Source organism: Delphinapterus leucas, chromosome 1, assembly GCF_059928025.1.
Source record: "Delphinapterus leucas isolate spDelLeu-1000000601 "Yukka" chromosome 1, BTC_Dleu_Yukka2, whole genome shotgun sequence".
Lineage (NCBI taxonomy): Eukaryota > Metazoa > Chordata > Mammalia > Artiodactyla > Monodontidae > Delphinapterus > Delphinapterus leucas.
In genome coordinates this window covers 85229736-85301023 of record NC_143129.1, presented here as the reverse complement: position 1 = coordinate 85301023, position 71288 = coordinate 85229736, and the positions used below count along the sequence as shown (strand labels likewise).

General features: G+C 46.4%; 1 protein-coding gene across 2 annotated transcripts; it reads left to right on the top strand.

Moving 5' to 3' along the window:
• Window positions 1-35082: 35082 nt before the first annotated feature.
• PHGDH (phosphoglycerate dehydrogenase) lies at window positions 35083-65338 on the top strand. Of its 2 annotated transcripts, XM_089917004.1 has the most exons (13): window positions 35083-35372; window positions 41528-41679; window positions 44455-44520; window positions 47312-47366; window positions 47455-47553; window positions 56421-56553; window positions 57105-57253; window positions 58821-58973; window positions 59216-59302; window positions 61841-61973; window positions 63213-63343; window positions 63941-64178; window positions 65033-65338. In XM_089917004.1, the coding sequence occupies exons 1-13, from the start codon at window positions 35235-35237 to the stop codon at window positions 65185-65187; spliced, it is 1689 nt and encodes a 562-aa protein (XP_089773130.1). In that variant the 5' UTR covers window positions 35083-35234; the 3' UTR covers window positions 65188-65338. The 2 variants fall into 2 exon arrangements, with proteins under 2 accessions (XP_089773130.1, XP_022439645.1); XM_022583937.3 differs by lacking the exon at window positions 59216-59302 and having other exon boundaries at window positions 35085-35372.
• Window positions 65339-71288: the final 5950 nt, after the last annotated feature.

Below are 71288 nucleotides of genomic sequence, written 5' to 3'. Positions count from 1 at the left end.
CTGCAGTGTGCACAGAGTAGGTTCACAATCCCAGGGGGAGTGTAGTCTCCTCTTTCTCTTCTCCACAACAACATGAGACAGGCTGGGACCTGGGACCTGGGACCCTTTGCTGCAGTGCTTGCACCTGGACAAACATCTCCTTGAGAAACAAAATACAAAGAAACAATAAGGAACTAAAAACGTGCCTTGGCAGTTGGGGCAAATTATGGACAAGATACAAAAAGACCAAGAAAAAACCAACTACCACTCCTGAAGAACTGGGAGCAAAAGCATGGTACTAAGCATGCCCCCTGCACCCAACACCACCAAAGGGGTGGGCAAACCACCTAAGCCCCCCACTGGCTGTACCCCTGGACGTACCCCTATCCCCCTTCAGGACCAAGCAAGGGAAACTGTTCCTTGTTTTCACTCCCCACTGCTGCAGCAGGGGCCCCAATAAAGCCTTGCCTGAATTCCTTGTCTGGCCTCTAATCAATTTCTATTGATTGGGGAAGGCCAAGAACCCTGGTCGGTATCAAGAGAACTCCTCAGCAGCTGCATTCTCTCATCCCCAGTGCAGCAGAAACTTCCCAGATGTGGGCAACACCCCAGAGTAGATGCAGAGCTCAGGTTTTCTCAGGGTAGAGCTAAGTGTTGGCTGGCCCTGGGTGTCTGAGCCCTGAGGGCTGTCCTCCTCCACAGACTCACTAAGCCTCTTCCTGGCCCTGATCCCCAAAGTCGACTTTTTTTGGTCCTATAGTCAGTACTCCAGCTGCACTGAGTTCCTGGCTTAATTCCCGACTACTCTCAGCCAGAAATCTTTCTGGTCCAGAGCTTCAACTACATTCTCTTCTTTTGCTAACTTCGTTTCCCTCTCCTGTACTGTATGAGCTTGTTTCTTCTGGCTGCTTCCAGAAACACTTCATCCGTTGCCAACGGGCTCTGTAATAGTTGCTTTAATCATTAACACTGATAGCTATTTATAGAGATTACCCACGCCAGCCCATGAAATGTTTACCTCCAGTCAGGCCCATGAAAAGGGAAATTGTGTCCCAGGATGGTTGTGTCTTATGTGCTTGGATCATACCAGCATATTCTCCTGCCTAGAACATGGTCTGTCCAGAATTAAAGTGATTTAACTTTGAAGAGAAAATAATGCACATTTTTTTTCCCATGAGATTTTATTCATGGTCATTTGCTTCAGCTGTTGATATAAAGAAACCAGTTTAACTGCTTCAAACGGTCAACTGAAAAAGGAACTAGTCAACCTGTGTACTCATTAAAAATAAATGGAAGAGTTATGGAGAGTTATTATTATATCATGTCAAGACTGCTTTTTGGAGGGGGAGAGGAATGCAGGCCAGGTGGTTAATTGGGATTATGCCCTTAGCTACATCTGTTGTGATATCTGGGTTTACTCCATGTGAAAATGAGAACAAGAGTTTGTCCCAGGCTAGGGTCTCTAGAGATAAATACTATGTGAAGTGTTTTAAAGGCACAGAATCCAGGGGAATAACTATTCTAAGAGTTCAGATGGTTACAAAGAATGCAGTTTTAACCAGAAGAAGAGATAAAACCTCAGGGTCACCAGAAAACCCCAGGTGTGTTCAAGTTGGCTGACCAAGTAGAAGGGGAAAGAGCCAGGAGCTGTAAAGCCCGATTTCAGTGACTCAGACTGGACTCAGTGCCCATGGTTGATATCAGGAGCTTCTCTACCTGTACACAGTTTACATCAACCCAATTCCTCATCCTATAGTTGAGTCCATTTTTAAATCTGAAAACTTAAGTGTATCCTGGAACTGATAAACAGCTGAGAGTGTAGGGAAGAAAGGAATAGGTGGGTGGGGCTAAGCTGCAGCCCCAAGGTAACAACAGAGCAAAAATAAGTAACTGGATTCTCTTGGAGATGGCAGACGAAGGAACCTATTGTTACCAAAGAGAGTTCCCTACCCAAGAGACCCTGAGGCATTACATCAGCAGACTAGCACATATGACTCTTTCCCAACTCTGGCTCCATTTTGGAAACACATACCTGCTATAAATGGTGTTTGGAGAGAAGGAGAGGAGATGCCATGTCTGTTTTTCTGCTTCCCATGTCTCTGTTAAAATTTAGCTGCTGTGGGCAGGGTATTCATTATCTCCTTTCTTGGTGACCCCTCAAATTGCAGCGAGTCACTTTGTTTGATCACATGGTCAGGACAGATGGCTACTGCATAGCAGTAAGGTGGACAGGGTCCAATCAGTCCTAAATGCTGAGATCTGGTGCCTATTTAGGGGCAGAGCTTTGGAAAAATAATGGCTGGTAATTATTAAGAGTTTCATATGTGCAGAGACTGGGCTAGGAGCTTTAAGTGTATCTCCTCATTTACTCGTCACAACAAACCAATTAGGCATTACTGCTTTTTCTGCTGTAAATCTGAGGACACCGAAGTTCAGAGAGGCTCAGTAATTTGCCCAAGGTCACAGAGCCAGTGAGTAACAGAGTCAGATTTCAAACCCAGGTCTGACTCCAGATCTCGTGCTGCTACTCCTCGTATTGTCATAGGAAAGGCACCTGAAGGGACATTTAGTCCTGTAGTCCTAGATTAAAAACTAAGGGTAAGCTGCTTATTTCCTGTCCCTAGTTTTCTTCATTTTATCACATTTACACCTCATATCCAGATGCCAATATGGCGCTTTTAGTTACATGCCGAGTTGTGTGGAAGGGTGAACAGAGTTTATCTCTATGGAAGAATGTTCATGGATCAATGGACCTGCCATTACATGGTCCCTATGTGGATGATGCTGTCTACCAGGGGCTGGCGTACACACAGCTCTCACTCTCCGGAGATAAGATAGGCCTATCAAGTGGTATCCAAGGCAGCATGCCATAAGTGCTATATCAACAGGAAGGAGAACTGCTCTTCATGTTGGAAGAGGGACAGATCCCTTCCGAGTAGACGGTCAAGGAGGGATTCCTGGAGCACAAGGCAGGATCTGAAGAGTGAGGGAGGGTATTTATTTGGAGGTAGTGGAATCATGAAATGGAGACATGGAGCAAGGAAGCAAAAGGCACGTTTGGAAACAGCGAAGGCACCAGGTCACTTGAGCTAGGCTCACTGGGGAAGGAGGAGGAGACGGAGCAGGAAAGGCAAGCTGAAATTAGATTGTGCAGATCCTTGGAAACTATGCAAAGTGGTTTGAAATCATGATAATAAATAAGATCCATGGTGTGAAACTCCAGTCCTGTGGAGGCACTAGATCACCTGGGGAGGCTGCTGTGCAGCAACAGCAGGGAGAACAAGGGCTTTGGACAGAAGGTCTACTCTGAGTCGAAGTCTAACCCCGTAATTTACTAGCAGTGTGAATTTGGCTAGTTACTGAATTTTTCTGAGTTGCTGTTTATTCATCAGTAATTCCCATCTCACCTGGTTATAAAGCAGGAGTCAGGAAACCTTTTCTGTGATGAGCCAGATTGTAAATATTTTAGGCCCGCGGGGCCATATCGTTGCTGCTATTGTACAGTGAAGGCACACAGACAACTTGTAAACAAATGAGTGTGGCCATGTTCCAATAACATTTTACTTACAAAACAGCCATCCAGCCGAATATGACCTCTGGGCCATAGTTTTCTAACCCCTGTAATCGAGGATTAAGTGAAATTATATCTGTAAAACACCTAGCACAAAATAGGCTTTAAATAACCATTCCCACCTCTGCTAATTCCTTTTGCCCTCCCCCCCGCAAAGTGGCTTGTACCCCATTACCACACCCTGATGTATTATCTTATAAAAATGGGCTTCAAAATCAATAGATTCCTTAGGGTATGGTTTACTAAAGGCATAAAGAAAAGGGAGTCTTCCTGGTTATGATAATAAAGGATACAGTGTGTGTGTGTGCAAAAAAAAAAAGGTGTGAAAAAAAAAAGAATGTAAAGTGCTGGTGACCTAAATGAGAAGGAAATCCAAAAAAGAGGGGATATATGTATATGTATAACTGATTCATTTTGCTGCACAGTAGAAACTAACACAATATTGTAAAGCAACTATACTCCAATAAAAATTACTTAAAAAAAATAATAAAGGAGAACCATGTCCCATTTCTAGGCTGAGAGGTCATGAGGTAGTACCCTCCCTTTCCTTGCCACTTAAGGCTAAGAAAAAAGCAGTGGAATTCTGCCTGCTGAATTTAGAATAGAACTGCTGGGGGAATTTGGAATGAAAGGGCGCCCCCTAATGGACACTTACAGAATTCAGATGAATTCTCCTTTTCATTCTCCAAAAAGGATTAACCAAGATGAATATACCTCACCAGCAGTCTACTTTTTACAAGCCCCCTTCATGAGACCTCATCTGATGAACAACTGCGTTGGGGGATGATTTTTCTCCTAAGGAAGTTGAAAAAGAAGTGGTTAAGGACTTAGCCAAGGTCACCCTTCCTGACGTAAACCAATAGAGAGAGAGAGCAGGCTGGATATTGGGGTGTGCGCAAAGTGGTTAAGGCTTAACCAGGGCAAATAGTGGGAGACTCTGCTCACCCTCTGAGTTTTCCCGGTTGCCAACACAGGAACGAACTGATCTACAGCAAGAAACCATCAGCCCGTCTCACTGAAACCTCTCCCACTGCAAAAGGGTTCTAACTGAGCTGACGTCATCTAGGCAAAGAAGTCTTCCAGCTGGTAAGCCAAGCCACCCAACAGGGAAGACCTAATGGTTCTTTCCAAAGCCTCCACTTGGAGTCACAGGACACTCATGTGCAACAGGCTGGCCATCCCCCTCCCCCTTCGTCAATAATTCACTTCTGTAGTTGCTGAGTGAGGTTTGTTGAAGACCACCCTGGAGCCCTCGGGGAGCCACCTGGGAAAACAACTGGAGACCCAGGGTAGGGCTGTGGTAGAAATGCTAGAATTGTATTTCTAAGGGCTCACAGAGCACAGCTGTAGTAGTCCTCCCAGAAGAACAGGACACGTGGATATACTGACCAAGAGAGAAGAGAGCACAGGAGACTGGGAGAGACTCAGATGTCCAGAGAAGGACAATGGTGGCAAGACCAGGTCTCAGAGATGATCCAAGTGGCGGTGGACAACAGAGGGGAGGGTCAGCAGGGGCTCTGATTACATGTGAGGTGGTGGTCTACCTTCTGGAAATCTCAGAGGAAGAGACCACCAAAACTGGTGATTCCACTAAAGTTACACATTTCTGGGAATTCTTAGAAGGAGTTGGAGAAGTAAAGAATGAAAAAACAGAAGTCTTCCTGCTAGTCAGCAGTTGTAGGCATGGAGGATCGAGATTTAGATGATGATTATCATAAACATGACCATGGGCTATAATTATATCAAGCTGCCTAGTAAAGCTCGGGGCATACAGACTATAATTACATTAAACTTCTTTTCTAAAAATTTTTATCAGAATATAGTTGATGTAAAATGTTGTGTTAGTTTCTGCTGTACAGCAAAGTGAATCAGTTATACGTATACATGTATCCACTTTTTTTTTAGATTCTTTTCCCACATAGGTCATTACAGAGTATTGAGAAGAGTTCCCTGTGCTATTCAGTAGGTCCTTATTAGTTATCTATTTTATATATTGTAGCGTATATATGTCAATCCCGACCTCTCAGTTTATCCCTCCCTCCCCTTTCTCTCCCTGGTAACCACAAGTTTGTTTTCTACATCTATGACTATTTCTGTTTTGTAAATAAGTTCATTTGTACCATTTTTTTTAGATTCCACATATAAGCGATATCATATGGTATTTGTCTTTCTCTCTCTGACTTACTTCACTCTGTATGACAATCTCTAGGTCCATCCATGTTTCTGCAGATGACATTATTTTGTTCTTTTTTATGACTGAATAATATTCCATTGTATATATGTATCACATCTTCTTTATCCACTCCTCTGTCAATGGACATTTAGGTTTCTTTCATCATTAAACTTCTTTTTAAAGTAAACTTTTCATTGAAGTACAAGTATTTACAGAAAAACACACTCGTCACAGATGTACAGCTCAATGAATTTTTCCAAAGAGAACACACCTGTGTACCCCAAATCCAGATTAAGAAACAGAAGGTTATTACCACCCCAAAGGCCACCTCTCGCCCCCTCTTAGTAACCACCCCCTCCCAAGGGTAACCTCTATCCTGACTTGTAACACTGTACATTAGTTTTGCCTGTCCTTGAACTTTATATCAATGGAAACACACACAACCCTTTTGTTTGCCTTCTTTCACTCAACATTATGTTTATGAGTTTCATCCATGTCCTTACGTGAGGTTGTGGTTTATTTGTTGTCTTTGCTGTATAGGATTCCATTATGAATATACCACTATTTATTTATCCATTCTACTTCTGTTGGGCATTTGTGTTATTTCTGGTTTGGGGATCTTCTGGATAGCTCTGCCATGGACTTTCTACTACACGTGTTTTGGTAAATATACGATGTGTTTCTGCTGGGTGTACGCCTAAGAGTGGCTTGCTAGGTCGTATGGCATATGTATGCTCAGCTTTGGAAGATACTGGCAATTTCTCGTGCAATTTAGACTCTCCAAACAATGTTTGAGGGTTCCAGTTGCTTTTTTTCCTCTGCTACACTATCTTTCCTTTCATTTTGGCCATTCTGGTAAGTACAATAAATACATAAAACTTTTAGTTTTATTTTCAGATCTGGCAGATTCCCTGAAGCGTGCCTCCCAGTTTAAAGTTTTTCTTGAATTTGGCCAGATGAAATCTTCAGGATAAAGATCCAACTTATCTTCTCTTTCTGAGGAAATCGAATGTTTGTAAAAAGATTTGGCTTATAGAAAAAGCATTTCTTTGTTTTTGAGACTTTAGGATCTTTTACGTTCTGAATGCAGAAACAAAATTAAAATAAAACAAAATAAAATGTTTAAAAAAGCCGATGTAAGGATGGCCACATAAGAAATTTTCCTTCCCTCCTGAGCTGGTTCTTTATAAGACATCTACAGTAGGACTCAAAGTTATACCCTTTTTACTGGAGTGTACCTTGCCTTTTCAGATGTCTGGCTACTATACCATAACATATGGACGTTTCATTGAATCTACACATCCCAGAACAAAGAAGATTATTGCCGGAGACCTGCTGCCAGTATTAGTAGGGGAACTGCAAGGCTTTTCTTATAATTGATCTTGAGAGGGAAGGGTTTTCTCATAGAACGTTTTTCTAAGGGCAGCTGTGTTAATTTAAGTGGAAAGAATCTGTTAGGACCAAATAGCAGACAGTGAAACAAATCCGGTATGGCATGAGGATCTCATGCCTTTCTACTCTAGAGATCAATATACAAAATGTGCATGATTGGTTTTCTCTGTTATCACCTTTGGCCTAGAGAGTTTGAACTCTGCAGAACTATTTTTGCCTTTAGATTGGTCATTGACTTGGCTGTCTCCGAAGTATTATCATACTTGGGCCGGTGTATCAGAACATTGAAAAGATTGAGATGGAATGGGGCCTAAAAATAATGTTTTTGTTTTTTTTTTTAAACTGAAACCAGATTTATGCATTTGTGCAAAATGGGCTTCATTCTTCCAGTGCTGGTAACAAGCACAGTTAAGAAACCAAACATGACCATGGTAATGAGGAAACACATGAAATGAAACAGGAAAGAGGTTACCCGAAAACTCTTAAGAATAACGATATTATTAGCATTTTCCTCCAAATCACTTAGGTATCATAAAGCCTTGTAGGAAATTTTGGGTTTAGCTGCAACGAAGGAACTAGGGACACATTACCGAGTTGTTCTCTGAAGGACTGCCTCTTAACAGCTCTTAATTTCACAGATTATGTACAATGGCCTTGTTCCCCAACCAGATTGCAAGCCTCTGGAGTGCAAGGACTGTTTATTCTCTCAAAAAATTTGTTAAGCACCTGCCTGGTGCTGGGGGTGGCAGGAGGATGCTTCCTGCTCTCAGACCTTCTGCTGGAGGATGGAGGGAACAAAAGTGCCCACCGAACTGAGAAGGCATCTTGAGACCGAAAAACGAGGCTGTAGCTCCATGTAATCTATGGATCAGTTTATTATAGGGTAACTTACTCGCAGGGGGGGGATCTTGATCAGGCAGAAAAATCTGGAAGCACTCGAAGCTGCCCTCCCCACTGCTGAGGGGCCATTGGGACAATTTTATAGTTAACCTAGGGTGTGAGGGTAGATGCTTGGAAACAGGACGTGCATTCCTAAGTCAAGTTATGCACCTCACTAGTGTCAGCCACTTATTTGAATCCCTGACCACTGCCTGCTCTCAGGCTCCTGGGAGCTCTCTTCTCCTCCTCTGGAGACACCCTGGACTTTCTGCTGTCCCCTCATGATGCCAATCATTTATCTGGATTAGCACTGGCCTGAATACATATTCTCCCTCACAGGCCTTTCTTTGTGCACCTGGACTGGGTCCACCACCTTTGCTCTCACCACCCCACTCTGTTGCTGGAAATACACACCTCAAGGTCTATAACCTTTCTGGACTATGTCTCTTCATTCATACATGCTTTAATTTCACAAATGTTAATTGAGCTTCTACTTCGTTCCAGGTGCTGTGCCAAGTATGAAAGGTACAAACATGTTTACAATCATTAGATTGCTAAGGAAAACATAGGCATGTGGACAAATACATAGAAGGAAATGTTAACAAATGCATCGATCGATGTGTGTCTGGCATACAGGAGGGTGCCAAGGAATAGCTGATCAATTCTTCCATGAGGTTAGGGGGTAGGCAGGTGAGACTTCACAAGGGTCAGTGTTAGGTAAGTTAGCTTTTACCCAGACCTGTTCCTATGGCAGTTCCCAACATTGTCACCTACTGATGCTGCATAGCTGGTTAGAGCTCTGGCAGCAGTGGGCCAGAGAGAGGGCAAACAGAGGCTACCCACAGGTGTATGCATACTGGAATTCTGTAGGAATTCTGGAATTACTCAGTGTGGTCGTCATGGATGCTGTTGGCCAAATGTTTCCAATTATGTGTCTTCCAGGCCCATGATAGAATTGTGTTTCCTGGCTCCCTTTTAAGGCCATGTAGCTAGTACTGGACAAGGAATTATAAGCAGATATAAGTTTGTGGCCAGTGCATTGAATTGCCACCCTGAGACACTCCAAAGGTTTCTTTTCTCCTCTAACATGACAACTGACAACCTTTCAGACAGTGGTCCCCCTCTCAACCTGGGTCCAGTGTGAGTAGAGCCACCTGCTGCCCTTTGATGGACGTGTGGCATACACAAAACATGAATCTGTATTGTCTTTAAATACTCAGATTTTAGGGATGAGTCTTACAGCAGCCTAACCTAGAGTTTAGCATCTTGCAGGAGATACCAGTTGTCTCTTTTCAGGAGAGTACAGGAAGATTAAAGAAAGAGTTGAAAGCAAAGCGAATTATCTGTATCTGTGCGTGGGTTGCTTCAGCGTGCAGGTATGCGTAGGAGAAGGGGGCACACTGTGTGTGTGTTTTTTTTAATTCACAATTTTCTTTGTCTTTCCACTTCAGTGTCTTATTTCTCTCCTGTCTTCTTCCTCAGTCCCACATACAGTGACCATAAATGTAAAGTCAGCCCCTTATTTACTTAAATGCCCATTTGACAGATAATTATCGATCACTTACTGCACGTCTAGCACTGTGATACGTATTGAGATAATAGAGATGAATATAGATTCTATCTTGAGGATGCCACCAATGACAAATTGACCCCAGCACAATTTTGAGCTTGGAGACTGAATTCTAAAAATAATCCAGATTAATATCACGTCAGTAACCATACATCATATGAATTATACTTGTGACTATATATTGCTCATAGCAACAAGCTTAAAATAGTTGAGTCACTTTATAAATCTATATTCCAAAATAGGACAAAAGAAAAAGATGAATGTTGGAATCTTTTCTTTAAGGAGGTTTATTGAGATCATTCATACATCATAAAATTCACCATTTAAAGTGTGCAATTTGGTGATTTTTTAGTATATTCACAAAGATGTGTAACCATCACCACAATCAATTTTATAACATTTCGTCACCTCAAAAAGAAACCCTGTTACCCATTAGCAGTCACTTCCCGTTCTACCCTTTACCCCTCCCACCCCCTCCCCACAGTCCTACGACACCACCAATCTACTTCTTGTCTCTGTAGATTTGCCTATTCTGGGCATTTCTTATAAATGGAATCCTACAATCTGTGATATTTTGTGACTGACTTCTTTCACTTAGCGTAGTGTTTCAAGGTTCATCCACATTGTAGCATGTATCTGTATTTCATTCCTTCTTATGGCCAAATTATATTCCATTGTATGACTATACCATACCCTATTAATCCACTGATCAGTTGATGAGCATTTGGGTTGTTTCATTTGTTGGTTATTATGAATAATGGTGCTATGAACATGTGTGTACAAGTTTTTGTTGTGGACATATGCTTTTATTTCTTTTAGCTATTTACCTAGGAGTGGATTTTCTGGCTCATATGTTAACTCTGTTTACTATTAGAGGAACTGACAAATTCTTGTGCAAAGCAGCTGTACCATTTTACATTCCCATCAGCAATGTACGAAAGTTCCAATTTCTCCATATCTTGACCAATACTTGATATTATCTCTCTTTTATTACCCATTCTAGTGGGTGTGAAGTAGTATCTTCTTGTGGTTTTGATTTGCATTTCCCTAATGATTAATGATGTTGAGCATATTTTTATGTACTTATTGGCCATTGGTATAATCTTCCTGGGAGGAATATCTGTTCAAATCCTTTGCTCGTTGGGCTTCCCTGGTGGCTCAGTGGTTGGGAGTGCGCCTGCCGATGCAGGGGACACGGATTCGTGCCCCGGTCCGGGAAGATCCCACAGGCCGTGGAGCGGCTGCGCCTGTGAACCATGGCCGCTGAGTCTGCGCTCCGCGACGGGAGGGGGCACAGCAGTGAGAGGCCCGCGTACCGCAAAAAAAAAAAAAAATCCTTTGCTCTTTAAAAAAAAAAAAGGGTTGTTTTTAATTGTTGAGTTCTAAGAGTTTTTTATATATATATATTCTGGATACAATCTCTAACAACCTTTATGATTGAAAATATTATCTTACATTATGTGAACTGTCTTTTCATTTTCTTCATGGCATTCTTAAAGTAAAAAAGTGTTTAATTTGAAGAAATATAATTTATCTATTTTTTTGTTGTTGTTGCTTGTGCTTTGAGTACCGTATTTAAGAAGACCTTGCCTAAACCAAGGTCACAAAAAGTTATCCCGATGTTTTTTTTCCTAAAAGTTTTATAGTTTTTTGCTCTTAAATTTAGATCCATGGCCCATTTTTTAGTTAATTTTATGAATGATGTGAGGAAGGGTCCAACTTCATTCTTTTACATGTGGATATCCAGTTGCCCCAGCATCATTTTCTTGAGAAGACTATTCTTTCCCCCATTGAATTGTCTTGATTACTGTGTCTTTCCCGAAGTTTGGAAATCGAAATCAGGAAGTATGACTCTTTTAACTTTTTTCTTCTTTTTCAAGGTTGTTTGGGCTATTCTGGGTGCCTTGCATTTCATATGAATTTTGGAATTCATTTGCCAAGCTCTGCTCAAAGCCAGCTGGAATTTTTAGGTATTGAGTTGAATCAGAATATCAATGTAAGGAGTATTGCCATCTTAACAATATCAAGTCCTCTTATCCATGAACATGGGAAATCTTTCCATTTATTAGGTCTTAAGTTCTTTCAACAATATATTGTAGTTTTCAGAGAACAAAATTTACACTTCTTTTGCTAAATTCCTGGTCTTATTTTATAATCGTATTTTATTCATTTTGTTACTGTTGTAAATAGAACTGTTTTCCTATTTTTTTCAGATCTTTCATAAAGTGTATTGAAAGATAATTTGAATATCAGTCTTAAATCCTGCAACTTGCTTATTAACTCTAATAGTTTGGGTTTTTTTTAGTAAAGTCCTTAGTATTTCCTTTATGCAAGATCATGTCATCTTCAAATAGAAATAGCTTTACTTCTTTCTTTTCATTATGGATGCATTTTTTTCACTTTTTGCCAAATTTCCCTGGCTAGCACCTGCAGTACTCCTGATCTTAGGGAGAGATCATTCAGCCTTCACCATTAAGTATGATGCTACTAGTGAGTCTTTCATAGATGCTCTTTATCAAGTTGAGGAAGTTCCCTACTATTCCTACTTGTTGAGTATTTCCATCATGAAAGGGTACTGGATTCTATGAAATCTTTCTGCATCTATTAAAAGGATCATATGGTTTTTGTACTTTGGTCTATTCATGTAGTGTATTGTTTTAATTAATTTTTACATGTTAAATCAATTGTGTATTCCAGGGATAAATGCCACTTGGTCATGGTGTATGATTCTTTTTACATGTTGCTGGATTCTGCTTGCTAGTATTTTGTTGAAGAATTCTGTGTCTATACTCATAAAGGATATTGGTCTGTAGTTTTTTTTATGATGTCTTTGCTTTGAGGATCAGGGTAATACTAACCTCAGAGAATGAATTGGAAAGTACTCCCTCCTCTTTTATTTTATGGAAGAATTGGCAAATAATTTGTATTAACTCTTTTTTAAATGTCTGTTATCTGTTAGAACCATGAGAAAAGCTGAGAGCATATTCTTTGCAAATTGAAAGGGGCAAAAACAGATTTTCTTAAATAGAAAGAAGATTAAATTGAGGGGAGAAAGGCTCACAGTGTTTGGAAGGTCTTTGCATGGTCTCACAAGACATATCACAATAGAAAATTTCAGTTCAACTCATTTATGAACATGCATATGAAAATCTTGACCAAAAATACCAATGAATCAAATGTGACAGTACCATTAATCAAAAAATCATGATGAAAGGGCAGTTTTATATCAAAGATGCAAAGAAAAAGCACTATTAAAAAGTCTATTAATATCAATGATAGGTCAAAAAAGAAAACCATAGCAATTCAGTTGATGCTAAAATGGCATTTGATAAAATATCTATTCCTGATAAAGGCTTTAAAAAACTAGTTATTCATATTCTTGGGTGTGGAGAAATACTGTTTGATTCCACTTATACGAGGTACCTAGAATAGTCAAATTCATAGAGTCAGAAAGTATGCTGATAGATGCCAGGGGCCAGGGGTGGGGGGAGTGGCGGGAATGGGGAGTCAGTGTTTAAAGGGGACAGAGTTTCAGTTTAGGAAGGTAAAAAATTTGGGAGATGGATGATGGTGAGTGTTGCACAGCAATGCAAATGTACTTAGCGCCACTGAACTATACAGTTAAATATGGTTAAAATAGTATGTTTTGTATTATGTGACTTTTACCAAAATAAAATAAAAATAAAAGAGTGAGCCTAATATAAACTATGGACTCTGGGTGATAATGATGTATCAGTGTTGGTCCGTGCATTGTATCAACAAGCATAACGCTCTGGTGTGTTGTGTTGATACAGGGCAGGGGCAGGGGGGAGGCTGTACATGGGTGGGTGTAGGGGGCGTATGGTAACTCTGTACTTTCTGCTCAATTCTGCTGTGAATCTAAAACTTCTTTGAAAAAATTAAGTCTGTTAAAAAAAAACCCACTCATACAAGAAGGCTTCCTTAAAAATGATAAAGAATATATACTTCAGAGCAAGAGAAACAGTATTTAATAGTGAATCATTGAAAGTCATCTCATCATATATCTACTATCTCTAATATTGTTATCATTTGAAAGGTCCTGGTTAATATGCATTAAGATAGATCACAAAAATAAAAAGAGTGGCTTTTAGAAAGGAGAACACAAATAATTACTGTTTAACAAATTATAATATCCACTAGAAAACTCAAAATAATAAACTAAAAAAAATAGTTAAAATTAGTAAGAACAGGAAATACAATGGCCAAACCCAAGGTCAACATACTTCAGCATCTTCTTTTGATAACAGTAACGATAATACCCATATTACGTGAGCACAGGTTATGCGGCAGACGCCGTGTGAATGCTTTTCATTCACAATGTAATTTAATCTTTTAAAAACCCTTTAGCCATTAATTAATGAAACTTCACAGCAACACTTATGAGATATGTACTATCATTATCTCCATTCTATAGAAGAGGGAACTGGGGCTTAGGGAAGCAGATTAACTTGCCCAAGGTCACAAAGCTAGTATAAAGCAAAGTTAGAATCAACTAAGCCTCATTCTTCACTATTATCACTATCAATATTACAGCTATTCTTATTATCATTATCTGTTGAATTATCATAGGCTGAAAGTGTTGGGAGATAACTTTTCATGGTCTCACCCATTTCTGCATATCTTATGAGCTGTAGAACTGGCAGCTTTTGTTCCTATCTTTTCCAGGCTGTTTGTATAGTGAATAGCCTTGGAAGCTAGAGATAGAGTCTCCATCCAGAGCAAAGGACAGGTTTGTTTACTGTCCAGTGTAATAAAGATAATATCTTCCTTCAGGAAAAAGGTCCTTTGTAAAGATGTGGTTTCCCTAAGCTCAAAGTTCTTCTGTAATGCAACTCTGCATATGCAGGTGGTACCTGGCCTTCTTCACATTGCCCAATGGGAACTGGGGCTCAGGAAACTGATAACACATGTTGATACTCTGACGACTGCTAACGCTGTGAGAAGTAAAGTCCTGTCTCTGACCTGGGTATCTCCTGTCTTCTGCCAACATCCATAAAATGGTTGCAGGTTAACTTGTTAGTTTGCAATTAGGGTACAATTGCAGACCTTTCCTGCATCTGGAGAGACATACCAGGATGGGAAGACTGACTATTGTAAAGATTTTCAACTTCCTCAGTTGGGTGATAGTTTTAGCGTAATCCTTATGGGTTTTTTGAATTTAATAAAATTCTTCTTAGCTTCAACTGAAAGAATAAATTGCTAAGAATCACTAAGAGTTTTTAAAACAAAAGAAGGGAGTAAAGAGGGAGTACTTGTCTCCCCAGATATTACATTATTCATAAAGCTAAAATAATGCAAAAAATGATTGTAGTTCTGGCATAAGAAAAGATAGGCAAATCAATGAAACAGAAGGAATAGCATGGAAACAGATTCTATCACACAGAAGTTAAAATACCACGAGGGAAACATCACAAATCAATGGTGGCAGGTTGAACTACTGAATAAATTGTGGCTCCAAAAAACCAGTTGGACATTTGGGGAGAAAATCAATTTAGAGATTCACATGATGCGTTAGTATACACTTTTGATAGATAAGATTTAAGTATGAGGAAACATATTAAACCATTAGCAAATATAAACAAAGCCTGGAAGAGTCTCATTTCTGGATGGGAAAGAACATTTTGAAATCTTTCAGAATTTTGAAATTGTCATGTCCTTTGACCCAGCAATTTACCTAAGAGAATGCAAACTTCATCTTTAGGGATCTAAGACCATTGACTATTGTTTATTGCTCCCTCCAGAGAATGGTAGGAATTCAATAAACGTTTGTGGAATGAGCAAAAAAATGTTGCACAAGAACATAAAGCTGTATGTACAAGGATGTCATTGCAGTCCTGGTGTCGTAAGTCAGCTGCCAGCAGTCACTCTACGCCTTGAGAGTTAAGTGAAATTGACACGAGACTCTGATGCTGCCGGCCGTTCACTGCCCTCCACGTGATTTCTGTGTTTTGGCTGTTTTATTTTCTCATCATTACTTCTATCTTGCTCAGAGTTCTGGCTCTGTCTGAATCCTTAATCCCACTTGGGTCTCACCTCTCACAGCTAGTCTCGTCTCTTTTATTTGAACAAACCTACATGTGGCATTCAGTCCCGTTTCCCTGATTTTCCATCTTCTTAAAACAAAACAAGACATAGCCAAACAACAAAAACGCCTCCCGAGGCATTTGGATGTGTAGCAACTTTTACAGGTTTGAGATGACAAAAGGGGTTTTTACAGCCACACAAATGGACTCATTCAAAATTTAATGTTAGACATCCTCATACATAAAAGTTCTTTGGACACTCTCATGAGGAATTTCTCACTGGCTGCATTTTCCCATGGACTCCTGTCCTGATGGTCACTTGTTCTCCTCCCTTCACCTCTGGACTTTGCTCACATCTTATCAGGCTGTCTTTCCAGGGCTTACCGCCTCCTTAGGCTGTGTTGGGACAGGGGAAATGCCTCCCTCTGTTATTCAGAGCAGTTTTTCTTTCTACACCTTCCCCAGTCCCCAGCCTATCTAAAGCTTAGGTAATTGGCCAGACTACTCAAAACCCCATTAATTTGGCCTCAAGCTCTCGCAATGTGGAAAATGAGTAGAGATTTTCATATTTCAGACTTCCTCTCTTTCTTATAAGGAAAAGGGAAGCAGTATAGATGTTTGCTCTCCCTTTGATATGAAATATAACTTTCCTCTTCCCTTAAAAGGCAGAAGTGGGGAAGTCCCTGGCGGTCCACTGGTTAGGACTATGTGCTTCCACTGCAGGGGGCACGGGTTTGATCCCTGGTTGGGGAACTAAGATAGATCCCACAAGCTGTGCAGTGAGGGAAAAAAAAAAAAAAAGCGGCAACAGACAGTTTTGGTTTTAAATAATATTTTTTCACCCAGCTACATTTGTAATAGTAGGAAAATTAAAGATGATCCAAATGATCATTAATAGAAGACACCAGGTTAAATAAATCATGATACAATAAAGAATGTAATAAATCCAGATGTTCTGAAATGGAAAAGATGGCCAAGATGGGTTAGTAAGTTAAAAAAGAGAAAAAAGGAAGTTGCAGGAAAGCACGTATAGTATGAAACTGCTTGGCACTGGGTACATTTTTGGTTGTCACAGCTGGGTATTGGTGATGGAGTGGGGTTATTACTGAAGCTAAACACCGGACTCTGCCCAGTGCAGTTTTCCAAACAAAGAATTTTCTGGCCCCACTACCAGCAGTGTCGAGGTTAAAAAACCCTGCTCCAGAGGAATATATGCCAAACTGTTATCAGTGGGTATGTCCAAGAGTTGATTTATGGAGGAATTACACCCTTTTTAAGTCATTAATTTCTCTTTGCATTTCTTTTGATGTTTATTATAATCCAAAAAAAGGTTTCGAAAAGCTATAAATAGTTGGAAGAGATGGCACATTTAAAAAAATCAATATATTTAATCAAATCTGGATGAGCAGATAGGGAGAGGGCAAGACCAGAGAGGAGAGGCGTGGCTTGTTCGCAAAGGACGCCACAGAGCTGGGTAATGAGCTCAGGTAAGAATCAGGCCTCCATCCAACGAGGAATTTCCTCCCCAGAGCACACCTCAAGTATGGCCTGTTCTTTCCTGGTCTCACTCGGAAATGCTCTGCCTTCAGGAGATTAAGGTTGGCAGGTCAAGGGTGCGCTGTGGGAGCTGGAGTTCCTCTCTGTCCAAACGCCACACTCACAGTCCTGGGGGTTGGAACAAGTAACAGTAAGAGGCGTGACAGAACATGAAAGCACATGTGAAACGGAAGGGGTAGCGCTCTTTGTCTTCCAAGGGGTAAATTTTGCTTTTATTTTCCGCCCCGTCGTTTTGTTAAACTGGAGTCTCTTGAGCGCCATCTGGTGGAAAGATTTCGATGACTAAGTCAGATATGTCAGATATGTCCTCGCCTTCCCCAAGAACATTTTAGTCACAGTAAATCACTGTCTACATTTTAAGGTCTTCTCTGGGCAGGCTTATGGCTTGATGTCACTGCCTCAGCACCTTGTACAATTGACAGATTATAAGCCACCAGAAATTGTTTGTTGAAAGAATAAATATTGATCCATTATAAGCTGGGAATGGATATTGGTGTCCAGCCTGAACAGGTGTTGGGAGAAGGAGGCAGGAATAAGTTGTCCTGGTTGCCAAGGGTGAGTGCAATGCCTGCAACTAAGGAATAAAACCAACTCCAGGCCAAAGAGCTTCTGAAATCCCAAACAGATTCCCGGGGGACACACAGGGAGCCAATATGATTCCCCGGAACCTAGGCAATGTTTGATGATGGTGAACTCAGGCCCTCTCTGGGATGAGACTCCATGAGGTGTACAAGTGCTCTGGGGTGTAATTTAACTAGTCCCTGCCATTTCAGCTCTGCCCCGGTCAATTCCCCAATAACACCATTCCCAGCCTCCAGAGTGGACCCCAGGGGACCTGGCAAGCACTTCCCTCCTAATGAGGACAGCTGCTAATGTGTGGGCCCAGTGGGTACCTGAGACCAGCGTTGCAATGTTTTCAGACTTTTCCAAAGAAATGGAAATCTTGATTAGCATGTGAAATCACTTAATTTTCCAATATTGGCTCAAATTACTTTGGAAACGCTCAGTGGGCCAAAAGCCACGTATGTTTGTGGCCAACAGTGAGTGACTCATGAACTAGAGGATCTCTAGGCTTCTTTCCACTCTTCTGACCCACTGCGGCTCTGACCTCTGCCCACACCTATACATGGCTAGTTTTGAAATGAGGTCAATTGATAATCCTAGCTCAATATGGCCCACAAGGTCAGGTGCTCTTTCTTTGAAGTTTCAGGACAGTGAGCTTCTCTTTAGGGAAAAGAGCAAAGTGCTTCTCTTTAGGTAAAATATTTTCCAGAGCAGTCCGCACGCCCACCCGGCCCCCCATTCCGCTCCACCCACATACAGCTCTCTTCTCCCATGCTTCTCTCTGCTACACATCTCTGCAGCCTGTTGTGTCTTGTGATCTGAACTGGATTAAGTCTCTTCATTCTTGTCTTTTCCCCAGGGTGTGGTCTTTTTCAAACTTCCTGTTTTCATTTATTAAGAAGCCTATTATGTTATCAAATTAACTAAACTAATTCCCATCAAGCACCACATGTTAAAGCTAGTGAATGACTTTGCTAGTTGGTCTTTAAAAGGAACAGGATTGAATGTAGACCCTGAGATATATATATATATATGCAAATATAACTTTATACATATAATTATATGTACATATGTAATTATCAGTTTCTATCAAAATGATAATAGCAAGAACAGAATCAAAACAAAAGTAAAAAGTATGTATAAACCTACTGTTTTACTATGTTTTAATTTATATGTTCCGTTTCATACTTTATTCAAATGTTTGCCGATTTTTTTACAAAGATAATGAAAAACACACAGATGCATAAACATAAGCCCACACAGAGAAATCGTGTGTCTACAGTTGAGACCAGCCTGGGGGTGAACAGCAGGTCGCGCTAACGATAATCAGATAATATTCCTCTGGTTCCACCCCTATTCATTCTGCGGAAATTCCAGTACTCAACTCCCTCCTAACTAGCTCTTGAGTCTTCAGGAGGTAATCCTCCCAGCTATCGTGTGCCATATCCAATTTCTGCCTGCTTTTTAGCGTCTCCCTTTAGAAACGTCTGCTGTTGCTGATGCTGCCATTGAAACCTCAGAAACTGCCCCACTTCCTCCCTCCTTCATCCCTCTTGCATCAGCCAGTTCAGCTCCTTGGTTAGCTGGCTCCTACTCCGTCAACAAACCCACTGTGATAGAATCAGGCACACAGGCTAGAAAGCAGTACAAACGTGGAGGTTTTAGTGAAACCGCACTTGTAGTTTTTACCAGTTTTTTCTTGCAGTCCATTCTTCCTTGAGCACCTGTGAGTCTGGAGTTTGAAGGAGGGCAAACTAGATGACAGACAGTTTTCTTGTCATCACCTTTTCTTTTTTGCTGACTCTGTTCCTGTGCTGAGCTTCCGTGATTTGATTCCCTTCTCCTTATGATGGAATTTTACTTAATAGGTTCCTCAGTCCAACGAGCCAGGTGTGTCTCTTCAGAGAGGCCTAAATATGTTTAAAGACTTGGGCCAACACAAGTTAAGGTGTCTGGGCCTCCTAATAAATAGCATAGACACAATTTGGGGTTTTGCCTTTTTCATTTCTCACTTTGAGTGTGTATCCAGGTTACTACATAGTTCTCATAATTATTATGTAAGCGGTTACATAATAAACATTACATAGGATGAATATATCACAATTATCTAATTGTTCCCTTATTTTGGACATTTAGGTTATCATTAATTTTCCTCTAATTTAAATACTATGAATTGAGCGAGAACAATTTAAGTGGTCTTGACTGTATGTTTTACTTTGGGGATAGATTACTAAAAGAAATTGTAGTTTCTGTAACTCCCCAAATTTCAGGGACCTAACACTAACCATTTATTTCTCACTCACATAACCATCTAGTGTGAGGTTCTTGTTCAGCAATGTTGGTGAGTGTTCTGTCCCACACATTCTCTAGGGAGCCAGGATGATGGGGGCTCTACCATTGTCAGCACAGGGCTTCCAAGACCTCTCTGGGTACCACCATTAGCTGGCAGATGAGTAAGAGAGAGAAATTCAAGTGAGGGTTTCATAAAATAGAATTCACCCATTTTAATGGTACAGTTTGATGAACTTTTGGTAATTGTGTACAGTTGTATATCCACTGTGACAATCATAATATAGACATTTTCAATATCTTAAAATGTTCCTGATGCCTCTTTACATCTGATCCCTTCTCCCAACCCTTAGCCCCCAGGCAACTCTCTGTCAATATAGATCAGTTTTGCCTGTTCTTGAATTCTACATACTAAATGAAATACAGTATGTATTCTTTTGTGTCATGCTTCCTTTGCTCAGTATAATTCATGTTGATGATTGTATTAGTAGTTCATTTCTTTCTATTGCTGAGGAGTATTTCATTGCATGGATATACCACAATTTGTTAATCCATTCACCAGTTGATGGACATCTGGATGGGTTCCAAGTTTTAGTTATTATGAATAGTTCTGCTATGGTTTGCAGATGTATGTCTTGTGTGTTCATTTCTCTTGTGTAAATACCTAGGAGTTTGATTAGTGGGTCATAAGGTAAGTGTATGCTCAATTTTATACTGTTTACTAAAATGACTGTACCATCTTTCATTCTCACCAGTAATGTCTGAGAGTTCCAGTTGACCCAGGTCCTCATCAATACTTGGAACTGTCAGTATTTTTAATTTTAGCCATTCTAGTGGGTATGTAATAGAATCTGGGTTTTCACTTGCATGGTCCTAACAACTAGTGATGTTGAGCATCTTTTCATGTGCTTATTGGCTATTTGCATATTTTATTTTGTGAAGTATCTGTTCAAATCTTTTGCGTATTAAAAAAATCAGGTTGGGGGCTTCCCTGGTGGCGCAGTGGTTGAGTCCACCTGCCAAAGCAGGGGACATGGGTTCGTGCCCCGGTCCGGGAAGATCCCACATGCCGCGGAGCAGCTGTGCCCGTGAGCCATGGCTGCTGAGCCTGCGCGTCCGGAGCCTATGCTCTGCTACGGGAGAGGCCACAATGGTGAGAGGCCCGCGTACCGCACAAAAAAAAAAAAAAAAATCAGGTTGTCTTCTTATTATGAGTTGTAAGAGTTCTTTGTATATTCTAGATACAAGCAAAGAGTATACTACTCATTATCTAGTACTTTCCAATACCATGAGACAGCTGATTTTTGCATTATTTTCAGATCTGATAGTTGTTTCTGTGGGGGAATTGGTCCTGTAGCATCTTGCTCACTCATTATGGGAAGCAGAAACTATGAAGGAGGTTTTAAGGGCCAGGACTGGAATTGGTTTTCATCAATTTTGCTTACATTCTGTTGCTAGAATTCAATCATGTGATACCAGCTAACTCTAAGAAGGCTGGAAATATGGTCTATGTGTGTGTCCGTAAGGTAGTGTGCCCTAGAGAAGAACAGAATCGATGGTTAGCTAGCAGTATCTGCTGTGGTGGACTTAGAAGGCACACATGGTAGCAGAAGTTCTGGCCCAGGAGCATGGTAAGTCTGTTTCTAGATCCCTTCCACAACAATAGTTATGCAGTACTTACTGTATGCTACAATATGAGACTAATGTTATTGAGCGCTTACTACGTGCCATGCAAATACAGACCTTCTGTAAATAAATGTTCCTTAACTATTGAATGGACCTAACTTCCTGGGGTGGCCTGAGGAAGACTCCCCGTACCTTTCATTGCTACTGCTGTACCAACCATGGTGTGTTTAATGATGCGTCCCAATCTTGCCAGCCACAGCAGGAGCAAAGTTGTGAGTAATGAGGATGGATGCCAACCACTCCCAGTTCCCCTGAGGGAAAGGATCACTGGAGAAACAGAGCATTGTTAATAGCCCCAAACTTCAACAAGCCAGTTTTTCCATTCTCTGGATAATTATTTGTGGAGATCTGTTGACCCTTAAGGGTTTGGGTAAGATCCCAATTTACAAGCTGTCCCTTTGCTCTCTGCTATGTTTCTGCACCAAACTTATCACTATGCACAGCATTTCATGCCAGAGAAGTTCACAGAACTATGTTTATGATCTTTCAGTGAATTTCCTGCCTCGCTACATGGTTTTGCCAGATTTACTTGAAATAGTGCTTTGATTGTCCAAATGGATTGGAAATGCTGCCTATGTTATCATCATCTCTCTAACCAAAGCATCTAGACACAAAATATATATTATAATAATAATAGCTAGCACTTGGTGGTCACTGTTGCTCACAAACTGCTTCCATATACGTTATCCTATTTGGTCCACCCCTACCACATAAGTCATTTGGATGTCAGTGGTAAAGCTACTTCACTCATTCACAGGCTTAATACCATAAAATGTTCACATTTTATCTTTATCTTTTTCTTCATCATACTCTCATGTTACAAGATTATAGACAATGAAAAGTTCCAAAGACATTCAGTAGGAGGTCCAGGAAGAGAGTAAAAACACCAGACAATACAAGTAGGGTCAAAGACTCCACGGTATTTTATAACTGAATGCTGTCAACACCTCCACACCTAGAATCTGTCATACGTACATACCTACACACACACACATATATATATATATATATGCATGTATATACATACATACATGCATGTATGTATGTTCCAGATAAACCCCCCCACCTGAACACTCTCTATCCCTTCAATGCTTCCCTATCTCTTTGTCGATAACATACACACTCTTTGATTGCATGGCTCTTCCTGACCTGGCCAATGTCCATTCTCTTGTGTCATTGCTCATCACTACTCCCTCACATCTTACACTATGATATTAACTGCTCTACTTGCAGTTTCCCTCTGCACAAGGTGTGATTTACTTACTAGGTAGATTGCTCCAGTAATCTTTCAATATTCAGCTCAGTGTCCCTGGCTTTGGGAGCTTCCTCAGCCCAGCCCCACAGCTCAGACAACCCATCTGATTTCTCAGAGCATATGAGAATACCCTCATCAGTGCTTTCCACACTGCTTGGTAATAGTGTCGCTGATTTACCTGACTGTGTGGCCAACACACTGTGAGCTCCTTGAGGATGTAGCGTCTTTTTTATTTGCATAGTTCCTGGCATATTTTAATTGAACCATAAATGTAAATAAACAAATACGTAAATGAATAAATCAATATTCACGTCATATGCATCAACTCTTTTGTTTGTTTGACTTGTATTTGAGGTACCTTTTATAACCTTGTACAGATGGGCAAAGCAAGAAGAGATATTGGAGTAAAACAGAGATCGATACATAAAATGGCTTCAAGAAAAACAGGTTGAAGGAAATGTTTATAGAATAACAGAAAATAATGGTCATCTTTGAACACATTTGCCTTTTTTTGTCAAACATATCCAAAACAATAGTGCCTCTTATTTCTCATCACTGAACAGTAACAACAAGTAACAGTTGTTTAGGATGTGTATTTTCAAAGCATTTATGCAACCATTTTCTTCAGGACATGTTCACAACAACTCTGTTCTTCACGTGAGGACAGTAAGCTACATCTGTCAAAGATCCTATAGCCACTATATGACCAAACTGAATGTCTATCAGCTCAGGTCTTTAACTCAATATGGGGTCATTGGGACAGCTTCTGATTATCAGATTGCCAATTTATACTTTATCTGCCTATCTAATTTCCCAAGAGGTTGCCTTCTGGGGAACACAGAAACATATGGCTTATCTGCATATATGCATTGCCTAATTACTGGTTATACAGATGGTTGAGCAAGTTGCTAATGAAGATATAATCATGGGCTTGATACTAGAATTTACAGTTAGCTTGTCTTTATTTTCCCCCTCTATTAACAGCCTGAGTCCTGTGTCAGTCTCTAAATTTAAAACCTCTGCATGATACAGAAAGTTTTTTTATAACCTACTTTTCCAAACTAATCTCTTTTCTTCTTCAACAATAATGCCTACTACAGCCAGGCCAGGTTCCTTCCCCTTCTCCCCCCACCACTTCCCTATGCACATTGCTCCTTCCATACTTGTGCTTAGAACCCTCTAGAAAGGCTCACCCTTCTTCACTGCCTGTCCTATCCTATCCTATTCCTTCTTAAAGACCCAGCCCAGCAATTCCATGAAGGCTTCCAGAAATGCTAGCCTCCGGTGATGTAGTCCTCCTCTGAGCTAACCACCAAACATATGATCCATTCCATTTTCCTGGTATGAAACAATGAAGATAATACTAACATAGTGCCTTATGATACAATTTTTGTATCCTCAACATTTACTATGGCTCATAACAAAGCGCTTAATAAATGCTTGTCAAATAAAAGAATAGGGGTTATGCTTTCATTTAAATCTTCTAATGCCAGGGACTTCCCTGGTGGTCCAGTGGATAAGATTCCATGCTCCCAATGCAGGAGACCTGGATTCAACCCCTGGTCAGGGAACTAGATCCCACATGCATGCCACACTGAGAGTTTGCATGCCACAACTAAGAGTCCGCATGCCACAGCTAAGAAGTCTGCATGCCACAACTAAAGATCCTGCATGCTGCAATGAAGATCCCGCATGCCGCAACTAAGACCCAGTGCCACCAAAATAAATAAATAAATATTAAAGAAAAGAAATCTAATGTCAGAGTCAGTTTGAACTGTCAGTAAGAACTGTTTTAGGGCCGTCACAGTTCCTGAGCCATGAGCCTGTAATGCCTAAAGGATGAAGTGGTCTTGCTCTTAATTAAAAGTGGACCAATGATACAAGTACTCTAATTTACGATTTTGATGGTGGAGCTCCATTCTCAGGTTATTCTCAGAACTTCCCATGCCTTTCCCTAAACTTAGACCCTTCCTTTCCACATCTGATTCCCCAGACAGAATGTAAAGTCCTTTGGGAAGAGAGCATGGGTTTGTTTCTTTTTTCTTTTTTCTTTTTGGCCATGCTGTGCTGCATGTGGGATCTTAATTCCCCGACCAGAGATTGAACCCGTGCCCCCGGCATTGAGAGTGTGGAGTCTTAACCACTGGACAGCCAAGGAAGTCCCATACATGTATTTTATTTATTCTTGGAGTCTTCCATATTGTCTAACTTGCATAGCACTTTGTACAGAATACGTGCGTAAGCAGTGTTTTTTAATTAAATAAATGGCATAGTATTATGCACAGCAGCATGATGTAGTGGGTATAGATTGACCTTGATGTCAAAAGACCTGCACTCAAGTCCCTGGTCTGCCACTCCCTGACTTTGGGCAAGTTGTGCAGCATCATTGTATATACCCATATAATTAGCATTTCCTTTGTGTAGATCCAGATGGTGTCATTTTCCTTCCGCCTGAAGGACTTCCTTTTACATTTCTTAGAGTGGAAGTTTGCTGATGATTAATTTTTCAACTTTTGTATGTCTGAAAATGTTGCCTTCATTTTTGAAAGATGCTTTTGCTGGCCTTAAAATTCTAGGTAGATAGATTTTTTTTCCCCTTTCAGTACTTTAAAGATGCTGTTTTACTTTCTTCTGGCCTGCATTAATGAAAAGTCTGCCATAATTCTTATCTTCGTTCCTCTGTATATAACATCATGTGTTTTTGCCCCCTCTGCCTGCTTTTAAGATTTTCCCTTTGTCATTTTTTTTTAATATATAAATTTATTTACTTTTGGCTGTGTTGAGTCTTCGTTGCTTCACGTAGGCTTTCTCTAGTTGTGGCGAACGGGGGTTACTCTTTGTTGCAGTGGGCAGGCTTTTCATCTCGCTGGCTTCTCTTGTTGTGGAGCATGGGCTCTAGGCACACGGGCTTCAGTAGTTGTGGCACATGGGCTTCAGTAGTTGTGGCTCGCAGCCTCTAGAGCACAAGCTCAGTAGTTGTGGTGCACAGGCTTAGTTGCTCCGCGGCATGTGGGATCTTCCCGGACCAGGGCTCGAACCCGTGTCCCCTGCATTGGCAGGCGGATTCTTAACCACTGCACCACCAGGGAAGTCCCCTTTGTCAGTTTTTTTTCAACTTAGTTGTGTGAGAGTTGGTGTAATTTTCTTCATATATCTTGTGCTTGGGGTTCAGTGAGCTTCTGAGTGTGTTGATTTATAGTTTAATCAAACTTGGAAAATTTTTTGGCCATTGTTACTTCAAGTGTTTTTTCTTCCCCCTGACCCCTCACCTCCCCTTTGGGGACTTCAGTAACATTTATATTAGACCACTTGAAGTTTTCTAACTACTCACTATTAATGTTTTCCCAGTCATAGTATCCTGTGTAGTAGTTCATTTTGAGCAGTTTATATTGATGTGTCTTCAAATTTACCAGTCTTTTCTTCTATAATGTCTAGTCTGCTGTTAATTCCATCCTGAGACTTTCTATCTCAAACATTGTAGTTTCCATCTCTGGAAATTTGATTTGACTCTTTTTATATCATCCATGTATATACTTCACATGTTCAATCTTTCCTTTAGTTTTTTGAATATATTGTATACAGTTATCATACTTGTTTTTATGTCCTTGCCTTTTAATTCTATCATCTGTGTCAAGTTCTGGGTTGTTGCCATTGACTGATTTTTCTCCTCATTATGAGTAACATGTTCCTCTTTCTTTGCTTGGTAATTTTAATTGAATTCTATACATTGCAAACTTCACCATCTTGCATGCTGACTATTATTGTGTTTCTATATATATTCTCAAGTTGTTCTGGGAAGTGGTTAAATTAATTGGGAACAGTTTGTTCCTTTCAGATATTTCTTTTAATCTTTGTTAGGCAAGACCAAAACAATGCTTAGTCTAGGGCTAATTTTTCCCTACTATTGAAGCAAGAAATGGGGAGTATGCAATCTGGAAGAATAATAAAATCAAATAAAATTAGAAGGGCCTGGAAAAAAGAAAGATTAATGCCTTGCAGTACAGTCAGCGTAAACTGCATAAAGGGAGACTTTGAATTTGTAACTCATATTATCCATGTATATTTGATTCTGAAATCTGCTGTGTACTGAGCTGTGGAAGTATGGACTCTTGGGCTTGAAGTATATGTTGAGGAAGCCTGACATTGGAGCCCAGGTTTTGGGGGGGAAATGCTAAGGTTTTGGACGGTGCTATGGACTGAATATTTATGTCCCCAACAAATTTGTGTGATTATTTGATTAATGCTTGTCACTTCCACTAGAAGTAAATTCCATGAAAGCTAGGGCCGTACAACTGCCAGATATGTTGTAGTTACTCAGTTATACAGTGTGTATGGAAAGAATGAATCAGGAGTGGGGGTAATGCATCCCTCCCCTCTCCTACCTCTGTCACCTGAGTGCACGGGAGCTCCATTTCCCTGTGATTCAGGATCACCTCCTTTAAATAGCTCCTTCAGATTTGCCTATAGTGCCACACTCCAATGGTTCAAAAGCCAGCTTTTTGAACTGGTTGGGGGATGATCAGCCCTTCATTTCTTTTCTCTTTCATCTCTGGCCTCAGGTACCCTTAATCAGCTAATCGCCCCAGGAAATAGATGATTAAGGAATGGGAAGGGAAAGGTGAGGAGAGTTCTCTGGTCCTATCCATCCTGTCTCACTTTAGGCTTAACTAGAACTACCTAGGATGTTTTGTTTGTTTTTGTGGAAATTCCCTGGTTATTTAGAGGCAAGGGGGCAGGGAGACAATTAATGTTCCATCTACCTTTCTTATCTTTTAGAATTTCATTTTGTTTCTTTTAGAAAATTTTGTTTTTTCATTTTGCATGGTTTCCAAGTATATCAGACTTCTGTTGTTGCTGTAACAAATTGTCACACATTTGGTGGCTTAAAACAACACACATTCATTCTCCTAGAGTTCTAGAGTTCAGAATTCTGAAATCAGTTTCACTGGGCCAAAGTCAAGGTGTCAGCAGGGCTGGTTCCTTCTGGAGGCTCTAGGGAGAATCTGTTTCCTTGCCTCTTCTAGTTTCTAGAGGCCACTTACATTCCTGGCTTGTCTCTTCCTCCATTTTCAAAGCACATCACTCCAATCTCTGCTTCTACCATCACATGGTTTCTCTCTCCCTCTGACTCTTCCTGGTTCCCTCTTATGAGGACCCTTGTGATCCATCCACTCAGATAACCCAGGATCATCTCCCTGCCTCAGACTCCTTAACCTAATTATGTCTGCAAAGTCCCTTTTGCCATATGAGGTAACATTCACGGGTTCTGGTCTTTAGGATGTGGACATCTTGGGGGACCGTTATTCTGCTACCACACTATGACTCTCATTTCTTGGTAAACACCGGTATCTTGGACAACTTCTCAGGCAACACAGAATCCCTGATTTCTGCCTGTAGTCAATAGTTATAACATTCAAGGCTTTTGTGCTGCTGTTTCTAAATTGAATATGGTATTCTAGAAGTGGAAAGATCTTTCGTTTCATTTTGAAAGATTTAAGGACGGCACAATTAGAAGTTTAACTAGAGATTTAAAGAAATGCTATAATCCCAACTTTACAATTTATTGCCCTGTGACTTTAAGTCATTTTTACTTCTCTAAATTGTAAAGCTGGGAAAAACGCAGCAATGTGTCTCAGATTTATCGTTTATAAAATGAGAATAGAGGTGCCTACTTCATAGATGTGCTATGAGGATTTACTGAATTATATTTATCTAGCACTTTAAAATGATCCATAAATATTTGTATTATTACTGTGGCTGTTTTGCATTTTATTACCATGTCTCACTCATGTAGCCTATGGGTTTCTTATGTTAAAGAGAAAACCGCAGGCCCAAAATGATATCAGTGTGTTAAAGCCCATGATACCAAACCTAGACTTAATATATGACTTAATAACAGTTTCGACCTTCCCTAGAAATGTAATCTTAACCAGCCAGTTTGGGACCAGGTTCTGGTCAGCACCAACGAGGTAATCTGTCCTGTGGGCCCTCTCCATCTCCCTCTCCCTTCCCCAAGAAGAGGCAATGTATGTGATAAAGATTATTGCTGGTCCCCAAAAGAAGATATCCTGGCCCCAAATAAACTTTTCATTTCTTCTGCTAATGACTTCCTTGCCCCACTCTCTTTTCTATGAAAGCCTTCCATCTTGCACCCCTCAGGAGAACCCTTCTAGTTGTTAGATGGGATATCGCTCATTCGTACATCGTTGAATAAAGGCAATTAGATCTTCAAGTTTATTTGGTTGAATTTTGTTTTTCTAACATTAGCAAGAGGTTCATGGAATACTGTAAGCCTTATGAGTAGGCTTCAGGGGCTCAGTAGTCCCCAAAACCATCTGCACAATTTAGGAGGCGAGAGGGTTTGTAGCTTTCATCAGATTCTTGTAGAGTTCAGTGACCTAAAGAGGTTTCGAGACATTGCAGTTGAAGGTAAAGAGGGGAGAGCTTGAGATAGCAGAAGGAAGCCCTCTGACTACTAGACTCCCAAGGTAGTAGCTCAGGTTCATTCTTGGGTCAATAAGTTTAAAATTTTGATTTTATCAGAGCCCCTAGTATTGATCAGAGTTTCAGAGATTCTCGCTAGCCTAACTCACAAGAGACCAGAGTATAAACCCGAAAGCTCCCGTGTTCGTGAAAGGGGATTGCCTGCCACTAGACTGCCATACCTGTTCCCTTGCGCCTGTCACTCATAGCGTTCCCCTGGTGACAGGCGCCCTTCACAAAACAGCCTTTTAGCTTCTGCCTCTTTCTCTTTTTGCTACAGGACTCAAAGATGATGGGATCTGCTGAGAAACAGATCCACCCAGTGGTCCCTTGCTGACATCAGGGTATCTGGAAAGTAAAATAATTACTCAGAAAAATGGTAAGAAAAAAAGTTGCATAGTCAGCAGGGGTATTTTTATACAGACTATGATACTGTCTGATGAATTCTCTCTGTACCACATCAGAGTACACCTTACTAATGACCTCGGCACTCCTGTCTGTCACATGCACTGTTTTCCTCTTTTTCTCCTGGAACAGTGCTGGGTAAAAGCCAAGACTTGCCTCGAATCACCCTTTTGAACAAGCAGAACGGCCTTTCTATTAATATATTCCTTTCAGAAAATTTTTAATACAACTGATTATATTACGAGTTTTTTTCCCCCTTAACGTTCAATTGTATTTGGGTGAGATAGTATTCTTCTTGTCTTCATTTGATCTGGTGGTTCCCCAAACTCCTATTTCAGGCATTTACCTTCTCTCAGGATGGTTTACTTTCTCAGGTGATTAAATTCATCCATTAGTCATTAATATTAGTTTTACTGACAGAGAGTTGCCTTTTCAGGTTCTGCGTGTACCTTACTGATTGGCTTCACGTGCCAAACAAGGGACCCACTTCTCTTCTAACCATTATCATTCTTGTGTTTATTGTTATCACGTCATCATCATCAAAACAGCACTGTAAAAAGGGGCTTTTCTGCGTGTTAAAATAGAGTGATCATTTTAAAACTTAGGTAATACTTGCCCCTTCTTATTAACTAATCCTTCAATGGTTTCCCATCCTAGCTGGAATAAAATCCAAACTCCTTACCATGGTGTCGTGGTCAGCGATTGGTATTGCCAGCCTGTCCTCCAGTCCCCACTCCCCTTCTTTTGGTTCAGCACCCTGAATTTTTTAGGGGGACCCACTTTTCTCACACTATTAGTGTACACTTCCGATGGAAAAAATCCTCTCCCTAGCTCTGAAGTGGGTGTTTTCTCTAGGACTGGCCAGTCAGCAAGTGTCTTCCGCTGGCCACAGTGAATGGTTCAGGGACAGATACATGTTCCAAGTTGGCCCAATGAGGATCAGGTCTGGACATTTTGCAGCAACCATCGGAAGACTAGTGCAGTCTTCCAGGATGCTAAACTGCTAGAATATACAGCCGAATATTCTGTTCTCCACTCTCTGGTGACATTTATGCCACATCTTGCCTTCCTGGAAATGAAGCAAACCCAGAGGCAAGCAGAGACAGGAGAGAGACACAGATGACCAGTGACACCATTTGAACTCATTTCTGTCTGCACTTGATCTTTTCAGAGACCTGAGTGATCCCTTTTTTCCCTCAGGCCAGTTTAAATGGTATTCTTTGGAGCTTCCCTGGTGGTGCAGTGGTTGAGAATCCACCTGCCGATGCAGGGGACACGGGTTCGTGCCCCGGTCACAACAGTGAGAGGCCCGCGTACCGCAAAAAAAAAAAAAAAAAAAAAAAAAAAGGTATTCTTTGCATCCACAAAAGTCCAGACTATTCCCATGGCCTGAATGGTCTGGCCCCCTGCCGACCTCCCCACCTTATCTCGGGCCCCATTCCCCCTTATTCTCCCTACATGACAGGTGTTCGGACCTTCTGTCAGTTCCTAGAAAAAGCCATGCTCTTTCCCACCTGAGTGACTTTGTTCTTACTGTTCTCTTTCCTCTAGATGTTCTCCAGGGCTCTTCCTCCACTTTCAGATCTCAGCTTCAGTGCTGCCTCCTCAGAGGCTTTCCTGACTGCCCACTATAGACCAAACATGCAGCACACGCTCTCACACACTGGACTGCGAGTTCCCTGAGGGCAGGGGCCTCGCGTGACTTGCCCAGTATCGTTATCCCAGAGCCTGGCATTGTGCCTGACACACAGTAAGAGCTACCGAAATATTGGTGGGCAAGTGCCCCGAGTGCTCCTTGACTTGTTCTGCTTTTCGCTCTGTCTATAATTCTCTTTCCTTATTTCTTTGGATAATTGACTTCTTATTTCAGTCTCAACCCAAATATCATCTTCTTGGAAAGACCGTGTCTGATCATAACGACTAAAATAGATGTCCCCTCACCCCAATCCTCTATCACATCACTGAGTTTCATATTTTTCATTGTACTTACACCCTGAGATTATCTTTTAAATTTTTTCATCTATTTATTTACTTATTTTCTCTCTTCAACATAAGCTCCGCGAGGGCAGAGGTTGTGTTTGTCTCATTCAAAGCTTCGTTCCCAGCACCTTCAGCAGTGCCCGGCTTACAGTTTCCCAATAAATACGTATTGACTGACTGAATGAATGAAAGCCAAGCAGTCATTTGCGCGCTCTGCCTTATTTAATCCTCACGACAATCTTGTGAAATAAGCACTAGCCCAGTGCTAGTCTCATATTACAGAGAAGAAAACTAAGTCTTACAGAGGCAATGTCATTTGCCCATAGTCACATAATCAGTAATTTGAGAAGCTGGAATTCAAATCCAGATGTGCATATTCTACAGATGACAATTCATCGTCTACCTCTCAAAATATCTGTTTTATTATTCCCAAGGTGGGTTTGGAGATCGCAGCTGGGCTCCAAGTAGAAAAATGGGATTCCTACTCCTGGCTGCCCCTTGCCCTCGGACCTTATCATCCACAGGCAGAGCAGCTGGGCGGCTGGAGCTCCCGCACCCTCAAGTGCGTGGAGTGGGGCCTGCGTTGGGGGGTTCAACACACACAGGGAAGCAGGAGAGTGCATGTTATTTTGTGGGCTTCCAGCTCCAGGAGAGAGGGCCAAGAAAGGGCTGACCTGGGTTCACACTCAACCTTTCCCCCAGACTCAGAATCAGATCAGGCTCTCTTCCCAAGGGGCTGGGGTCAGGGGAAGGGAGGGAGTGAGGGGTCTAGAGAGAAAGGCGGAACTCTTTTCCTAATGCTTCCAAGAGGGCCAAAGTTCCTGTTTTACGGATGGAGGCAATAACACAGAGAGAGAGAACATTTGCCCCACTCAGCCCACCATTATAAAAGAAAACCCTGCAACTTACAATTGAAGTTGGAGATGGGGTGAGGGGTCGGGGTGGGTGGGATGGGGAGGGATATTGTCTACATTAACAGTATCGAGGCTCAGCTCGGCCACAGCTCATTTAATCATATCGCTTCTAAAAATTGGCTCAGCACCTCTGTACTACTTTTCCAGTCAAGTTTAAACCTCTTCTCAGGACAAGGCCTTTCACTCCTGGCCCCTCTGCAGTCTTATCTGTTCTCCGGCACCTCCCACTGCTAGTGCCCCTGGAGAAGCCATTACGAACATCTCATAATTCTTCACGTCTCCAGGCTTTTGTAAATGTTATTTCTCCTCTACCTGGCTGTTTCTTATACGGTACATCCTATATGCTTTCAAGAGTAGGCGGCTGACCATGAGCGGCTTGAAGGCGGAATAGGTTGTACTCATCTCTGTATCCCTGGGCCTCTCAGAGTGGCTGCCCTCAATGAACACCGAAGTGTCAGCTCAAAGGCAACCTTTCTAGAATCCTTCCTGCTGCCTCTAGTTTGTGCTGAGGGGTCTCCTTCTTGCTCCCAAAGCACTTTAGCACCTCTGTATTTATCCTTCAAATGCTACACTTTAAATGTTGTTTTTCTGGGGAAAGGGATGTGACTTGTGCATCACCGCACCCCGAGTGTTAAGCCACAGTACCTGGCACATAGTAGGTGCTCGATAAATTAATTTTGAATGAAACGTCTTCTGAATCTCCAATATGGAAAGCACGGTACGAGGCACTATTACAGGGATATAAAGTTGTATCTCTGATCCTGGGGGGAAATGTTCACATATATGTTGTACAAGGCACTGTGAAATAACTTGAGGACAATGCTATAGAAATTTAAGAGGAATATTTCTGACTTGCTTAGGGTAGAAATTTTTACACACCCTCCCTTCTACCTGGAAATGGACTCTTATCTGTTAACTATTTTCTTAATGGTCTTAGAAGTATCTCTTGTGTGTCATTTGAAAGTAGGTGGGGCATAAATAATAAAGAAAGAAAATAATACCCAGGTGACAGGTGTGAAGGGCCTCTGGTTGTGAGTTCAACACCATCTGAGAAGTTTGACTTGGGGTAAAGGGGTGAGTCTTTAGAGACAGTGGGTTACCCTTTAGAGACAGCGGGCTTTAGATTCTACACTGAATGAAAGCAGAGGGTGAGTCCTGGAAGCGGGTGAGTGAAAGTGGTAACCAAAATGGGTGCTTCCCAAGTCACTTTGTTAGCCTCTGGGGCCAGGTCCACCATCTGCTCCCAGGACCCCCAGGGCTGCTGGGCACCTCCTGAGAGGAAGAGAAATGGAATACTCACGAGTGCTGGAATGTAGGACCAAGAAATCATCCAAACCAGTAAACAGAATAGCCAAATTATCCCCTTTCCCACTGGGAGCATTTGGTCTAACTTCTGATTTGTGCCTAGGAATTATCTGTCCAAAGTTTCGTTACGTCAGAATATTGACATTGCATAGTTCTATAGGATAAGGATCTAGCACTTGAGTTTTGTGAATGGTGCAGGACTGCAGAACACAGAGCTTAACTGGGCCAGATATGTCTAAAACACTGAATTCTAATTCATCTATGAGCATCCCTGATCCTAGGTGGCCTTAAATAATCCAAAATGGAATTTTCCAGTATTCGACAAGGTGGGGCATGGAAAAGCATGTTTGCTGTGGGGTTTCAACATAAAGGAGTTAAGAGCTAGGAAGTGCCTCCTTGGTCAATATATAAATTAGGCCAGACTGACATCTCATTTTCCTTTTCTTCTTTTTTTTTTTGTAATCAGAGAGGAAGAGGAGAATATTGAACTTGAACAAACGTTTTGGCTGGTCCAAATGCACCAGGCCCTTGCTCTCTTTTAAGCTCATAATTCTCATTGCATCATTCATTTGGAAGTAATCACTGCTTTGTGAGGTCTCAGAAATGGTTTCCCTCTGCTTTTTAAAATTTAACTTTCCGTGTCTGTGTCTTTGGTACCCTCGGATGTTAGGCCACCAGAGGAAAGGGGCTATGTCTTTTTGACGTTCGAACCTCTTCAGCATCCAGCCCCGTGCCTTGCACATAGTAGGTGCATTCAATAAATGCTTGTTAAGGAATTAGTGAATGGGTCCTTAGGAGGGAAGATGAAACATTTCTCTCACGATGAGAACGAATATTTCTCAGTTTATGTCTGATATGAATCAGCTACTCAGCGTCAATTGTGCTTCTGTACACTCACCAGGTGTAGAGAAATGCTTTGGCTGAGATTGAGAAATTCATCTCCGGAGAATAATATGGTGGGCGGGGATCTGAAAGCTCCGAACCGCGAGGAGGGGGCGGAGTCACAGAGAGTTGGAGCGTTTCTGTCCAATCAAAAGAAGACGGTAGGAGCAGGAGTGGGAGATAAGGGGGAGCGGGAGATCGCGAATCCTGCCCAGTTACACGAGCCAGCCAGAGCCGGAACAGCAGCTTCTCCGTTTAGGTGTTTCTGCCCAGGGAAAGCTGCCGATTCCGAGGCCGACTCCAGCAATGGCCTTTGCAAATCTACGGAAAGTGCTTCTCAGTGATAGCCTGGACCCTTGCTGCCGGAAGATCCTGCAAGATGGAGGGCTGCAGGTGGTGGAGAAGCAGAACCTGAGCCAGGAGGAGCTGATAGCCGAGCTGCAGGTTAGGCGAGCGGGAGACAGACTAGGGCTGCGAGGCATCCTCCGCGGACACTGGCTGACCAATTCCGGCCCAGCGTGCCCCACCCTCACCCCCATCGCTGGTGTCAGTCTTGGGGTCTCCCAAGATTGGGGGCTGGGAAGGGGGGAGGGAGAAGAAGGAGGGAGGAACAAAGGGCGGCAAGCTGCAGGATGCAAACTTTCCGTTCCGTTTGCAACCGCGTGTTTCACGTTGGCATGCCTCCCGCCAGCATTGCAAAGTGCTGGCTGCTTCAGCTGGTCCTGCAGGCTGCCCGCGGGATGCCAGCGCGGCTTCCCAGGGCCGTTGCGCTCAGTGGCCCTGGCAGCCCGGCGCCGCCTCTCCCCACCTCGCGCGGGTGCTCCGGGGGAGGGGCGCCAAAGTGGCTTCCCTGCTTGGAGCTCAGGGACCGGCGATCCTTCCCCAGCCAAGCCCTGGCTCGCCCAGCCAAGTCCTGCTTTCCCTGGGGGGCCCAGGCGGAGTCCCAGCCTGTTCCGTGGCTGCTGGAGAAGCTGCAGGGAAGGCAGCCCGGCTGGAGCGGCAAACGCCATACCCGCCTTTCATCTGATGCAAGACTGCTGAGAGTTTTCACCGCCCCTCTGCCGCCTGGGAGCGCTCGGAGGAAAGAGGGGCGGGCGGGGGGCGCCCGAGATCTCCGCGCCGGCCACGCGGCAGTCGCCTCGGCCGCCGCTGTCCAGGCTTAGTCTCCGCCAGTGGGCTCGGCGGGGTCAGGAATGGCCCGATCGGACGAGATTCCGATCCCAAAGCCCCCAGGAAACGTATATTTCCTAGCAGATCTTTCTCAGGAACGTTATCGCCGTTTGTGCAGTTTACTTCAGATCTTTCTCTAACTTGTTTGTAAAAATCCTGCGAGGTTTGGTGGCCTCTTCCTGCCTTATAACATTTATTTCGTGAACTCTTCACTCCAGTTTCTGCACTTCTTACTTCTGTACTGTGCCCAGCGCCCAGGTGTCTCTACCCGACCCATCCGGATGTATTCTCCCCTGCCCCCAAACTCCCACACCCCGCAGTGTAGCCTCCTACCAACTTCAACCAGTCTCAGCGCGGATCCACCCTCTCCAGAGTCCCTTAAATCAAACCACAGAGGTGGCTACTGTTGCTTTAGCTGTGAGGCAATCGCATGGTCTTCATAACTGCCATTGTTTCTCCATGGAACCCCTGCCGCTCTTCTCCCACCCCGTGGTACTGTATTCTGCCCCTGGCTTGTACGCAGAGAAGTTTCTGACTGGTCCCTGTCTTTTTTTTTTTTTTTTTGGGCTGCGTTGGGTCTTCCTTGCTTCTTGTGGGCTTCCTCTAGTTGCGGCCAGAGGGAGCTGCTCTTCGTTGCGGTGCTCCGGCTTCTTACTGCGTGGCTTCTGTTGTTGTGGATCGCAGACTTCAGTAGCTGTGGCACGCGGACTCAGCAGTTGTGGTGCACGGGTTTAGTTGTCCGTGACATGTGGGATCTTCCTGGACCAGGGCTCGAACCCGTGTCCCCTGCATTGGCAGGTGGATTCTTAACCACTGCGCCACCAGGGAAGTCCCTGGTCCCTGTCTTAAAGAAGCTTGTCAGCTAGTTAGGAGCCTGGCCAACACACGGTGAGACAAGTGACCAGATGACACAGTACTTGAGTGCTAAATGAGACCATCCGGCAGCCTAGCCTTTGCCTGCTCCACGGCGTTGCAAATGGAGAGAAGCGGGTGATCAGCCTGGACTCGGTGGGGGCCAAGGGCTCAGGACGTGATCCTTGGACTACCCTAGGACTGGATGGGGAAACGGCACCTCACACTTGTCACCTCCTCTTTTGTGCAGGTGGTATAATGGCCTTGGCTCTGGGCCGTGGCCAGAAGGAAGTGGAGTGGCCTCTAGATTCTCACCTCCACCAGACCACCGGGTTGGAAACAGTGGCCTGGACTTGGGCCTTCCCAGCTTTGTTACGGAAATTAAAATTCCGTACCCCGGGGGTAGGGTGGGTTGAGAGGGAGTGGTGAGTGTGGAATTGACTAGAATGGGAGGCCCTGGTCACTAGTGGAGGGTTTCCATGGTGTTGAGAGGTTGGCCGGGTGGGTGCAGGGAATCTGGGGCTGGAACTTGGAGGACGTTTTAAAGGCACTGAAAACTTCTGGCAGGAGAGGAGGGGTGTTTGTTGGCTACATTGTTGGACGGTTTGGGAGTGCCCAGTCTTCATGTCTGTCTTTGTAAAAAGCACTAGGTTCAGACTGCTGGTTAGTCTCCTTGGGCCACTGGAGGGTCCTCATACCCGCCCTTGCCTCTTGTTATTCTGCATGGAGAGGTGCCTGGGTTAGTGGCCCCTGCCCTCCCCTGTTTAAACCTTTTTAATACTGAAAGAAACTGGGGCCCAGTGCCTGAACCAGGCCTGGCCTCCGTTCCCACTCCTTGGTATTCTGGGCAGGCACAATTTATTCTCTCTCAGTCTGTGGTCAGGAAGTACAATCATCCCCCAGAACCATGCTTTTCAGACTTGAAGCGAGTCACAGCTCATTAGCGGGTGATGAAGTCCATTTAATGGGTCATGATTAGTATTTAAAAAAACAAAATAAGAAATATCAGAGAGCAATGCAGATAGCAAGGCTAAGTATTGTGTCACGAAATTTGTTTCAATTATTGTGTGTTTGTGGTGTGTGTGGTATATGAGTATAAAATCATAACTTAAACATGTGTTTCTTACTGGGGGTCTTAGTCAAAAGTTTGGAAAACACTGGCTTGGAATAATAAAGCATCTTGTTTGGAACTCAACTAAACTCTTACTTAGACTGTGTACCCTTCTTCTATCAGCAGATGTCACATCTTAAATAAGCCTAATATGCAGGAACATTTAAAGCTTAGCATGTATCAGTGGCTTTTAAACTTTGACCATGGCCCACAATAGGAAATTCATTTTACATTATAACTCACTATACACACACATATGTGTACACACATACACTAAAGTTTCATGAAAGAATACCCTTACTAGATGTGTTGCGTTCTGATATTTTCTTCTGTTTCATTAACTAGCAATGCTGGTCAGAATCCTCTAAACGCATGCTGGTAATGCATTTAATCTACTGAAGCACCTTTATATCTTTATTTCAGAATTTGAGGGAAGGATAAGAAGGGAATAAAGTTCAATGCAAGAGTCCATGTTTTGAAAGGCTCTTTTAAAATGCAAATTTCTAGCCTTTACACTAGGATTTGGTTTGCAAAAGTTAAATAACCATCTACTTAATCAGGATCACACATATTGTGCCAAACAGCGCCTACCTGCATTCTCTATAGCTGGGGAACATGATCTGGAGAGTTTCTCTGACTTCTCCTATGATGTAAGTCAGAAGCAGGAGTAATGCTAGAATCATCCCCAAGGCCAAGCCTGTTCTTGGGAAAGGAAGCATGTGTGAACTTGAGGAATGTGAATGGGTTTCCACTGCTGAGTTTGCATAGTTTGTCTGGAACAGCTGTAAATCCAGCAGAACAGTGGCCTGTTGTTTTCCAGCTCTGAAGCAGCTGTGGGACTGGGAGTGGGGAGGAAACCCAAGTGTAAGCAAATGCCTGTTCCAGCCTGCATTCTTTTTTTTTTTTTTCTGTACGCGGGCCTCTCACTGTTGTGCCCTTTCCCATTGCGGAGCACAGGTTCCGGACGCGCAGGCTCAGCGGCCATGGCTCACGGGCCCAGCCGCTCCGCGGCATGTGGGATCCTCCCGGACCGGGGCACGAACCCGTGCCCCCTGCATCGGCAGGCGGACTCTCAACCACTGCGCCACCAGGGACGCCCCCAGCCTGCTATATCTATACAGATAGAGCACGCACAAAGCTGAGAACAGTAGACAGCAGAGTGGGTGCGGTGTTGAGATTCCCACTGCGGGAGTGCCAGAGAGGACCTTGGGGTGCTGCCGGAGAAACTTATCATCACTGCAAACTGCAGGGAAGATGCAGGTGGATTTGCAAAGGACTGCGGTTTGCATAAGTAGAGGAGAGGAGTGGACTGCAGGGAGCCAAGTCTCCGAGGGATGACGTGGGGCCTGAGAAGGGGACCGGGCCTGGAGTGCAGGGCTTTTGAGGGATCAGCGGCAGCTAGGTTGCTTGGCACACAGGCTCTCAGTAAATGCATGCTGATTGAATGAATTCTGTTTTTGTTTTGTTTTTTTGTCACACCATGTGGCTCAAGGTATCTTAGTTCCCCAACCAGGGATTGAACCCACGCCCTCAGCAGTGGAAGTGCAGTGTCCCAACCACTGGACCACCAGGGAATTCCCTTGAATGAATGAATTGATGATGTGTTTGAATGAACAGGAACAGGGGTAGTTGAGGGTGTAAAGGGTCTTGAAAGCCCGTGAACTCTGGCCACGGGAATGCCCGGATCGTGTGGGACCAGCGTCTGCTGAATGGGAGTCTGCAAAGGCAGATTCCCACTTGGGATGGGTGAGCTCTGCATGTACATCTGTGCTGGTCTGACTGAAGGCTCTTCAGACTTCTTGGTTTCAGAGAAAGCTGGGACACACCCTTGAGGGAAAAGTAGAGAGAGACTGCAGGATAAATCTCTGTAAGGGAGATCCTTCCACAGAGAGAGGTTGTGCTTGTTAAAGAAAAACGCCATGCTGTTTCTGGGCTTGTCCTCAGGGTCTGCAGGAATGGGGTGGACTCCTGGGGAGTCTGCATCCTCTTCTACAGCGGGTCTGTCCTGTGGGAAGCAGATTCCCAAGGTTTGCGGAAGGGCTGGCAGCTTTGGAGCGAGCATTCAAGGAGCATTCTATTCAGAACCACAGACACAAAAGGCTTGGAGTGCCCGTGAAGGGTCCTCCATCCAGCTGTCTGCGGTCTGGCACAGCCCCCAGCCAGTGAGGATGCATGAAGCATTCATACCTCCAGAGAAGTAATTCTGCAGCTTCTCTTGAACAATCATCCCAGTGTTGAGAAGCCCTCCAGATCTAAATAGGCTGCAACGTAAGCTTCATTCCTCTTCTTCCATCCGTGGAGAGAAAAGAATTCTGTGCTCTCTCTGCATGTAACTTGTCCAAACTGGTTCCAAGGCTCTGGGCTTGCACACAGTAAACACAGTGTGGGTCCTCACCCTAGGAGCCAGATGCCCATGGCCTTTCTCTGTCTCCAGAATCCGTGTGGTGGGGAGGGAAGAGAGAAGGTTCTCGTGAGATCCAGCTGGGTGCTCCACTGGGGAAATGCAGCGTGGCTTACAGGTGTCAGATCAGATGTGGGAGGGACCCCAGGGGCCATCTGTTCCAATGCTCTTATGTTACAGAAGGAGACCAGGGTTCGGGGTGACATGACTTGGTACAGTGACCCAACTTGTCATTGCCAGCCCTAGGCCTAGAACCCCAGCCTCCTGGTTCCCAGGTTACTGCTTGTGCAGTAACCCTTGCTGCTTGCCCACCAACCTGGGACAGCCAGCTTGGGACAGAGTGTGTATTTGCTCACCTGCTCCATTTCCTGGGGATTCTCATCGGGTGTTTGGCAACAGTATCCTTATTCTGCAGAAGATACCACTGGATTCTGGATAAGCCTAAGGAAGATTGTCCTGGGGTCTGGCTTAGCCCAAGTATAATGGCTGTGATGAATCCAGAAAGTCTGATTTTTCACATAGGTATAGTCTTAGCCTTATATTGCCTGGTTTTCCAAGTAACTATGGACAAGTTTAATTATTTTCTGCCCTTCCCCTTACTTTGGTTTCTGTTTTAGGAAATGTTTTTCTTTTAACAATTTGTCTTTTATTCACTTCATGTATTCATCTCTTGAGTACCTTCTGTGTACCAGGCATAGGGGCTTACAAAGTAGAATCCAATCCCACCTCTTCCCATCAGTAGCTCCGTGTCCAGTGGAGGAAGTGATGTCCATTGAGCGGGGCCAGATATCATGCCAGGTGTTGTACCTTCCTGTCTCATTTCTTCCTCACACACTTAAGGAGGCCGAAGCTCAGAGTCATAGCTTGTCAGGGCTGGAGCTTGGATGTGAACCCAAGCATGAGTGATAGCGGGGGCTTTCAGATGTGTGTGCATAAACATGCCTTCCTTTCCCTGAATGTATCCAAAGCCAGCCAGCCTGCAGGAACTCCCACTTTGGACAGAAGGGCTTTACGAGGTCTCAAAGACCAACTCTGTGGCTCCAGGTGTTTCTTCTTCTGCCTCAGGACTGCGAAGGCCTTATTGTCCGCTCGGCCACCAAGGTGACCTCTGATGTCATCAACGCGACCAAGAAGCTGCAGGTGGTGGGCCGGGCTGGCACGGGCGTGGACAATGTGGATCTGGAGGCTGCAACAAGGAAGGGCATCCTGGTCATGAAGTAAGTCGTGGAAGTAGTGGGGTGGTGGGGTGTGTGGCGACTGACCGTGAGGGGGAGGAAACACCTGTAGAGAGAGCTGGGTCTGAGTTAGAAGGGCTTCCAGGAGGCCGCCCGCTCCAGGCCGAGTCCAGACAGAGGCTCAGTGCTCACAGGTTAGCGGTTCCCGGGTTTTTGACACAGAGGCTCTCTTTGTAATCTCAAAATGCTTCACAAACCTGCCCCCAGATGCTTGCACACCTGCAGCCTGGTTGGGGAATCAGAAGAATGCTGGTGGATTTGTCTCAGTCCCTGCTTCAGCCCTGCCCTTCCCCCTCGGCTGTTTCATCTGGAGCCAGGTTCTGTTGGCTCTGCTTGACTATGGTCTCCCTTGTGCAGCTGCATAACCTTTGCTAGTAGACGGACTCTCCCATTCTCTCTTCCTCACTTCCCTGCACCCTTCGGGGGCCGGGAACCCAGTTTCTCTTTACTCCAGGGCCAAGAGGGAAGGGGTCCCCTTTAGAGCTGTTTTTGCAGAAACCCAGGGCAAAGGTCATGGCAGCATGCCAGCGCTAGGCAACACTCATTTCTGGCTCCGGTCTGGCATGTAAGTGGTGTGGCAAGGTTAACCCCTTCCACTTCTCTGTCCTCGAGCCTTTCCTCTTCCCTCGGGAGCCTCAGTGTCCTCAAGACTTTCCCCTCCCTTCCCTCCACTTCCCTCCATAGGGTAGGGGTTAACCAACCCAATCGTCTGCCTGAGGTCAATATCCAACAGACGAAATGTTAACCAATAACCCATCCTCCAATCTTGCCCTGGACCCAGAGGCACCAGCCCCCTGGTCCCCGCACCTCTTCCTGTATCCCATGTAGCCTGATCATTCGCTGGGCGAGTCAGGAAGCCAGGTGTTCTTATGGAAAGACAGACTCTGAGAATCCTTTTTTTATTTTTAATTTTTATTTATTTCCTTTTGAAAAGTTCTGGATTTTCAAGGGAAAGAAACTGTTCTTTTGGTCTACTTTATTTTTTTATAATTATTATTTTTTATATAGCAGGTTCTTATTAGTCATCAATTTTATACACATCAGTGTATACATGTCTGAGAATCCTTTTATCTTGATTTTTAACTTTTTAAAAATAGGATCTCTTGACCTTTTTTCACCTTATAACCTTCATTTCCAGAGAAAAAAAGACCCAGTAGAGGGAAAGGAGGGTGAACACGTGTGTTAATAAATTATTCCAAGAGCAACAAGAAAAAGCCTTTGAGAAAAGAAAAATAGTTTCATGGGTATTATCTCTATTTTCCTTTCTGTAAGATGGGTAGAGTCAACATTACCCTATGATTCAACTTGTGAGGATGATTTCTCAGTGCAAAACTTGTTGAGAAATAGGAGGAAAAGTCAAACAGGAGGAGATAAAAATATTAGCTTTGTTACTAAAAAAAGCCAGGTTGGGCAAATTGATAAAGGTCTGTGGGCAAGGGGCTGACCTCTGTATCTGTCACGGGTACAGCCTCAATAAGACTGATGGCATGAAACTAACACAACAGTGTAAAATCAACTATACTCCAATAAAAATTTTTAAAAACAAGATTGATGGCATGGAACAGCAGGCATTTGTGCTTTCTGTAGGCAGGTAGATCCTAAAGAAAGAGGAGAGAGAGAAGGGCTGAGCCACACGTATCTCTCCCAATCTATTGAGATACTTCTCTGCCCCGGGAGAAATGAGTTTGGGTAGAGAGATGAGTGTGTTTCTCGAATGGAGGTCCCTCTGCAGGAAAACATAAAGCCAGGGCAAAGGGGTTTTCTTCCAGACCTGGGGTTAGGGCAGGAGTACATCACAGAACCCAGGGCAGTGGCGTGGTGTTAGGGGTTTTCACTAAGAACAGGTAAGTTCAAAATGTTGGCGAGAATGTGGAGAAAAGGGAACCCTCGTACACTGTTGGTGGGAATGTAAATTGGTGCAGCCATTGTGGAGAACAGTTGGAGGTTCCTCAAAAAACTAAAGAAAGAACTACCACTTGACCCAGCAATTTCACTCCTGGGTATATATCCAAAAACACCAAAAATGCTAATTCTAAAAGATAGGTGCACGCCAACGTTCATAGCAGCATTATGTACAATTGCCAAGATATGGAAGCAATCTGAGTATCCATCGACAGATGAATGGATAAAGAAGATGTTTTATATATATAATAGAATACTACTCAGGCATGAAAAGAATGAAATTTTGCCATTTGTAGCCACATGGATGGTTTTGGAAAGCATTACGCTAAGTGAAATAAGTCAGACATAGAAAGACAAATACTGTATGTTATCACTTACATATGGAATCTAAAAAATACAGCAAACTAGTGAATATAACAAAAAAGAAACAGATTCACAGATACAGAGAACAATCTAGTGGCTACTAGTGGGGAGAGGGAATGGGGGGAGGGGCAACGTACGGGTAAGGTGTTAAGAGGTACAAACTATTAGGTATAAAATAAGCTGTAAGGATATACTGTACAATGCAGGGAATATGGCCAATAGTTTATGATAACTATAAATGGAGTGTAACCTTTAAAAATTGTGAATCACTATATTGTACACCTGTAACTTATATAATATTATACATCAACTATACTTCAATTTTTAAAAAAGTAAAAAAAAAAACCATAAAACTAAACAAAACAAACAAAAAGAACGGAAAAGCTTATGGAGCAGGAGAGAGAGCACAGCATGCACTAGTCTTTCCACTGGGACAGGAGTGGGAATCCTGGGTCTGGCTGACCAATGTCCCCCATCTTTTTCCATCTTTAGCACCCCCAGTGGGAACAGCCTCAGCGCTGCGGAGCTCACCTGTGGGATGATCATGTGCCTGGCCAGGTAAGTCCCTGACTTCTGAGCAGAGTCACTGTCTGTGGTCTGTCAATTATTATGATTCCCTAAGCAAACTGACCCCGAGAAACTTAGAAACACTTCAGCTTGGTGACATGCAGGCTGCTAAGAACCTTCAAGGCCGTCAGTCCTCAACTGAACATTCGTTACACTGGTTCTGGCACACCAAGTTCAGGTGGCTTCTCAGGTTGTTTGCAAACACACAGGATGTGCATGAATCTTACTGTGTTGGGTGGTAAAATGACTGTATGAACACTGCTGTTGAAAAGGCAGTGGGTCAGTGGGAAGGGCAAGGAGTCAGTGGGAGGGCGCGAAGATGCTCTGGGTCCCTTTGCAGATCTGCGGATCCTTAAACCAAGGAACCCAGGCAGCCAGGACCCCTCACGTCACTACTCAGGCCTGAAACCTTCTGGGGCTGAGAAATGATTCCTTTCCCTTCTCAAGACCTGTTCTCCTCCCTGCTGGGAGAGGATCTGGGGGAGTTCACCTTTGTTCTAACTCTTCCCCAAGATTTCTACCTGAGATCTTAGGTATTCACTGATATTCACTGGTCAGTGAAGAGGAGAGGAGGTTGGAGAAAGGGAAGAACAGGGAGAATTGCACAGCAGAAGGGACCCAGCCCGGAAGGGGTCCCTAAGCTGGCTGTCTGGATCTCCTGGAACATCTGCAGAAGTGTTGAGGCCTGATGCCCTGTCACCTGTGCTATTAAATTCAGTGTTTTGTGTTTTTTTTTTGGTTTCTTGGGCGGGGTGAGGGAGCGATCCCAGTGCAGCTTTCTAATTCTCTCACTTTTTTTCTGGAGGTGGTGTTTCCCTTGCGAGTCAGGAATAATCTTCCTCCTATTCCAAGACCAGCTTTACTTAAAGGAGTAGGCAAAGTGGTATGACTTAGGGGAAGCGCTCTGTCGCCAGCCACTCATCATGACCTCACTCATCATCAAAACCAAGAAAGAAGCACCCTATGAGGAGGAATCACCAGTCTCTCATAACCCCTGTGTGCTGGTTTAACCAGACCACTTTCCCAGCAGGGCAGCGGTAGAGGGTGTGGGAAGTGTGCACGGTAAAGTTGAGAGCATTGGGCAATGTGGGTGGAGAGCAGGGCTGAATGGGCCTCACGGTGGGGGACTTTGAACAGATTTTGCCTGTTCCTGAGGTGCTGGAGAAGAACAAGGGCACGGAAAGAAAGAGAGGAGAATACAACAAATGTAGATTTCACCGTTGTGCCTGCTTTATTTTCTCTTGAAAGTCAGGCCGGCCTCCGTATAATTCTTGGGAGGTCCCTTGCCCATGTCATGGTCCTCCCCAGACTGGCCTGGTGAGGATCCTGAAATGTTGAAACCTGGGGAGGCACCACGGCCAGCTGGGTGGAGCGCCCAGAGGGAGGGTGTGAGGGTTTCCTGTGCTCTGTGGTGCTGCACACACATCTCTGAGATGGCATCTTGCAGTCAGGTGGGCAGAGGTCGGGAGGCCAGAGCTGGGGGCTCTGTCTCACTCGGTCAGAGGCATCTCATCTGGCTGGCTTTGCTGAAGGGGGAGCACTTCCTCAAGGCAAGCCATTGTCCTAAATGACATTCCTGAAATGAGGCCCCATGGGCCAGAGCAGTGAGATGGAGCTTCTTCCATGAACTTGTTATGTAAGCTTTGCTGAGTTTACCCATGAGTTTGTGGGACTCTGATCGTAGAACAGATTCCCATCAACCTCACCCTCAGATGGAAGTCTGTGTCCTGGTAACATGTAGACAGGAAAGAATGCTTTTTATAAGAAGTCAGTGAAGTGGAAATACAGGAAGAGTTATCTTGGAATCTCTTCTCTTTCACACACGCAGACATGCACACACCTCTGAATTTTGTGGCTGGCAGGAACGCCTGCATTTAAATACTTAGGAGGCTAACTGGTAGGGATGTCTTCCTGGGCTTTGAATCGATTCCCCTACTTCTAGTTGAGTGATGCTGGGTGAAGTATTTAACACCCAGTGGCCACACCCCACCCCCATGCAGTTGTGAGCATTAAATGAGCTGATGTTTAAACATTGTCTCTTGTCTCTTCCTTTCTAGCTTCTGGAGGAGCCTGGAGGGCCATGTCCCACATGACACATCTTGCCCTCTGACCTCTCACATTGGCCTAACTTCCTTTGTCCTCTCCAGAAAACACATAGAGACTCAGACCTCCATGTTGACCAATAGCAGGAGATAAGCTGTGGAGAGTGTGTGTGTGTGTGTGTGTGGTGGGACAGGAGGTTGTGTGGTTGTTGGAAGTGTCTGGACTACACCACCCGCCCACCCCAGTCTAGCCTAACTCTCAAGGGAGAATAAGTATTCAGCTGTCCCTTGATACAGTGGAAGATGTTGTAGGTTATGGCTCTGGATGGAATAGGAAAATGGAAATTCTTAAATTTCTGGAACATTTGATGTTATCAAAATCCACCAATACTCCATTTCATTATCCCTACAAACCCTGGAGGATTAGCTATTACTTTTTACATGCCCAGAGTCACTCAGGGTGATACTCCAGCTGCTGAGATGGACTCAGAACCTCCTCCCAGACACCTAGCTGGAGACAAATCCCAGGGCTCCAAGTCAGGTCTTGCCAAGGGTTTCCCCCTGCTACCCTCCCTTGACCATCCTCGGTGTTTCTGAACCTAAGCCCCCCAGACCCAGCTGGAGCTTGGTTCCCTGGGGGGATGCCCGGCAGAAATAGTGGCTGTGCAGCCCTCACATTGCGCCTCCTTCCTGGGCTGGCAGGGTCTGGGTGGGCCTGCTGACTTTGTCTGTCCTTGCAGACAGATTCCCCAGGCGACGGCCTCCATGAAGGATGGCAAATGGGAACGGAAGAAGGTAAGCAGCCGGCTTTGCCTCACCCCACCTGGCTGGGTGCCCGAGGTCCACTCTGGGTGCTGACTTCCACTTCTTCACCTGTTTGCAGTTCATGGGAACAGAGCTGAATGGAAAGATCCTAGGAATCCTTGGCCTGGGCAGAATTGGGAGAGAGGTGGCCACCCGGATGCAATCCTTTGGGATGAAGGTAAGAGGTCACCAGACCACTTTGATGTGGGGCTTCCCATAGCAATTTTGGAGGAGGCAGCTTTGCTTGAGAGAAGCTAAAGGCTTTGCCCTAGGAGGGCCTGACCCCCACTTTAGAGCTCCTGAATGAATGGGTGGCAAAGCCAGGGAGGAGGGAACATTGGCCTGCTGATCTAGACCCTTGAATTCAACATCTGGGAATGCTTGGTGGAGGTCCTTCAGCTCTGGGGTGAGTAATTGCCTTGAGTCCCCATGGAGCTGAGAGGGGTCTTGTATCCTGCCCTTCCTTTCCTCCCCTTCTGCGAGGGCCTCCCTGTTTTGCTGCTTCTGTCTTCTGTGATAATTCAGAAAACAGGAGCAAATTTATAACCTTAAAACAGAGCAATTGTCCATCCGTCTTCTAGCTCCCCTCCATAGTCCAGAAGAGATCGAAAGGTGCTTGCCTATACGCTGTGAAATGATCGTGGAGCCCACGGTGGCCAGGAGACCTCACACATCTCTCAGAAATCATCCCTGACCCCCGCCGCCCACCAGGGCTCTCTCTCTTATCCTATGCTGGGAGCTCAGTAGTTCTTCTGGTTGAGGGAGGGTTCATCAGTAGCAGTGCCACCCCCAGCCCCCGGAGCCAATCCAGGAGACCTTGCCGAGGCGAGAGGCCATTCAGCCAAGAGAGGAAGCCCACAGGACTGCCCAGGTGGGCCAGAGAGGTGTAGCAGCTGGGTCGGCTGGTGGCCATCTCCATGTTTCCTGTGACTGTTGAGGGAGGGATTGTGGGTTCAAACTGCAGCCAGGAAAGCTTTAGTTAAACATTAAGGAAAATGGTTTTGAAAATCAGATCATTTCAGTTCTAGAAAAATTTACATAGAGCTGCTATGGAATTGTCCCTTTTTCCCTTGCTCTTTCCTTTCTGTATGTCCCTCCCACCTTCATTGTGTTAGAAGAGACTTTATAGATTAACCCTTAATTTTATGTCGACCTTTGGAGTTTGTAAGTTTTTGCTAAGGGCTCGCAGTAAATGGACGATGGACAAGAACCAGGTGGGAAACCCATTGTACCACAATCCACATCTTCTCTCCCCTGCCTCTACTTCCCACCCTATTAATTGAAGTCAGCCAGACATCGTTTCTAAGCCTCCGCACTGGGAAGGGCAGGGACATTTTTCTGGCTCCCTGTGAGAGGTGGGTGTGGCCCAGCAGGATCCATTGATCATGGAAACAAACCAAAGCCACGTCCTTTGTGCAGGGGTGGTGAGGTGCCGGTAGCCACAGGGAGCACTTTCTCCTTTTTCCTCATTGGTGAGGGATCAAGGTAAAGGTTCAGCTCATGAAAAATTCTGATCATCTAAAAGCAGGGGTCAGGGTGAAGTAAAACTTGGGGCACAGGTAACCAAACAGGTGAGCGTTTCATCGATGATACAGTGACTTTGGGATGGTTGCCAGGCCCAGCAGCCGTTCTGTCACGTGCACTCCCCTTCCGCACGGTGCCACAGCACACCAGGCTCTTCTAGCTCAGGAACACTCATTGTCAAGGACTTGAGACTTTGGCAGTGACTTAAGTCAGACAAGAAGTCCCGCCTCATGTCTTGAATAATTGAAGTGATGGATAAGATAAGCTTGTCTGTTCCTTTGGCACCACTCAGCTACTTAACCGCTGCCAGGGCTGCTTCCTAGAGGCACAGAGGGATGTAGGACCTTGAGCATCAACAGCGGAAGTGACTGACAGGGCTCAGCTCAGAGATGCCTAGAGCCTGCCTATGAGTGTTAATCTGTGTCTCTGGCATAACACTCACCACATGCCCACACGTTTTATTCCCAGCATGGTTTTGAGGATGTGGGTGCCTTTTTTTGTGTGTTGCAGCATGTAGCTGCTTCATTGGGGGTTTCTTCTGTCCAGATGTCTCTGGAGGGTTACTGTAGACCGTCGTGCTTCTGGGACATGCTCTTTGAAAACCCGGAACACACCTTGGGATATCCCCCCAACCCCAGCCCCTCAAGAGCAGCCTGGCTCTGGTCCTTTCCCACTGGCCCAAGTGGTGTCTCTTCATGCTCAGCTGCTCACTTTGACCCAGCTCCTTAACATGTTTCCAGGTCCCAACACATTCTTAATCTCATCTCAGGGCAGCAGATCACTGACCTGCATCAAGTGAACCTTGGTTCATGTTCAAGCAGTTGTGGAGAGCAAGATTTTCTAAAGGGCAAGGAAGGGAGATTCTTGAGCAAGTTGTAAAAGAGATGACTTAGCATCCAAACAGGACGCTGTCTGATTAGCGTTTACGAAACACAAGTTGTTTCAAACTAGTCTTGGTCTCTCTTTGGAAATCAGTGTTAAACTGGTAATATCATGGGACTCCCTAGATGTCATATATCTTGACTATTTAAAATGATATTGTATTCATATAATAAGTCAGTACATTCTCATAAAAACTGAAATATAGATAAAGGTCTCCTAAATGACCATACCAGTCAGAGTTTCCTCACAGGTAACGTCAGTTTGATCTGTGTCATCTCAGATTTTTTCCATGCATTTATATGGAATGCATACAGTTCTATGCCTATAGAGGAATTCTATTTCTAGAGAGAATGGAATATTGTGCATGTCATTAAGATAAAAACGTATGTCTTGGAATAAATAGATTTACCATATTTTAAAACTGTTGCATGGAATTCCTTTGTAGGGATAAATTGATTTTGTTTGGCTATTCCTTCAGTGATGGACATTTAGATTGTTTGCAGATGTGGACTTTAGCAAGCGTTGGTGAGGTCTTTCATGATACCCTCGGGGTGAAGATGGAGACCGTGAGCGTGGTGCTAAGGGTTTAGTAACTGGTTGAAAGAGGGATCCGACTCAGTCTGTAGGGAGATTGTACAGGATGGTGCAGGGCTCTGCCTTGTCCACCATTCTCATCAACAGCCTGGATGATGTGTCATTTGTGGATGACAGGAAGCAAGGAGAAAAGTAGTTAATACTTAAAAGTGCAGAATCAGGTCCTAAAAGACATTCGAAGTCTAGAATAGTTGGGCACTCTAATAGGAACTTTGTTTGGGATACATCAGTGCCCTACATATGAGCCTCCAGAGCAACTAGACTTGGGTGTAGAGGTGAATATAAAAGGCTTTTTCTAGGGGAGGAGGCCTTTTTTTGACAACAGTGCAGTGTGGTTAACAGTGAGTGAAATGATTGATAGAAAAGTTTATGTGACTTTCGGCAGCATTAAAAGAAGTATGACATTCAGAGCAAGGGAGGTGACATTCTTCATGCTGTGTACTGATTAGCCCCTGTGTGAGTATTTGAGCCGTCAAAGACCCCAAGTTCTGGGAGACTGTGAAAGCTTTGGAGACAGAGGGTGATGGTGAGGGAGCTCATGTCTGTGTTTCCTAAGAAAGGGCTGAAGGCACTTGGGTCACTGAACCCATCAAGACTTGGGAGTCACAGTGGAGGCCTTCAAATAGCTAAACAGAAGTCCTAGAGAAGAGTCACGCTCTCTAAGAAGTAGATCCAGGGAGAACCACTAGGTGTAAGCTGGAGGGGCAGAGCTACAGAGCTGGCCCCCAGTAGAATTAATGGTCTCAGGAGAGAGTGAGTCCCGCATCTCTGCAGATATACCTGCAAGACTGGATAACCACTTGGCCAGCGTGTGAAGAGGGGGTGTGAACATAGACACAGATGCCCTGTGAGCCCTGATGTCTGTGAACATCCATCATCCCAATGGGCTACCACTTTCTTTAAACTGTGAAATGGTCCTGGCAGTGAGTTTACTGTGTGGTCCTAGGCAACGGTGTCAAATTATTAAGGACTGGGTTTGTTACAGTAACTTGGGAGAACAACCTAATTAAAGACATAGAGTGGACCAGTAGTCATAGGGGACACTTTGAGTAGTTCTGGCTGGGCTGGCTCGGGCGAAACAGCAAAGCTTGTAAAGTTTATCTTTATCATCCTCTTCTCTCCTGGCATCTGGGGTCTTATCGTGTTCCTGATCTGTCACCAGGCTGTTTATCTCTAATTAGCCTGCTAATGGACAACTATTATCTGACCCTCTCTAAGGTATCAGGATTTAAACTATCCGAAACTACTCTTTGGATAGTTTCATTTTGTTACAAGGAAAATGTTTTGGTGAAAAGTGTGTGCAAAAAAAAAAAGTGTAACAGATGAAATCATGGTTTTCCCTGTTTTTCCAACATGCCCAGGGAAAATGTCCTCCCTAAGCAAACCAGACTGTGAAAGCGAGGAACCATTCATGGCTTTCTCTTGTGTGACTGAACAGGCATCAAAACAGGTGGACAGTTTTCATTTTCACCAATACTGAAAAGTGTAGCTGATGCAGGACCTCTGTCTACCATTCTTGCTCCAAGTGACAACAGTACCTGCTCTTCTAGGGTCATGGAACTCCTCCAGACTGGGGAAGTCTCAGCTCCTACATTATAAGCCCCAGTATTACTGAGCCTACTTGGCCTCATTTTGAGTTTATACTTCAACATAATACTTTCAGATATATGGTGGTTGGGTGAAAACTATTTCCCTGGTAAAACTGTTATTTTTATAAATGTGTAGAATAAAACCTATTAAATAGTTTAAAAAACAAAAGAAGGGCTCCCCTTCATATCACAGGAGCTGTAAGGAGAGACCTTCTTGGGCTCAGATACTGGGGGTGGACCACCCCTTTCCCTTCCTTTCTTTGTGACTGTCTGGTCACTTAAGGAAGGGGGAGCTTAGCCGGGTGGGGATCGGTGGGCAAAGAGCCCACTTATGCCAGCACAGGCCTAGAAGGAGCCTTGGTTTCCACCTTAGAGCAGCTGCTGTCTTTGCTTTGAGCCACAGGTGCAGATGTGGGTTTCAGGATAATTCTGGCAGCCTGCAGCCTGCTGGTGTTCTGAATCATTTGGGTCTTACACTCTGTAATGTTCTTTCTGCTTGAAACTTTTTCTCAATAGTGTTGCTGGATAACAGGTTATAACTCTGGAGGCTCAACACATTCAAGCTGGCCTGTCCCCTAGAATGGGTCAACAGGCCCAGCCAGCCAGGGGCTGAGCCTTGCAGTTTCTTTTCAGGATTTTCTGTGAGGAGCAGACCAGCATCTCTTAACAGTTTCTTTGTGGCCAGGGTTGTGATGAGTCTGACGTTAGCCCAGAGGGATGGACGTTGAACCCGAGGCACCAGTTGTCACCGATTCTTTCAGGTCCTGCTAATATTGACTGAGATCTGCTGTGTTAGATACTGTGCTTACAATGACCCTCTGGGGTCAATATTATTAACCCAGTTTTACTGATAAGGAAACTGAGGCCCAGGGAGCTTATGTGATACGCTCAAGATAATAGGATGAGTAAGGGGTGGAGTCCAGCTCAGACTCTGGGCCTCCTGAGTTCCAATCTGGTGCTTTTTGCCCCACTCCACCACCGCCGTCTTTATTCCTGATCCCTGCTCATTAATCAGTCCCTGCCCCGTGTCCCTGTGCTCAGCCATTCGCAGGACAGGCAGCTGCCATCTCAGTCTGGTACCTGGAATTCCTACTGCCCTAGAGCAGTGATGTTCAAATATTTTCAGATATAGAATAAGGACCTGGGGTATGGGCCCAGAAAGAGAGCAGGTGGTGGGGCTCTGGGCCTTCACCTCTGCACCTTTGAATCGATCTGGTTTTATACGGAGTTTCTGTGTAAGGTTTCATCGTGTTGGGGGAGAGCACCAACGCTAAGCCCGAAGATTGGCTCTGGGGTAGAGAGGGGGCATGACCGTTAGGCTCCCCTGTTGGAGCCCCTTTACCTTGAAGGCCTTCTTGCTCTCCTCCGTCCACGGTCAGCCAGGGGACCGGAAGCAGCATGCTCAGCCTCCCAAGGCTGCCTTCTAGGACGGCAGCTAGGACGTCACCCTGGAGCTCCGCTTGAAAACCTAGGGTTCCTCTGCCGCCCCAACATCAGGAGTCCTGGGATGGAATGAGGTGGGGCATCCCTTTATGCAGCTCCCCAAGGCTCCTCTCTAGGAATAATAGATGTGTGTAACCGCGAGTGTCCTGATTTCTGCACACGTGAGGACATCTGACCTATCCAGGATACATTAGGACCCGACTCAGGATTGGTCTCCCGGGCCTGCTATCACCCTTTTTATCTCTGGCAACGTGGTCCCCTGATATAAGAACCCCAGCCCTTAGTTGAGCTCAGCTCCTGTCTGCCCTGGGTATTTTGAGTGAAAAATGAGAACAGGGTAGAATTCTTCCCCTGCAGTTGTCTGCAGATGAACGAGGTACTGTTTCTCTGTGAAAGAAAGCTGAGTCGGGGCCTGCTGACCGCTGTGGCAAATGCTTATCCCTCCTCTTCCCCCCACCCCACGCCGTCCACTTCCCTTTAGACCCAGGCAGCTGCAGCGGGGGCACTGGGCCAGGCTTGGCCTGCAAGACCCTTCCTCCCGGCAACCCCGTGCTGCTTCTTGGCTCCTAGGAGCCCAGAGCCAATAGAGTTGTGTGAACCCCCTCCATCGGGCTTGGCTGTGTGACCTCCGTTGGTGTCCCTACCCTCTTCCCACTCCACATGAGGAAAAGTACATCTGGCTTAGAAATGAACGGGGCCGTTGTTCCAACCAGCCTCAGAGCCCACGGACAAAGAAGACTTGTGAGGACAAGGGCAGGATCCTCTCCCCTGCCCTGGGCGTTTCATTCTCCCCAAGAGAAACGAGGAGGTTACATCTGGGGGAATGGCCACGTGGGGCTGAGGCGGTCCCGAGCTCACGATCCGGTAGGGCATCTGGGAGGCAGCCTCTTTCTCCTAAACCTCTGCTGGAGGTCGGAGTGGGACCCACCCGGTGTTTGTTGTCCCACAAGGTTGATGATGAAAAACGTGATCCAAAAGTGACACCTTGTTCATAACCGTTTTCAGTTTCTTCTCTAGGAGTGCTGACTTTATATAGCAATCTTCTGTGCCATTATTTTCTAAAATAACTTGTATATTTCCCTAATTTCAAAAGAAATTCATGATCAGTGGGGGAAAGTTAAACTAGCGTAGGAAAGCATAAAAGAGAAAAATTAATCCTACCACCTAGAGATGACCACTGTTGAAGTTCTTTCTGTTTGTTTTTGTTTAATCCTGGGCCAACTCTGAACATTTTCTCAGGGCTAAGGGAGCTTTCTTTTCATGGAATGTTGAATTGTTGGAAGTCAGAGCAGGGGTGACTTTGAAATCATCCACCTGCTTCTTTACATAGAGTTGAGGACCCAGGTCTGGAGGCACTGACTTGCACCTTGACACACAGTCGACAGTGACTGAGGCAGGACTCAGGTCCAGCTCCTGGTTCACTGGTTCAGAGGCCGTATCCTGGGTCCTGCCAGCCTGCCCAGCTCAGTTGGCTGTCCGGCCTTCTTGAGGACATCCATGCCTTTGAGACATGGACCAAACCCATGGAGAGAGCCCTGGGAAGGCTTCCTGGGCAGACCAGGAAGAAAGTGCGTAGGTCTTTGCTGTTGCAAGAGGTGGATGCTTCTCACCTGGTGGCACATGCATCCCTGCTGCTTGTGCTGCCTTGGCAACTTTTAAAGCGTTGTCCCTGCTGAGAGGTGTGTGGCTGACACCCAAGATTCCTTCTGATGTGGGAGAGATGTTTCCATCTCATTCTACTCCTGTTTTCTCAGGTGGGGCTGTGGGCTGCTCACTCCACCCCTGATTACAGGGTAGGCATTAGGAGTGCAGGCCCTGGAGTCAGAACACTTGTGTCTCAGCTCTACCACTTGCTACTCTTAGGACCTTGGCTAAATCATTTAACCTCCACCTTAGTTTCCTCATATGTAAAACAGGGAAATGATAGTACCTAAGGAGGTTTGAGACACATAGTGAATGCTAAAGATGTTTGCCATTATCCACTATGAGTCTGTGTCCTTTCTTCCTTCTCCTGAGTTTTGTCTTCTCCACCTTTCCCTCTTCCCATCAATATGTGATGACCTTTAGCTGATTTCATAGGGTTGATGAAGTTTACACCCCCGAGTTTCTTGTCTGTCCCCATCTCCCAGGCGTCAAACTTCCCTCCTTCTCCGCAGCCTCAGGGCGGTCCCTCTGCTTTGGGGGCCCACCCCCTCCCCAGCCAGCCCAGACCAGGCTTCTTTCTGGGTCCTCCCCACCCACGGTGCCTTTATGTCTCACTTTCCCTCTCTTGATGTCCTTCCCCATCCCAGTCAAACCTGCCTTGTTGAAAGGATATGTCGTTAGTCATTTATACCTCTCTGCACGATTAGTCACCGAGTTATGCCTTCCAAAACGAGATGCACTTTAAGTCTTGTTAAAAGAAATTTCAGGAGAGGGGACCGTACTCTCCCCGCTGGTGTCAGCACTGGTGTTTCACCGTCTTCCCCAGTGGCGAGTCCCGTCTCCTTGGTAACCCGCTGAGCACCACCACTGTCCTCCTCCCTCATCTCTTCCTCGCTCTGTTGAAGTGGGCGGTGCACCTGCCTCTGTCTTCTGGCCTGTGGGGCCTCTGGCTGCAGCCAGCTTCTCCCCCACTTCCCTCGTGCCCTCCGACCGCGTCACGGCTTCCCGCAGGATCGTCCTGCCTCACGTGGGCTCCCCACTTTCCAAGGGTGTCTGAGCTCCACTGGTCCAACTGCACACCGGCTGTTCCTGCACCCGTTCGTGGTTCAGAGCTTGGAGGTGGGCGAACCTGCCTTTGAACCCTGGCGCCGCCCCCTCCAGTGTGTAAGCTCCACTTCCTTCAGCTCTAATGAAGGAAGAAGAATAGTGCCAACCCTGTTGTATTGTCGTGAGAGGTAGACAGGTGTTGGGGAAGGCTTAACTGTGGTGCGGGGCATAGGGTCAGTGCTCCATAAGTGGCTGCCGTGACTAATAATACCAGTGCTAATAATGAACAGTGACACTTACTCTCCCTCTCTGACTTCCCCAGACCATAGGGTATGACCCCATCATTTCGCCAGAGGTCTCGGCCTCCTTCGGTGTGCAGCAGGTGCCCTTGGAGGAGATCTGGCCTCTCTGCGACTTTATCACTGTGCACACACCTCTTCTGCCTTCCACCACAGGTAGGTGTGCCCCTACCTTGTGGGTTGGCCACAGAAGCCACAGACCAGATAAGGGTGGGCCCTCAATCTGGCCTTTCCACCTATGCTGGGGACCAGCTGTGGCGGTGGCCCATTCAGATCCTGTGAGCATGGAGCATGGTGATGTTTTGTTACATGGCCTTGCCTCAGACCGAGGAGGGGTGAGTTAGGTAGAAATGCACAGGGTCTGGGTGGGCTGGGTCAACATTGTAGGACCAGTGACCCCATGAGTACTTCCTGGGACCACTGCCGGCAGCACTAATATCTCGGGGATATTTGGGATGTTTCTAAACTGAGTCTGGTCCAAATCCATGACAAGGACTCCTGCCCCAGAGCATCTGAGAAGGGAGCAGTGAGACCAGAAAGACCGTGGTCCCCCAGAAAGGAGGTGTGTGGGGAAGAGCTGGTGGGAGGGAGAGAGGGCCTTTGGAGCCGGTGCGGTGGCCACGGAGCCGGTGCGGTGGCCAGTGCAGTGGGGAGAGCACAGGGATCCCCACACCAGTGCCGCAGGAAAGCTCCTCCCTCTGTTCCAGGCCTGCTGAACGACAGCACCTTTGCCCAGTGCAAGAAGGGGGTGCGTGTGGTGAACTGTGCTCGCGGAGGGATTGTGGACGAAGGCGCCCTGCTCCGGGCCTTGCAGTCGGGTCAGTGTGCTGGAGCCGCGCTGGACGTTTTCACAGAGGTGAGTCCCTGCTCAGTGTTGGTGGGGACGGGAGACCAGAGCAGAGGGACTTGGGCTGCAAGCCCAGCTGTGCAAAGACCTTGAGCTTCCTGTCTCTAGCGGGAGAAATTGTGTCGCCAAAAGTAACACGTCTGTGGTTTGAGGAGCCCAGTGCAGAGCCTGGTACAGAGGCAGCCGAGCTGTCTTCTGCAAAACTCAGAGTTTATATAGGATGCATTCCTGGGCTTGGGCTCCTGGACAGCTACGCTGTTGATAAGTTCAGAGGAAGACAGAGCAGCAGATCAGTTCTGAGGCGGAGGATATGGGTCAGGCAGAGAGGGGTTTAAGGTATTGATACAGATCTCTGGTGAAATGAATCCCACTGCCAAGAAGACATTCCACCCAGTGTATGTTGGCTTTCCTTTCCCTTCCTGTCTTCCCGCAGAGGGAAGGAAGCTGAGGATACTGGTTAGACGTGTTCCCCTGGTCTCAGAGGCTGCTGTCCCTAGGTCTCTGTGCAGGAGCAGAGATATAGCATCTGCTCACCCACTGCCCCCATCCTGCCCTCACACCCGATAGCATTTCCACTCGAATCCTGTCCACCTCTCTTAAAAATCCCACCTCAGCATCGGAGATCGGGGAAAAAGCACGGGCTTTGGATTAGGCAGCGGGGGTTTGCTGGTTACCAGCTTTGTGGCCTTGGCAAGACCCTGGCCCTCTGACCCCCTGTAGCACTCAGTGTCTGTTCCCTGCCCAGGGCACAGCATGCGTTGGGTTTGTGGTCCTGGGCATCTCTCTCAGCTACATCGTCAGCTCCTTGAAGGCAAGGGTGTGCCTGACCCTTGTTTATATTGCCGTCTCCCTAACACAGCACCTTCCTCCTGCTCTCTTTGGCCTCCCCATGGCACTTACTACTCTGTGGCCGGCACTCACAGACCTATGTGGCCAAATCCCGTGGGAGCCGATAGAGTCCTGGGGAGAATGCAGAAGAGAGGAGGCCTAAGTAACATGTCCAAGGCCCCTATATTGTGCCCGGTGAGCAGAAGGGGTGGCAGGGGCACTGGAGGGTGGGGTAAGGGTGGCCAGGTGGGCCGCCTGTCCTGGTGAGAGCCAGGATGCAACACCCGTGTGGAATGCCCTCAAAGAGCCTGCCTCTGTGCTAAGAGCTGACAGTAAGTGCTGAGGGGTGGACTGGACTTGGGGCAGGGGCTAGAGGGGAAAAACCAATATCAGCTATACCAGCTACCACTGGTTGAGAACCTCCTTTATTACTGCATAATCTCCATAATAGTGTCAGGAGATAGGTAGTAGTAACCCATTTTATAGATTGGGAAACTGAGGCTCAGAGAGATGGAGATTTTGCCCAAAAGCACATAGGTAGTAAATGGTGGAGCTGAGATTGGAATCCGGTCTACAGCTCTGTCTCCTCTGCTGCGATGGAACATTCATGAGGAAGACGGTTCTTATTGAGTCCAGTGACCACCCAGACAAAACGGAAGCAGGAGGCAGCATCACCCCTGCCCTCTTCCCCTCCAGCTCCCTGGGGCCGTCTGAAGCAGCCCACCCAGAGGTGTCTCTTTCTGGGCAGGAGCCACCCCGGGACCGGGCCTTGGTGGACCACGAGAACGTCATTAGCTGCCCCCACCTGGGCGCCAGCACCCAGGAGGCCCAGAGCCGCTGCGGGAAGGAAATTGCCATCCAGTTCGTGGACATGGTGAAGGGGAAATCTCTGGCGGGAGTAGTAAGTATGCCATGTGGGGCTGGGCCCGGAGGTCAGAGGGAGGAGTTGCAGAAGGGCGTGTTGTCGCTGGGACCAGATTCAGCCCTGGGAGCCGAAGATAAGGGACTGTACTTGAGCCAGTGCTCTGGGTGGGGTGGCAGGAGCTGCCCCTGCTTAGCCTTGAGAGCTGAGGCCCGGCAGCAAGGAGCCAGCTTAGCTTGTTTATATTGTAGGCTCACTGCTGAGATTGTGTTTTTTCCCAGTGCCCTGCCTCTGGAGAAAGGCTCCTTTGTTCTCCACAGGCCTTGGGAGTGAAGGAGTGTGGCTGGCATGATGGCGGAATGCCCGAGGTAGGGGCAGGTGGGGGACGGCCTGTGGAGAAAGCCCTGAGAGGGCGTTCTCACCTCGTGATCCCGAGCGCTCGCCTTTCATCCCATCTCTCTTAAGACCCTGAGCAGGGATGCCCTGCCCAGAAGCCTGCATCCATCTTCCCCATAGGAACCCTCCAAGCCAACTGGCCCCCTTTCTTTCCCCAAATCATGGTTTCTTGACTGTGTTCACAGTGGGCCCTTCCTGGTACGTGTTCCTCTTCCAAGCTGAACCTGACTTATACTTCAAGTCCTGTCTCATTCACTCAGTCTTCAGATGGTCCCTAAACTCCAGTGGGTACCAGATACTGTCAGAGCCCTTTGGGGATATGGAGGTGAATAAGGAAGGCATAGCTGTCCATCAAGGGGTTTGCGCGCCACCTGCCCCTTCACGAAGACTTGCTTGGCCTTTCTAACTCCATCCCAACCCTTTTGCAGTGAGCCACATTCTCTCCTATTATTGACATTTCATGAGTTTATATCTTAGTTTTTAATTAAATTCTAAGTTCTCAGAGGACAAACAACAAAAAAGAAAACACCACCAAAACCAAAAGGATGTAAGCTTCTCTGCAGTTCATGTGGCTCTGCCTGGAGCATTTAACCAATAATGAATGAGAGTTGGGGCGCGGCTGGGGGGTAGTCCCTGACCCTCCTGGCTGACCCTCAACACAGGCATTTTCGCTTCTGAGGACCGAACTGCGGCAGGAGAGACACAGGATGCTTTGTTCAACCCTGCCAGCCCTGGTTTAAGAGCCCAGGCCACTGTGGCCTCTACACCCTGAGAAAGTAAAGGAGCCTACTGCTGTCCCATGGGAGGGCTCCTCGGGGACAGCCATCGCAGGTGCGACGGGCAGGCTGGGACAGCCTGGCAGTGGCCACAGCTCGGTGGTCAACAAAGACACATACCCATCCATGTCTGCACCCTCTCTCTTGCTGTGTCTGTGGGCTTCTCAAGACAGGGCACTCTTTCTCACTCCCTTTGCATGCCGTGGGCTTCTAAGCAGTTCATTCCTCCCCCCGTGAGGCTGGAGGGGACCCAGGCGAGGTTTGGGCCACCGTGACCATTGCCACCCAGTCTGGGCTTTTCTTTTTTCTGTCCACTCACAAGGCAGGGTACAGCCCTCAGCGGTGCAGCCCTTATGAGTTATTCAGGGAGTGGTGGCATTCCAGGCCTTTTCATGACGGGGACTCAACACCAGCTCCATCAAATGGGCCCACAAAATATCCCCTTCTTACATAAGAGGTCACATCTCCTAGTCAAATTGTTAAACTTAGGCAAATTGAACTCTCCAGCCACAACGGCTGGTGGGGTAGAGTAGGCATTTGTAAGAAAGACATATTTGTCACATGGGAAACTCCTCTGTCCCTCATTCTTTACCGGGTCCTCTCCAGTTCTGCTCTAACGTGAGGCACAGACTAGCATTAGGGTCAGGTTGGTGCCCCAGTGCATTGGCTCTTCCTGGAGCCTCCCACTCGTCTAGAGAAGACAGACGCTCCTTTTACTCAGCAGACCTGGGGGAAGCACCGTCCTGGCCTGTGCATGCACCTGACCAAGCGTGGCGCCTGCCTTTGGGGCTTCTCAGTTGAGCATTTTCCTGCTGCAGGCTTTAACACCCCAGCTGTGGCCTGGCCCTTCAGTTCTCCCCCTGCAGCTCTGGGACTCACTGCCCTTTCTGTGCCCTTCGGAGAGGATCAAAGGGGACCCGGCCGCAGGGTGCGATCACACCAGGATGCCCCTTACACAGAAGGGTCTGCTGGGGGTCCTGCCTCCTTGGTTGTTTCTGTCATCACAAGTCTCTCTTCTTTAATTCTCTGCCAGTTGTGTCTTTATGAAAACAGGAATAGAAGCGTCCATGTTTTCTTTTCATTACATCTTAGAGCTGCCTGATTGATTTGCATCCAACCCGGGTTTCTTTTTTTTTTTTGCGGTACGCGGGCCTCTCACTGCTGTGGCCTCTCCCGTTGCGGAGCACAGGCTCCGGACGCGCAGGCTCAGCGGCCATGGCTCACGGGCCCAGCCGCTCCGCGGCATGTGGGATCTTCCCGGACCGGGACACAAACCCGTGTCCCCTGCGTTGGTAGGTGGATCCTTAACCACTGAGCCACCAGGGAAGCCCTCCCCATACGTTTTATGTCAAAGACTCATCTTCCTTCCCCAGCACAGGAGAAACAAGTCTCTGGTGGAGTGGGTTGGGGGCACTGGCACATGTTCAGAGAAGAGGGAGATATCCTTTTCCCCATCTTCCCACTCCCTTCTGGCAGTTTGAAGTGGTCTTAGCCTTTTGTGCCCTTTTCCGGCTCTATAGCTCTCCTCAGCTATGGGAACAAGTTGTTGTCACCTTGTTGGTGGCTAGTGGAGGTTATCACCCCCCAGGCACCCAAAGCAAGGGTGGCCCCATGCCACCTGCTCTCCACATGGAGCTGAGTCTCAGCAGTAAGACCTTGTCTGGGGGCCGAGTTGGGCAGGTGTGCCCTGTCCCATCCCTTCCTGACCTCTGCCCTGCTCCCCTCTCCCTGCAGGTAAACGCCCAGGCCCTTACCAGTGCCTTCTCTCCACACACCAAGCCTTGGATTGGTCTGGCAGAAGCTCTTGGGGCACTGATGCAAGCCTGGGCTGGGTCCCCCAAAGGGACCATTCAGGTGGTAACACAGGGTAAGCCGGGAACTCTGCAGAGGGAGAGGGAAGAGGGGCGTGGACTCGGCACCCCACCGGGTGTGTCTGCTGCAGGCCACAGACCAGTGAGGGACGCAGAGGTGACCCCGCTCTTGTGACTCCGCGTTTCACGTTTGGTCTGAGTATGGCTTGCTTGCTACTGAGGAGGATGAGTACAAAAAGTTATTGGGAGATATACTTAATTTTCGTAAATCATGTTTATGCAGTCTTTTTAAGACATTCATGTTTGGGGTGCAAGAGGGACCTCCGTAAGATTTGGAATTTCACGTGCGAGGCAGTAGGATTGGTGGAGGGAGTCCAGGTGAAGCAACAGAACATTTTATTCTGGTTTTGACCCTGTTGCTTACCTGCTGTGGGACTTTTCCTTCTCTGAGCTGTGAGTTCTTCACCTGTGAAGTGAAAGCCAGGGCGGGGGTGTCAGACGAGGCAGGCGGCGAGGACATTTTGTGCTCTGACATCCTCAGGTGGGCCCTCGGGCAGGCTGATGCCCGCAGGGGCATTTGCTCCGCCGGGGAGTGGGGACGGGAGCAGTCCCCTCTGTCTGCCCCTCTGCAGGCTCTGGCCGCCTGTGCAGTGGGTCCAGCCCTGTGCAGGCGTGGTTGAGAGACCAGGGAGGGCCCCGGTCCCCTGACCCCTGCAGGGGCTTGTCCTCCCCGTTGACCATTGGGCATCCCCTCCCTTGGGGAGAGACTGGAGCGGAGGCAGGTAGAACCTGAGCATTGCCGGTACCAGGCAGGGGCAGAGCCAGGGGCCTCGCTGGCCGGGGTGCCGAGGCCTCAAGGAGACAAGACAGGGAAGTGGGCCCAGCTGCTTTAGTCGCCCCTTTCTGCTTCCATTTCCTGAGGCTGGCAAGGGCATGAGTGCCGGGTAGGGATGAGGGTAGGATATTCTTCAAGTGTCCATTTGGGGAAGGACAGGCAGGCCAGGGCGGACAGGCCAGGGGCAGGTGTGCGGGGCAGCAGAGTTAGGCCGGGTTCTGGAGAAAAGCTTCTTAAACTGGCGTAGAGCATCCCCGGTGTCCTGGCATGGACCCCCCGTGTGTCCCCCACCCTGGCCACCTCTCTGCCTGCAGAGGAAAGCAGAACCACCTGGCAGGCTGGAGTTGGGCCCCCAGATCAGTGAGGAGCCGTGACCCAGAGCTCGGGGCCAGTGATGTGCTGCCCACCCCCTTGTTGTTCTACACACAGTGGTCTTACGGTGGCTTCTCTGGGTCCCCAGGATTGTCCCTGAAGAACTCTGGGAACTGCCTGACCCCCGCCGTCATCGTTGGCCTCCTGAAGGATGCTTCCCGTCAGGTGGAGGTGAACCTGGTGAATGCCAAGCTGCTGGTGAAAGAGTCCGGCCTCGATGTGCGCACCCTTCCCCTCCCCTCCCCTCCCCTCCATCCCTCCATCCCGGGTCAGCACTGCTTTTCTCGCCTGCGTTCAGAGCACCTTGCAGCTCTGCTCCCCGAGCGGGAGCCCTGGGCGCCAGTCCTGCAGGTGACAGTGTCTGCCTGTGAGAAGTAGCTGTGATCTCTTCACTTGCAGAGTGCAGATACCACCGGCCCCGAGCATCGCTACGAGTGAACTAATACTCGTGAAAGTGCTTTGTGTATAAGTGCTCTGTGAGTGGGAAGGGCAGCAGTAGCCCCACTTCACAGCTGAGGAAATCGAGGAGCCCGGCTGGGAGCTGGGATATAGCCCGGCGTGCTCGGCCCCTGATTCTCCAACCAGTGCCCCTTTACCACGGCACCCGGGTTCCTGGTTTGTCTGCAGACTCCGGGAGCTCGCCGCACATCCTGTTAGCCTCTGCCGCCCCTCATGGCTTCCCCATCTGCCCTCTCCCCCACCCCCCGCCCTGAATTGCTGAGCGTGGCGTGGCCGCAGGGCTGAAGCCCTATAAATTGGCGATTAGGCCTAGGGAGGGGGTGGGCGTCACTGTGCCTTTTTGCCTTCTCTCTGCAGGTAACCACTTCCCACAGCCCTGCTGCACCAGGGGAGCAGGGCTGCGGGAAATGCCTCCTGACCGTGGCCCTGGCAGGTGCCCCCTACCAGGCCGTGGGCTGGGTCCAGGGCACCACGCCTGTGCTGCAGGCACTCAATGGAGCTGTCTTCAGACCAGAGGTGCCTCTCCACCGGGGCCTGCCGCTGCTCATGTTCAGGACTCACCCCTCCAACCCTGCGATGCTGCCGACCATGATTGGTGAGGAGGGACCTGTAGGGCCGGCCGGTGCCCTTGAGGCAGCGGTGTGTGTGTGTTGAGGGCTCTGTCCTGGGACTGGGCTCCGTGGACTTTTGCCTCCTTCAGCCCCTCTCCATGCCTGCCGGCATCACTGGATCTGCAGCAGGTTCCAGGACATTTGGGGAGCCGGTATGGAGTTCTGAGGTTAAGTGCCTTATCTAAGGTCGTCGAGCGGTGCGTCAGGGGTAGGGCCCCAGAGCCCCTATTGATAGGCAGGTGCTCACCACAGCAAGGACACAGTTGAGAACTGCCTGTAGAGCTGTATCCCAGGAGCTCAGAATTAAGTTGCAGGTTTACTTCTGACCGCAGGCCTGGTGGTGGCCAGCCTGATCCAACAAAGCATGTCAGGGCATCCCCTCCAGATGTCGTGGGCATCTTGGATCTGCTTCTGTCCCCTGGCGCTCGGGCTACTGGGAGTTCTGGAGCACTTCCAAGTATGGGAGAGTGAGTGTGTCCACAGGCCTCCAAGGGCCTAATTTCACTATCGTTGCCAGCTGCCCAGGGGAACTTTCCCCTGCTTTTCCCCTTTGCTGATGGTCTGGATAAAACTGGCAGCCAGCAAGTCCAGCTCTGGCTCTTTGTGGTTGATCTTCCCTCCCCTGCCTTGCTTGATGGCCAGGGTGTTCCTAAAGCCTGCAGAATAGCGAGGGACCTGGGCAGAGCCCTTTGTTCCCTGTCTCAGCGCTTTGATTCTGAGACCATCGCCCCCGTTGCAACATTGATCTTGGGAACTCAAGGCTTGTGAGCCTGCTCCCAGCCTCTTGCTTCTCCTTCCCCCAAGCCCTGTGCCAACCAGGGGTTTCTTATACTTCCAGGCCTCCTGGCAGAGTCGGAGGTGCAGCTGCTGTCCTACCAGACCTCAATGGTGTCAGATGGGGAGACCTGGCACGTCATGGGCATCTCCTCCCTGCTGCCCAGCCTGGAGCCCTGGAAGCAGCACGCGACCGAGGCTTTCCAGTTCCACTTCTAACCTTGGGCTCACTTGTCCCAGCCTCGTGGGATTTTCTGAAGAAACACACCCACTGGGAGAGGAGAGCCACATTCCTGGGGCTGACACTGCTTGTGTCTCATCTGACCCCTGTCGTACAGCAATAACCACCCAATAAAGAGCCTACACCGTACTCTTCCGGGGACCTTTGTGTTGTCATTACCCTGAAGAGCCACCAGAGGGCATCCGCAGGCAGCCGTGGGGTTAGATGCTCTGCCTAGGAGGAGTAGGATTAAAGCTCAGACTGCTCCCATAGAAGTCTCCGTCTGCTGGGGGGACAGAGCACACAGAGGTCACTGGAAGCAGTGAGGCAAGTGCCACAACAGGTGTATATGAATTCTGTTGAGAGCAGAGGAGGAAGTAATTGGAGCTGTGGATGGTGGTTCCCAGGAGATATTTGGAAAGATTTCATAAGGGGAAGAAAGTGTGAGTAAAGGCACAGGGCCTGAGGATGTTTGATGAGTTCACAAGGCCAGCTCAGTATGGGTTGGACAGTATATAACTTGATTTTTTTTTTTTTTTTAAGATGATTTTCACAAAACATGGCAGAATGGTACTCCTGCATCCTAAGGGTTTCACCTTTTGAGGGTTTTTTACTCCATCTATAGGGGATGATCCATTCCTACCTTATGCCCAGCAGCATCTGTTTTGGAGACAAGGCAGGCTAAGAAGGCCCGGCACCGGGCAGCTAATTGACAGTGGCAGAAGCAAACCCATCACTGTGGCCTCAGAGCTGTGACTGAACCAAAGGTCGGTAGAAGCTCCACCAGTAACCGCTTGCTGTGCTGACCTCTGCTGTGAGCTCATAACATGTATTAGGGCCTTGCAGTAGCAGACCTGGAAGGGGATGGGCCTGAACTCGAACAGCAAGGTGGCTTTGAGCTGCTTTGACCTTGAGCACAGTGCTTAATTCCCCTAAACCTTTGTTCCCTCATCAGTAAGGGGGATAATGACGTCTCTCAGGATTGAATGGCTTAAAAAAGTGGTGTATGGGAAGTGCCCGAGGCACTTGGCTTCTTCACCCCTATGTCTTTCTTTAAGAGCAGACGACCAGGTCTCAGTCGCTTACATAGAATCCCATGCTCCAAATGGCCCCCATGCTCCAAATGGCCCTCCCTTTGCCCTTGTGGTGATGTTCTGCCAGATCTGGACGTGGGGTGTCCTGACATCAGACAGCCCATTCTCTCTGCCTGGAAAGAGATCAAGAAGCATCTGGTGGGGGTCGGGGGTCGGGGGAGCCCATTGATAGCTAGAAAAATAGGCTGAGATTGATAACTTAAAAATTGAGCTCAATCTTCAGCCGCCCAGCCTCTTCTCAGAAGCCCCTAGACAAACCATATTCTGTGCTCTAAGGTGGTCAAAACAATTCTAGAAACCCAAATTACTTGAGCATCCCCAAATATCTTCCTAGACATGGGTAGGTTTTGAAGGCATGGGACACATTCACTGTATCACCCTGTCCTGTGGCTGCCCACGTAAACTCTCCTAAATTTAAAAAGGCAAGATTAAGTTTAAGATCCAGCTGGTGCTGTTTACTCCTTCGCATTTCTCTGTGGTTTGTGGCATCTCTGCACCGCCTAACTTTAGAGTGGAATTTCCTTCTTGTGTGTCTTGGCTGGCAAGCAGAAGTTTTGCTGAAAGCTCAGTGAGGGAGGCAGACGAATAGTGGGACAGGAGGGAACTGGCCTCCGAATGCTGGCTCCTGGGACTCTGAGATTCAGAAACATACGTACGTACGTACGTGTGTGTGTGTGTGTGCATGTGTGTGTGTGTGTGTGTGTGTGTGTGTGTGTGTGTTTAGTGTGTCCCCTGGAGACCAGAAGTTGCCTCATGGTCAGTGGGCTGGACCACTCTCCACATCTGTTTCAATATACTGTGTCATGTTGGTATTCTTGCTTGAGATGCGTTAACAGGCCTCAATGCCTTTATCAAGTCATCACTCCATCCTCTCCTGCTGTAGGTTGTCCTGGGTGATTTTTTGCCCACATGGGTAAGTTCTTTATCTGCATGATAGTAGCCTACCTTAGGGTGAAAATGGTGACCGGGCAACTGGAAAATCATTCCCTCATATGCTGACCTTAAACAGGGGGAGAGGGCTTTGTTCAGAGCCAGCAGGAGTCAGTTTTAATGAAGTAGATGCTGGAGGTACCAGAGGAAGTCCTAGGGCTTAGTAACAAGGTCAGTGAAGAGGGGGAGAGGAAGGGGCTGGAAACCTCTGTGCAGTGGTGACAATGACCAGTGCCCTCCTGGGTGCCCTGCAGCTGAACCAGGGCTCATATTCTGCCGGCGTGCACGGTATGGGCAGCACCTTGATAGTCTCATTAAATATTTTTAATATCACCCCCACATAGTGTCCAAATGACTCACAAGCGGCAGCAGGCCTGGCTGCGGCATTCGGTGACACAGAAGGTCCTGGTTGCTCAGGCCACAAAGACCCCCCAGCAAACTACGTGGATAGAAGGCAAGGTCCGGAGTCTCCTGCCTCAAGAACTCAAGTGATTATTGTACTAAGTGAAGTAAGTCAGACAGAGAAAGACAAATATCATACGACATTTCTTTTATGCAGAATCTGCAAAAAAAAAAAAAAAAAGACACAAATGAACTTATTTACAAAACAGAAACAGACTCGGAGACTAAGAGAATGAACTTACGGTTACCGGGGAGAAGGATGGGAGGGAGGGATAGATTGGGAGTTTAGGATTGACACGTATACACTGCTGTATTTAAAATAGGTAAACAACAGGGACCTACTGTATAGCCCAGGGAACTCTGCTCAATATTCTGTAATAACCTAAATGGGAAGAGAATTTGAAAAAGAATAGATACATGGATATGTATAACTGAATCACTTTGCTCTACACCTGAAAATAACACAACACTGTTAATCGACTCTGCTCCAATATAAAATAAAAATTAAAAAGAAAAAGAACTCAGGTGAATAAGGGCTTTGCTCCCACGACTACAGACACTACTCCAGAGATCCTAGGAAAGGCATACATTGTCCTGCCAGGGCTGCCAACTAGACTGAGGGCCCCCAAACAGCTTGCTGAGGAGGAGTAGGCAATGGGGGTCAGCCAAGGGGGGCTGCTGGGTGGCAGCTACAGCTGGTGTAATAGAACAAGAGTTCAGCGAGCACCTGGAGAGGGCCTGGGAAGGGAGTCAGCTGATGCAGGATTAGCGCTCTCGCAGGGCTTTATCTTGGATTTTCTGGTGCCTGTTGTGAGTCGAACAGCCTGGAGCAAGCAGTGAAGTGGGCGGGCCCAGCACCTCATCTCCCTGTGCCCAGTGTCCTGTTATCCCTAGGGCGGCCTGCCCACGCCTGCCCTCCTCCACTGACAGAAGCCATCCTCCCTCCTCCAAAGTGCCCCTTTCCTGCTAGGGTGCCAGAGGAAACTTTCTACAAGTACATAAGTTAATAACTTAAATAACTTCAAGCCCCTGAACTATTGCTGTTTTACAAGAAGATCCTAGATGAAGCAGTGCCCTAGCTCAAGAGGGAAAAACCATCCTCTAAGGGAAAAGTTTCCTGCTAGGGATTGAAACAATGTTTTTGGCTACAGGAGCCCAAAACGTAACCTATTCCACCTCTGTCCTGTGCTCACTTGTGCCGGTAACACCAACAAGGCATGGGACCAAGGAGCTTTGATCCTCATATCCTGAAGTCATTTCTGGCCCCTGTCTGCTGGCTCTGTAAGGTGTCTGTAAGGTGTCTTATGATCAGGGAAGGAAGCTGGGGATGGAGACTGTGTTTCACCCTTTGTTTCCCCTGTACCTCTCAGAGAATGGAATTGGAAGGGAGAGAGGGAGGGTGTGAGGTGAATGCTCGGCAAGTTCACTGCTGTGGGTGTGCATGCGGGTGGGGAGAGTGGGACCTCAGAGCCAGGAGGGCCAGCAGGTTTCTCTGCACGACAGCTGCTGCACTGGTTGTGTTCTGGTTTCCAAGAAATATGGGAGTTGTTCCCTCCTTCCCTACTTTTTAATTGTGTTCTATTAGTTTAGTACCAAACCTAAAATTTAGAAATTCACAGAAAACCCTACGAAACAAAGAAAGAACTAACAGCACAGAAATTTAATAATAACAATAACAACAAAGCTATAACAAATGAGAGGCAAGCTATCTGGATCTTGCGGGAGACAACGGATCTGCCGCATTTCCGGTCTGTGATTCAAGACTGAGCCTTCCCTCCATCCCTCCATCTCCCTTTTCACAAAGGGCTCCTCCAGCACCACAAGCCCATGACAGTGACTACAGCAGGGAAAGGCATGAAGGATCCCCTAAGGATGGCCCCTCACTCTACAGGGCCAGTGCTTTTGGGGGCTGCTGTGTCCAATCCAATCTATTTACCAGCTAAGAGTGGGGGATATTTATACGATCGAGAGAGGGCAGAAATTCTATAGCGTACTTTTGCAAGGAACCTCTCCACATATCTGTAAAGTTTAAAGAAACAAAAGAAGGACGTTCGGGCTTCCCCGGTGGCGCAAGTGGTTGCGAATCCGCCTGCCAATGCAGGGGATATGGGTTCGATCCCTGGTCCGGGAAGATCCCACATGCTGCGGAGCAACTAAGCTCGTGTGCCACAACTACTGAGCCTGTGCTCTAGAGCCCGTGAGCCACAACTACTGAAGCCCATGCGCCTAGAGCCTGTGCTCCACAATGAGAGAAGCCACTGCAATGAGAGGCCCACGCACCGCAACAAAGAGTAGCCCCTGCTTGCCGCAACTAGAGAAAGCCCGCGTGCAGCAACGAAGACCCAACACAGACAAAAATAAATAAATAAAATAAATTAAAAAAAAAAAAAAAAAGAAAGACGTTCAATCATGAGTCTCACCCTGGGCATCCCCTCTTTCCCCATACCTGCTCCTCACCCGAGGCAGTCTCTCCTAAAGATATCCCGAGGTCTGGGGCATTTCACTGCCCTTCCAGCAACAAACCTGGATGCCTGAGGGCCCGGAGCCCAACGCCATGGGAGCCAAGGCTGGGAGGTGGGCAGGGTCCCCATGACACGTCCTGTCTGTGATGGGAGAGCAGGCTGGGCAGTGCAGAGGCAGAGCTCCGCAGAGCACTGCACTGACGTACCATCTTTATTTCAGCTAACATCTCAGTGGTGTAGGTTCATTGCTCCTGTGAGACAAGGATGAGGCCCAGCTTTTCTTTTCTTGGTACAATGCTGCTTAAGCACGTGGACCAGGAGAGGGAGGGAACCTGATCTGGAAACTCTCCCTTGAAAAATCCCAATTCTCTCTCTCTTTCTCTGTCTCTTCTTTCTCCTCTCTCTCTCTCTCTCTCTCTCTCTCTGCTTCTGATGACTGAACTAGCTTAACACATTTAATGGCCCCCTCTTTGCCACTGACTTGCCCTTAACAACCATATTACAAACAGACAACAGATAAGCAAACAAACAGATGACTCCCTGGTAGCGCCAAAGTGTGATGAGTCTGCTTTAGAGCCTGCCGTTCTCAACCATACCCTGCAGCCTGGCCGGTCGCCCCCTTTCCAACCTCGCTTACCTCCTAACATCCCAGAGGCACACTTCAGTTGCCCCACAGGGCTGGAATGCTGGCAGTGGTTAGCAGTGAACAGAGGACACCCCTTATCCTTCAGTTTTCCTGTTTTATCCGGGTATCTGGTTTACCCAGGCCTTCTTCCTCATCTTTCCCTGTTCCCTACCCTGCCCTTGGCAAACCTTTTTAGTCTTCCCCCTTCATATACCAAAGTAGGGGGGAAAATTTAAAAACAGGAAAATGTAGATGAAGTATTCGGGAGCAGGGACTGATCTGTTGAGATTTATGGGTTGTAAAAGAAATTGCTTCTCACACTTCCATTCTGCTTATCTTCCCAATTTGGAAGATTAACTGAAGGCAGATATCTGGGTCCATGCACTACAAGATTCTAATGCTGAATCTTTGATTTTCCTTTAAAAAGTACCATAAAGAATTCTCCTATTTCTCTTCCCGATTCCATCCACTTCCATCAAACTCTTCTCTCCTTATGCCCCTACCCACTTATCTCCCAAATCTCACTTCTTCTACCCAGAATGAATCGCAACACGGGACGATTGCTCACAGCCCCTTAGCCTAAGGTT

What these genes read in the sequence shown, in the direction of transcription:
- PHGDH (XM_089917004.1), top strand. Translation starts at nt 35,235, where the DNA reads ATGGCCTTTGCAAATCTACGGAAAGTGCTTCTCAGTGATAGCCTGGAC. An exon ending in CGCTGGACGTTTTCACAGAG is followed by an intron (nt 57,254 to 58,820) that starts GTGAGTCCCTGC and finishes CTTTCTGGGCAG; the next exon opens with GAGCCACCCCGGGACCGGGC. An exon ending in TGAAAGAGTCCGGCCTCGAT is followed by an intron (nt 63,344 to 63,940) that starts GTGCGCACCCTT and finishes TTCTCTCTGCAG; the next exon opens with GTAACCACTTCCCACAGCCC.